The following is a 72,089-nucleotide window of genomic DNA, read 5'->3' on the forward strand; positions in this document are numbered from 1 at the left end:
AAAATCTGATGAAAAATGTGAACATAAACATCTAAGACATTCAACCAACTCCAAATAAGATGAACTCAAAGAGACTACACATTAAAATCAAGCTTTCAAAAAATCAAAGACAAATGGAATATGGGTGAAAGTGGCAAACATTACTTTTTATTAGAAGTAGTAGAGCAGTTAAACTCAAGAGGGTGGATTTTGGGTTTGGAAAAGTAGAGCTTTAAAGTCTTGTACAAGCCTGGATACTAATTTCCAAATTTTCCTAAGAATCCTGAACTCCTTTGTGCTTTGAAGAAAAAAATATATACATCTGTAGAGAGAAAGGAGGCTAAGCATTAATGTGGAATTGTGTTATCTCATATGCCTACTTTTGAGATTAAATTAAAAAAAAAAAAAAACACCAAATAAAGACAAAGTCTAGAGATCTCCAGGTCATTTAATGGAATGAGATTTGGAGCAACATATCATCATTAAGGTATCTGAAACATTACTCTTACTTGCCTTTGAAGATTAGGGTGAAACTGGTTTCCTGTAGATCTGATCCTTCTCAGCCTGCACTTTTACCCAGAGCTTTCTAGCTTTCACTGTGTTTCACATCCAAGCTCCTCAGAGACTAGCTCCTTGTCTCATTGATGACCACCATCTTGGTTGGGCAGAACTTGAGCTTAACCACTTCCAGAACTACTCCTGCCATACATGAAAGTGAAAGTCGTTCAGTCGTGTCTGACTCTTTGCGACCCCATGGACTGTACAGTCCATGGAATTCTCCAGGCCAAAATACTGGAGAGGGTAGCCAATCCCTTCTCCAGGGGATCTTCCCAACCCAGGGATCAAACCCAGGTCTCCCACATTGCAGGAGGCTTCTTCACCCTCTGAGCCACCAGGGAAGCCCAAGAATACTGGAGTGGGTAGCCTATCCCTTCTCTAGTGGAATTTTCCGACCCAGGAATCAAACTGGGGTCTCCTGCATCACAGGCTGATTCTTCATCAGCTGAGCTACCAGGGAAGACCCTGAATTTTCCTTGAATCAGTTGCTGGTTCTTCCTGCAACCTGAACTGACAGTGTGTTTGGGTTATGTTTTGTAGATCGTGGCCACTTGTTCATCTTAGAAGGTGATTTACAGGTAAAGAGTTGTTCTACTAAGCAAAAATGATTCTATCAGAGTGTGCCCCTACAAGGCTTTATGCCCCAAAACTTTGTACATGTAGTTGAAGAAGGGGGGAAATGCCCCTTACCTAAACTTGAAAATAATTAAAGCTCACTATTTGGAAATTCACTCACACTAACACACTAAAAGTAAGACTAACACAAATTCATAAACTTATTAGGCTTCTCTAAAGTTGTTTAAATATTATTTTAACAACCCCGCTGTTTTTCATGTGTGTTTGTTTTTATAAGCTCCCCAGCTGAAAAATCCTTTAAGACAAGAACCACATATATTACATTTTATCCCTGACAACATTTAAGATTCTCTGCTCACCAAGGGTATTAAATAAATGCTGCTGAGTGACTGAACCCAAGGATCTCAGGGAGTTATTGAATAGTTGACTTTAACTGCTTCATTAACTGTCTGTATCCACAGAGAGTTGAGATCAGCTATTTAAACTCATACACAAGAAAGATTTCTGTTCTATGATAGCAATAAAAGATACTGGAATTAGAGTGGTGAGGCCCTAAGTGTGAGCCATAAAGGAAGTTATTTCTATTTTATTCGAAATGATCTGAATATTCCTTCTTTCTTTGTAATCTAATAAAATATTTGTTAATAGGCCAATAGCCTGAATTGAACTTTTCTGGGTCCTAAATAAATTTTGCTTAAAGTAACCCATTCTTGGGGCTTCCCAGGTGGCACAGTGGTAAAGAATCCACCTGCCAACACAGGAGACCTAAGTTCGATCCCTGGGTGGGGAAGATCCCCTGAAGGAAGAAATGGCAACCCATTCCAGTATTCTTGCCTGGAAAATTCCATGGATGAAGGAGCCTGGCAGGCTACCATCCTTGGGGTCGCAAAGAGTCGGACATGACTGAGGGACTAATCACACATACAACCCACTCTTGTGTACTGAGATTCTAGAAGAAAGTGAAGCAAACAGAGGTTTTTCTTTTCAAGCCAGAGGCTTCCTCAATTACGATGAATTAAGCTTGTGTTTGGGATTTTGTTTTAGAAACATGCTAGTAGAAAGCCACTTTAGGCTTCCAGCAAACTCACCAATCTAGGTGAATTTGAATCAGGAATAAACTTGATTAAGGGCAGTAACCAACTCCCTTGGGTTGGAGCAAGTGTATACTTTTTGTTCTCAAGCTTTGCAGGAATCAGATTTCTGAATAAAAACAGAAAATTTTTATATATAACACTTCAACTGTAAGGGCACATATGTAAAAAATACTTTAGTTGTTTTAGGTAAAATTTTTCCCTGATAACTACTTTCCTCTTAAAGAGCTGTACATTTTTTGTAAACTCCTGAATGAAATAAAGTTGCAAATAAGAAGTTTAAAAACAAGAAAGGAGCTGTACAGATTTTCTTAGCCTAATTAAAATAGATTTTCCCTATCATTGTAGAAGATGATGGTGAGCTTCTTTACCTATCAATTGAAAAATGTATGTGTGTGTGCTATCTTATTGATTCTATTTCTCTGGTGAATCTTAATATATTAGATGTGCTGCATGCTAAGTCACTTCAGTTGAATCCAACTCTGTGTTACCCTATGGCCTGTAGCCCACCAGGCTCCTCTGTCCATGGGATTCTCCAGGCAAGAACACTGGAGTGGGTTGCCATGCCCTCCTCCAGGGGATCTTCCTGACCCAGGGATGGAACATGAATATATTATGTCTCCTGTTTTGGCAGGCGGGTTCTTTACCACTAGCACCACCTGGGAAACCCCTGTATATAGACATATTTGACATAGAGTCCTTTGTGGAGGATATCTACTAACATTTAGAAGGACACCAGTGTCCTATGGAGCAAACTCTGAGAAATCTTCAGTTGTCTGGTTCAAGCCAATGTGCAGAGTTGAGAAGAAACGGCACAGGAACCAAAGAGACAGTAACTCTGCCATCATTCGATTCACGTGAACTTGCGAAAGCTTCTTACTGTCTCTGGGCCTGTTTCCCCAAATGCAAACTAGGCAATAAGGCAGCCTTCATAGACTGTTTTTAACTCTTAAGACAATATACTATACTGCCAGTCATTGAAAAAAAGGTTTTCTGTTCTTCTCCAAAGGAAGGACTCTCCATTCACCCTTAGGAAGAAGAAAAAGGAAAGTGGCATTCCCATTAGGTTAGTAGTTACTTAGAGATGAGGGAAAATTAGGATCAGTTAAGAGTCACTTCTCTTTTTCTAATGTTAACCCCCAAAATATAAAATGCACTGAAAAATAAAATGTCAGTCATGCTGAAAGAAGTGCAATAGTAAAGGCAAAAAAAAAAAAAAAAAAAAACAGGGAAAGATGTGAAGAAACCCTTTCCTGCCATGAACACTGAACCTCAGGAGACTGTGTCTGAGGTTTGCATGTGCATGGAACATCACTGGTCCCTGACTTAAATTCTCTGAATATCTCACACACTTCAGAGCAGGACAAACTGAACATCAGGCTTTTGTGATTTAACATTAGGGATTTAGGCCTAACTCTAATTTATCAACTGCTGAAATCCAATCTAGCCTAGCTTTTCAATTTCTTTTTTGATGGCATTGATGTGTGATAACAACTTCTTAGGCCTTGACAAAGAACAGCCAGCTTGCACTGCAGAGAGAGGAAACTCAAAAATACTAACAATGGAGTGCTAGGTGAGAAAAATATAGTCACTCAACTTTCAACTCCTGCAATAGACTTGTCAGCACGTTTCACTGAGGTTTAATTTAGTAGCTTTTCAACATATGGGCAACAATATGGTCTCCGTAATTCCCTACTACTGGTGTGGCTGAGGAGGAGGGAAAGATAATTAGACATCTGACAGGCAAGTGACTGCTCTCACAACTCAGCCAAGGCTTTTGCAGAGGACACTAGGTATTTTTAAACCCCAGTTCCATCACGGCTAAAAGAAATCATACATTTTTCTTTTGCTGACAAATAGGCATTCGTTTGTTTCAGAATCTGATGGTAAAGAAGTAATGGAAATCATAAATCCTCTGCTCCTAAGTCTTTGTTCCAGGTTCCTATGGAAAATTGTATGTGCAGCCTCTGATACATGCCATAGAATATAAGGAGCTCAAAGCATTAGTATTACTCTTATTCTCCTCTCCTTGAGAATGCACACATCACATTCAAACAATTCAGTTTGTTGCTGTTACAACCATGTATTTTTATTTTAGCAGATAAATTTTTCCCTGCAATTTAAACAATTTGTTTTTGACTGTCCAAATCTCCATCCTGCATATTAAATGAAAAGGGACCCAAGGATTCTGTATAAAGCCAGCAAAATAAACCATAAGCACATACATGGGAAAAGGCTTGGGAGGACGAATGCTTTCCCCAACCAGAGAGTAAGCTGCTCAAAGTCAATGAACTCTCCTGAAGCTCAACACTATTAGTGCTATGCAACACTATCATCATCCCAACCAGCAGCACAATTCTTAGTATACAGAAGAAATTCATAAATATAGGCCAATGTGTTAATAATTTTCCAATATGCAGACTCCATGTTTATGGCCTCTAGAAAAAAACTGTAATAAAATCAAGCAGGAGAAACGCATGATGTTCCATTGTGCTCACTGTCTTTGTGACATAAATAAGTGCCTGGCAGGAATTCAGTCCACAGGAAGGTTTGATTTGTCTGAGATCAAGCACTTTTTTGGAAGCAAACATCATTTTCTCCAAAGAAACCACATATAAATTTCAACCGAGTTCTACTTCTTTTGCTTGTTTTTGGATAACCAAGCATGTGTATGCTTATTTTCAAAGAAGAAAATTTTTTATTTAAAGCTGATCTTTTGTTCATATCCAGTGTTATAGACAACGTTGCTGCTTCTCCAAAGTTCATAGGTTGAAGCCCTACACCTCAGTGTAATGTTATTTGAAGGTGGGGCCTTTGTAGGTAATTAGGTTCAGATGAGGCCATGACGGTGGGGCCTCATGGCAGGACCAGTGACTTGATAAGAGGAAGAGTGGTGGTTCAGTGGTTAAGACTGCACTTCCAATGCAGGGGGCACAAGTTCAATCCTTGGCGGGGGAACTGAGATTCCCCCACATGCCACATGGCCCAAATTAAGAAACAAATAAAATATAACTTGACCTTAAAAAAAAGAAGAGGAAAAGACACCAGATCTCATCACTCCTCACATGCACATACCAAGGAACTGAGATCCCCCACATGCCACATGGCCCAAATTAAGAAACAAATAAAATATAACTTGACCTTAAAAAAAAGAAGAGGAAAAGACACCAGATCTCATCACTCCTCACATGCACATACCAAGGAAAGGCCACATGAGGACACAGGGAGAGGACAGCCATCTATAAGCCCAGGGGAGAGTCTTCACCAGAACCCAGCCATGCTGGCACTTGATCTCAGACTCCCAGCCTCCACAACTGAGAAAAAAAATCTCAGAAGAATCATTTAAGCTACCCAGTCTTTGGTATTTTGTTATAGCACAGCCCGAGAAGACTAAGACATCCAATAAAACAACAGGGATAAATGTGATTAAAAATAGACATAAAACGTAACTTGACTGAAAGAAGTCAAACACAACAGACAAACCAAAATTGATGCCATTTGAAATCATGAAAGAAAGGAGAGTGATTGAAACTGGACAAGGACATGAGGCGCTTCTCCAGTCCAACATTTCTTAACCCCAGTGTATATTATATGAGTGTATTCACTGTGTGAAAAATCCATCCATATGTATAGAGATGATTGGTGTATTTTTATGCACATAGATATAATTCAGTTTTTAAAAGTTTCTTTTTAGAGAATATGTCGCTGTCACTGTCTACTACTTTAGGGAAGACACTCCACATTTTGGAGCCCCAGTTTCTTTGTTGTAAAATGCTGCATGGATTTAAAAAGATGGTCCATGATAAAGCTATTCACAAAGTATAAATTAATTATTATGATGTACACTTCACAGGATATGTACTCAATAAATGTGAACTGAATGTTAAGTCTAAAAAAAAAAGAAGCTAGTGATCATATGGGCAAGGACAGCAGTAATACGAGGACACACACTTACTTATAAAACCAAGATGTGGGAGGAAGGGAACTAAGATGGTGGAGGAATAGGACAGGGAGACCACTTTCTCCCCCACAAATTCATCAAGAGATCATTTGAATGCTGAGCAAACTCCACAAAACAACTTCTGATAGATAGCAGAGGACATCAGACACCCAGAAAAGCAGCCCATTGTCTTCAAAAGGAGGTAGGGCAAAATATAAAAGATAAAAAGAGAGACAACAGAGTTAGGAACGGAGACCCGTCCCAGGAAGGGAGTCTTAATGGAGGAAGTTTCCAAACACTAGGAAACCCTCTCACTGGCAGGTCTGGGGAAGTTTTCGAATCTCAGAGGGCAACGTAACTGGGAGGGAAAATAAATAAAACCCACAGATTACATGCCTAAAAGCAACTCCCAGCAGAAAAGTACCCCAGACACTCACATCTGCCACCAGCAAGTGGGGGCAGAACAGAGAGGAGCGGGCAGCATTGCTTAGGGTAAGGACCGGGCATGAATGCCCTGAGGGCAATTGGAGGGAGCTAACGTGAGACAGCAACTTAAAACTGTGGGATAGATAAGAAAGCTTTCTTCAGCGATCAGTGCAAAGAAATAGAGGAAAACAACAGAATGGGAAAGACTAGAGACCTCTTCAAGAAAATTAGAGATATCAAGGGAACATTTCAGGCAAAGATGGGATCAATAAAGGACAGAAATGGTATGGACCTAACAGAAGCAGAAGATATTAAGAAAAGGTGGCAAGAATACACAGAAGAACTGTACAAAAAGATCTTCACGAGCCAGATAATCACAATGGTGTGATCACTCACCTAGAGTCAGACATCCTGGAATGTGAAGTCAAGTGGGCCTTAGAAAGCATCACTACAAACAAAGCTAGTGGATGTGATGGAATTCCAGTTGAGCTATTTCAAATCCTGAAAGATAATGCTGTGAAAGTGGTGCACTCAATATACCAGGAAATTTGGAAAACTCAGCAGTGGTCACAGGACTGGAAAAGGTCAATTTTCATTCCAATCCCTAAGAAAGGCAATCCCAAAGAATGATCAAACTACCACACAATTGCACTCATCTCACATGCTAGTAATGCTCAAAATTCTCCAAGTCAGGCTTCAGCAATTTGTGAACCAAGAACGTCCAGATGTTCAAGCTGGTTTTAGAAAAGGCAGAGGAACCAGAGATCAAATTGCCAATATCCGCTGGATCATCGAAAAAGCAAGAGAGTTCCAGAAAAACATCTATTTCTGCTTTATTGACTACGCCAAAGCCTTTGACTGTGTGGATCACAATAAACTGTGGAAATTCTTCAAGAGATGGGAATACCAGACCACCTGACCTGCCTCTTGAGAAACCTCTATGCGGGTCAGGAAGCAACAGTTAGAACTGGACATGGACCAACAGACTGGTTCCAAATAGGAAAAGGAGTACGTCAAGGCTGTATATTGTCACCCTGCTTATTTAACCTATATGCAGAGTACATCATGCGAAACGTGGGCTGGAGGAAGCACAAACTGGAATCAAGATTGTCAGGAGAAATATCAATAACCTCAGATATGCAGATGACACCACCCTTATGACAGAGAGTGAAGAGGAATTGAAAAGCCTCTTGATGAAAGTGAAACAGGAGAGTGAAAAAGTTGTCTTAAAGTTTAACATTCAGAAAACTAAGATCATGGCATCTGGTCCCATCACCTCATGGCAAACAGATGGGGAGATAGTGGAAACAGTGTCAGACTTTATTTCTTTGGGCTCCAAAATCACTTCAGATGGTGACTGCAGCCATGAAATTAAAAGACACTTACTCCTTGGAAGGAAAGTTATGACCAACCTAGATAGCATACTAAAAAGCAGAGACATTACTTTGCCAACAAAGGTCTGTCTGGTCAAGGTTATGGTTTTTCCAGTGGTCATGTATGGATGCGAGACTTGGACTGTGAAGAAAGCTGAGCGCTGAAAAATTGATGCTTTTGAACTGTGGTGTTGGAGAAGACTCTTGAGAGTCCCTTGGACTGCAAGGAGATCCAACCAGTCCATCCTAAAGGAGATGAGTCCTGGGTGTTCATTGGAAGGACTGATGCTGAAGCTGAAACTCCAATACTTTGGCCACCTCATGAGAAGAGTTGACTCATTGGAAAAGACCCTGATGCTGGGAGGGATTGGGGGCAGGAGGAGAAGGGGACGACAGAGGATGAGATGGCTGGATGGCATCACCGACTGGATGGACATGAGTTTGAGTAAACTCCAAAAGTTGGTGATGGACAGGGAGGCCTGGTGTGCTGCGATTCACGGGGTCACAAAGAGTTGGACATGACTAAGCGACTGAACTGAACTGACTGAACTGAGCAAGAGAGAGAGAATTAACCTGGGGAAAGCCCTAAATTTAGGCACTACCCACCCATTCCTAGAAAGAAGGACTGAGCGAATACCAGAGAAGAGCCAGCCAGCGGCGGACTGGCCCATCCCCCGCCGGAGGCAGGAGGTGGGGGGGAGGGGTAAGGGGCAAACTCGGCCCCAGAGACGGCAACCCCTACCAAACGGCAAACAGGCATTCAGCTTCTAACCAAAGACTTCCTGAGCCTCTGGATGGTCGACATCGGCTGGGACGGTCGCAGCCAGAAATCAGCTTCACAGAACAGACACAAGGCGCACCTGACTGGTGCGCCCGGAAACTGAGGCTGGGACCCAGAGGGGAGAAGGCGCACTGCATCCGGGGAGAGTGCGCTCCTCAAGCTCCTGGCTGCCTGAGCTGCTCCGGCCGGGGAAGGCACAACTGAATCTGGGCCTTTGTGGAGTACCCAAGAACCTGAACCTGAGCGGCTTAGGCCTAGGAAGTGCACAAAACTCAGGGCCCACTCCCTGGAGAGCAGCCTGGAGCCTGAGCAGTATAGACAGGGAAAGCACACGCGCTGTGAGCGGGGGCAAACCCAGTCTGGCCAGAACACTGCGAGTGCTCCCCACACAGGCCAGTGACATTTGTCTGCAGCGCCCCCCCCTCCCTCCCCGAAGCACGGCTGAACCAGCGAACCTAAACAAGCGACCACCTCCACCCGCGTGTGTCAGGGCGGAAATTAGACACTGAAGAGACCTGCAAACAGAAGCCAAATAAACAAAGGGAACAGCTTCAGAAGTGACCGGTGCAACAGATTAAAATCACTGTAGTTAACACCAACCACACTGGAAGGGGCCTGTAGATATCGAGAAGTGTAAGCTGGAACGAGGAGCTATCTGAAACTGAACCGAACCCACACTGCCTGCAACAGCTCCAGAGAAATTCCTAGATATATTTTTACTATTATTATTATTTTTTAATTAAATTTTTTTTTCTTTCTTTTTTTTTTAAAGTCCTCTATTACTCCTTAATTTTCATTTTTATAACCCACTATAACCTGGCCAAAAAAAAAAAAAAAGTACCCTATTTTTAAAGCGAACTTCATATATATTTCTTAAATTTTTTTGTGTTTTTGTGGCTTTTTAATATTGTATTTTTAAGAGTCTAACCTCTACTCTAGATTTTTAATCTTTGTATTTCAGTATTTGATATTAATTTTGGACATTTGAGAATCCAACCTTCAGTACCCATTTTTACTTAGGAGTGTGATTACTGGTTTGATTACTCTCTCCGCCTTTTGACCCTCCTTTTTCTCCGCCAGATCATCTCTATTTCCTCCCTCCCCCTTCTCTTCTCTTCTCAATTCTGTGAATCTCGTGGGTGTTCTGGGCTGTGGAGAACACTTAGGGAACAGAGTACAACCTAGATCTGTCTCTCCTCTCTTGAATCCCCCTTTTTCTCCTCCTGCTCACCTCTATCTCCTTCCTCCCTCTCTTCTTCTTCATGTAACTCTGTGAACCTCTCTGGGTGTCCCTCACTGTGGAGAATCCTTTTACTATTAACCTAGAAGTTTTATTACCAGTGCTGTATGGAGGGAGAAGTCTTGAGGCTACTGAAAGAATAAGACTGAAATCCAGAGGCAAGAGGCTTAAGCCCAAAACCTGAGAACACCAGAGAACTCCTGACTACAGGGAACATTAATTAATAAGAGATCATCCAAAAACCTCCATACTTACACTGAAACCAACCACCACCCAAGAGCCAATAAGTTCCAGAGCAAGACATACCATGCAAATTCTCCAGCAACGCAGGAACATAGCCCTGAGTGTCAATATACAGGCTGCCCAAAGTCACTCCAAACCCATAGAACCATCTCAAAACTCACTACTGGACACTCCATTGCACTCCAGAGAGAAGAAATCCAGCTCCACCCACCAGAACGCCGACACAAGCTTCTCTAACCAGCAAACCTTGACAAGCCAAACATCCAGCCCCACCCACTGGGAGAAACCCCCACAATAAAAAGGAATTACAGACTACCAGAATATAAAAAGGCCACCCCAAACCCAGCAATCTAAATAAGATGAAAAGGCAGAGAAATACCCAGCACGTAAAGGAACATGAAAAATGCCCACCAAGCCAAAAAAAAGAGGAGGAGATAGGGAATCTACCTGAAAAAGAATTTAGAATAATGATAATAAAAATCATCCAAAATCTTGAAAACAAAATGGAGTTACAGATAAATAGCCTGGAGACAAGGAATTAGAATATGCAAGAAATGTTTAACGAGGACCTAGAAGAAATAAAACAGAGTCAATTAAAAATGAATAATGCAATAAATGAGATCAAAAACACTCTGGAGGGAATCAACAGTAGAATAATGGAGGCAGAAGATAGGATAAGTGAGGTAGAATATAAAATGGTGGAAATAAATGAAGCAGAGAGGAAAAGAGAGAAAAGAATTAAAAGAAATGAGGACAACCTCAGGGACCTCTGGGACAATGTGAAACACCCCAACATTTGAATCATAGGAATCCCAGAAGAAGAAGAAAAAAGAAAGGCCATGAGAAGATACTTGAGGAGATAATAGCTGAAAACTTCCCCAAAATGGGCAAGGAAATAGCCACCCAAGTCCAAGAAACCCAGAGAGTCCCAAATGATAAATGCAAGGTGAAACACCCCAAGACACATATTAGTCAAATTAACAAAGATCAAACACAAAGAACAAACATTAAAAGCAGCAAGGGAGAAACAACAGATAACACACAAGGGGATTCCCACAAGGATAACAGCTGATCTATCAATAGAAACTCTTCAGACCAGAAGGGAATGGCAGGACATACTTAAAGTAATGAAAGAGAATAACCTACAACCCAGATTACTGTACCCAGCAAGGATCTCATGCAGATATGAAGGAGAATTCAAAAGCTTCACAGACAAGCAAAAGTTGAGATAATTCAGCACCACCAAACCAACTCTTCAACAATTGCTAAAGGATCTTCTCTAGACAGGAAAGACAGAAAGGTTGTATGAACGTGAACCCAAAACATCAAAGCAAATGGCAACGGGTCCATTCTTATCAATAATTACCTTAAATGTGAATGGGTTTAATGCCCCAGTCAAAAGACAAAGACTGGCTGAATGGATACAAAAGCAAGACCCCTATATATGCTGTCTATAAGAGACCCACCTCAAAGCAAGGGACACATACAGACTGAAAGTGAAGGGCTGGAAAAAAATATTTCATGCAAACGGAGACCAAAAGAAAGCAGGAGTTGCAATACTTATATCAGATAAAATAAACTTCAAAATAAAGGCTGTGAAAAGAGACAAAGAATGACACTACATAATGATCAGAGGATTAATCCAAGAAGAAGATATAACAATTGTAAATATATATGCACCCAACATAGGAGCACTGCAATATGTAAGGCAAATGCTAAGAAGAATGAAGGGGGAAATTAACAATAACACAATAATAGTGGGAGACTTCAATACCCTACTCACATCTATGGACAGATCAACTAAACAGAAAATTAACAAGGAAACACAAACTTTCAATGACACAATGGTCCAGCTAGACCTAATTGATATCTATAGGACATTTCACCCCAAAACAATCAATTTCACCTTTTTCTCAAGTGCACACGGAACCTTCTCCAGAATAGATCACATCCTGGACCATAAATATAGCCTTGGGAAATTCAAAAAAGTTGAAATCATTCCAATCACCTTTTCTGACCACAATGCAGTAAGATTAGATCTCAATTACAGGAAAAAAACTATTAAAAATTCCAACATATGGAGGCTAAATAGCACGCTTCTGAATAACCAACAAATCATAGAAGAAATCAAAAAAGGAATCAAAATATGCATAGAAAGGAATGAAAATGAAAACACAACAACCCAAAACCTATGGGACACTGTAAAAGCAGTGCTAAGGGGAAGGTTCATAGCAATACAGGCTTACCTCAAGAAACAAGAAAAAAGTCAATTAAATAGCCTAACTCTACACCTAAAGCAACTAGAGAAGGAAGAAATGAAGAACCCCAGGGTTAGTAGAAGGAAAGAAATCTTTAAAATTAGGGAGGAAATAAATGCAAAAGAAACAAAAGAGACCATAGCAAAAATCAACAAAGCTAAAAGTTGGTTTTTTGAAAAGGTAAATAAAATTGACAAACCGTTAGCCAGACTCATCAGGAAACGAAGGGAGAAGAACCAAATCAACAAAATTAGAAATGAAAATGGAGAGATCACAACAGACAACTCTGAAATACAAAGGATCATAAGAGACTACTACCAGCAGCTCTATGCCAATGAAATGGACAACTTGGAAGAAATGGACAAATTCTTAGAAAAGTATAACTTTCCAAAACTGAACCAGGAAGAAATAGAAGATCTTAACAGACCCATCACAAGCATGGAAATTGAAACTGTAATCAGAAATCTTCCAGCAAACAAAAGCCCAGGACCAGATGGCTTCATAGCTGAATTCTACCAAAAATTTAGCGAAGAGCTAACACCTATCTTATTCAAACTCTTCCAGAAAATTGCAGAAGAAGGCAAACTTCCAAACTCCTTCTATGAGGCCACCATCACCCTAATATCAAAACCAGACAAGGATGCCACAAAAAAAGAGAAAACTACAGGCCAATATCACTGATGAACATAGACGCAAAAATCCTTAACAAAATTCTAGCAAACAGAATCCAACAACATATTAAAAAGATCATACATCATGACCAAGTGGGCTTTATCCCAAGGATGCAAGGATTCCTTAATATTCACAAATCAATCAATGTAATACATCACATTAACAAATTTAAAGATAAAAACCATATGATTATCTCAATAGATGCAGAGAAAGCCTTTGACAAAATTCAACATCCATTTATGATAAAAAAAAAAAAAAAAACCCTCCAGAAAGCAGGCATAGAAGGAATATACCTCAACATAATAAAAGCTATATATGACAAACCCACAGTAAACATTATCCTCAATGGTGAAAAACTGAAAGCATTTCCCTTAAAGTCAGGAACAAGACAAAGGTGTCCACTCTCACCACTACTATTCAACATAGTTTTGTAAGTGTTTGCCACAGCAATCAGAGCAGAAAAAGAAATAAAAGGAATCCAGATTGGAAAAGAAGAAGTAAAACTCTCACTGTTTGCAGACGACATGATCCTCTACATAAAAAACCCTAAAGACTCTTCCAGAAAATTGCTAGAGCTAATCAATGAATATAGTAATGTTGCAGGATATAAAATTAACACACAGAAATCCTTTGCATTCCTATATGCTAACAATGAGAAAACAGAAAGAGAAATTAAGGAAACAATACCATTCACCATTGCAACAAAAAGAATAAAATACTTAGGAGTATATCTACCTAAAGAAACGAAAGACCTATATACAGAAAACTATAAAACACTGATGAAAGAAATCAAAGAGGACACAAAGATGAAGAAATATACCGTGTTCATGGATTTGAAGAATCAATATTGTGAAAATGGCTATACTACCCAAAGCAATCTATAGATTCAATGCAATCCCTATCAAACTACCAACGGTATTTTTCACAAAACTAGAACAAATAATTTCACAATTTGTATGGAAACACAAAAAAACCCTCAAATAGCCAAAGCAATCTTGAGAAAGAAGAATGGAACTGGAGGAATCAACCTGCTTGGCTTCAGACTATATGACAAAACTACACTCATTAAGACAGTATGGTACTGGCACAAAGACAGAAATATAGATCAACGGAACAGAATAGAAAGCCCAGAGATAAATTCACGAACCTATGGACCTTATCTTTGGCAAAGGAGGCAAGGATATGCAATGGAAAAAAGGCAATCTCTTTAACAAGTGGTGCTGGGAAAACTGGTCAACCACTTGTGAAAAAATGAAACTAGAACACCTTCTAACACCATACACAAAAATCAACTCAAAATGGATTAAAGATCTAAATGTAAGACCAGAAACTATAAAACTCCTAGAGGAGAACATAGGCAAAATACTCTCCAACATAAATCACAGCAGGATTCTTTATGACCAACCTCCCAGAATATTGGAAATAAAAGCAAAAATAAACAAATTGGACCTAATTAAACTAGAAAGCTTTTGCACAACAAAGGAAACTATAAGCAAGGTGAAAATGAGAGAGTCATTTCCTAGGCAGGTTGATAAGAAGTCTAGGGATCCCCAAGGAAAGAGAGGTCTGGGATATTCAAGGGGGAAGAAAGGACAAACTTTTTTTTCTCTTCTACATTCCTTAGGATTATATAACAATAATGTATCCTGCCTGAGGACAGTCTTTGGATCAAACCCTCTGGCTAATTCTGTTATCTTAAAATGTAAATTATGGGAGTAGGTCTGGTCTTTACAAGGATGTATCCTGCCTGAGGACAATCTTTGGATTAAACCTTCTAGCCAACTCTGTTATCTTAAAATATAAATTATCGGAGTGGGTCTGGTGAGGTCTTTACAACCTCCAGATATTCTTTGGATTCATTGGAGAGTATATAACTCCATTGCTAACACTAGCAAAGGGGGTACTCTTTTGCCCCCTTCTGATGCCTATGTCAGAAGCTTTCTCTATCTCCTTTATACTTTAATAAAACTTTATTACACAAAAGCTCTGAGCGATCCAGCCTCGTCTCTGGCCCCGGATTGAATTCATCTCCTCCGGAGGCCAAGAATCCCGTGTCTTATCGTTCAGCAACAACCTTTCAAAAAGACAGCCCTCAGAATGGGAGAAAATAATAGCAAATGAAGAAACAGACAAAGGATTAATCTCAAAAATATACAAGCAGCTCCTGCAGCTCAATACCAGAAAAATAAATGACCCAATCAAAAAATGGGCCAAAGAACTAAACAGACATTTCTCCAAAGAAGACATACAGATGGCTAACAAACATATGGAAAGATGCTCAACATCACTCATTATCAGAGAAATGCAAATCAAAACCACAATGAGGTACCATTACACGCCAGTCAGGATGGCTGCTATCCAAAAGTCTACAAGCAATAAATGCTGGAGAGGGTGTGGAGAAAAGGGAACCCTATTACACTGTTGGTGGGAATGCAAACTAGTACAGCCACTATGGAGAACAGTGTGGCGATTTCTTAAAAAACTGGAAATAGAACAGCCGTATGACCCAGCAATCCCACTGGTGGGCATACACACCAAGGAAACTAGATCTGAATGAGATATGTGCACCCCAATATTCATCACAGCACTGTTTATGATTGCCAGGACATGGAAGCAACCTAGATGTCCATCAGCAGAAGAATGGATAAGAAAGCTGTGGTACATATACACTATGGAATATTACTCAGCTATTAAAAAGGATTCATTTGAATCAGTTCTAACGAGATGGATGAAACTGGAGCCCATTATACAGAGTGAAGTAAGCCAGAAAGATAAAGACCAATACAGTATACTAATGCATATATATGGAATTTTAAAAGATGGTAACAATAATGCTATATGCAAAACAGAAAAAGAGACACAGATGTATAGAACAGACTTTGGGACTCTGTGGGAGAAGGCGAGGGTGGGATGTTCTGAGAGAACAGCATTGAAACAAGTATACTATCAAGGGTGAAACAGATCACCAGCCCAGGTTGAATGCATGAGACAAGTGCTCAGGGCTGGTGCACTGGAAAGACCCAGAGGGTTGGGATGGGGAAGGAGGGGGGAGGGGGGATCGGGATGGGGAACACATGTAAATCCATGGCTGATTCATGTCAATGTATGGCAAAAACCACTACAGTATTGTAAAATAATTAGCCTCCAACTAATAAAAATAAATGGGAAAAAAATAAAAATAAATAAATAAAACCAGGATGTGTTTTCCTTTTTCTTTTAAAACATGGGACACTGTGAAGTTATCCAAGTCAGACAGGCTATGTCTACACTTGTGAGGGGTCTAGGCTCTACTGCCATGAAAGTTAAAAGACAGCTCCCCCAATGGCTCAGGGGGTAAAGAATATACCTGCAATGCAGGAGACACAGGAGATGAAGGTTTGATCCCTGGGTCAGGAAAATCCCGCAGAGGAGGAAATGGCAACTCGCTCCAATATCCTTGCCTTTAAAACTCCACGGACTCAGGAGCCTGGTGGGCTACGGTCCAAAGGGTAGCAAAGAGTCGGACACAGCTTAGCAACTAAAACAACTGTGACAAGACTCTAAGCACAGCCCTCGAGGTTGAAGGTGAACAAGCAGTTTGCTGGTGGCAGCCCCATGAGACAGACACACACAGACAGCATTTGCACAGTCAGATCTTAATTTTTAGACTTCTTGCAATTTAGTGCTATGAAGGCCAAAGTCCACTCGACTTTTGGCAGGCTGCAAACTTACTGTAGCCCTACTCCCTAAGTCAGTAGCAGGTCCCTTAGGCATTTTGGTGCTCTTCACTTTCATCCCATGTGGCAGTCGGCAGAATTATGAGATATCTACAAGCTCTGTAACGTGGGCAATAGTAATAATAATAGCTCACACTTCCCAAAGGTCAGGTACTGTCCTTGGCCCCATTACATTCTTATGGAGTGGTTGCTGCTTTTAGTTCCTTTTTTAAAGAGCAGGAAACTGCAGCACAAATAAACTAAGGAACTTGCTCAAAAGTCAGACTAGTAGATAGTGGCTGAGTTGGAACTGGAACTCAGTCTGGTTCCAGTCCCCTCTCTCTGCCTCTACTAAACTACAGTTTACTTACCTGCTCAGAGCTTCACTGTATTGATGTACAGAATGAAGATAATGATTCTTCTTTGTAGAATTATCTTGGTATTAGAGCCAGTGTAAAGCTCATAAGTGCCAGGCACACAGCTCACAGGTCCTAAGTAAACAGTGGTGGTGGAGGTGAAAACAGTCGTAGCTGTGGCCATCAACATTGTCAACACTGCTGTGGCTAGAGAGTAGACCTTCTCTACAACCAGACTCAGCTTACACTCACTACTGAATTAACAAAATTTAAAAGGACATGTACACATCACTTGGTTCATAAAATGTATAGTAAAATACACACTAACAAATGTGAATCAGGCAGGCAAAGTAATCACTTCTAAATTGCTTGCCATGCCACTTACCCTTGACATTGTTTTAGACTAAATCTGCAGGACAAGTATAGGTGATTAAAGATAATCACAAATTCTTGCTATTGTTCTATTGAAGAACTAATTCTAATTCCCCCGTTCTTGAATCTGAGCTGGCCTTAGTGAATTGTTTGAATGTGACAAGATTGATATTGTGGAAATTGTAAGACTAGGTCTTGGAAGGCTTTCAGCTTCTGCCTGGTCAACTTGGAACACTCGCTCTAGGAGCCCTGAGCTCCAATCATCCTGAGACGCTAAGGCCAGCCTTTCAGGCATTGCCATCCAAGTGGCAGACATGTGAGCCAAGCCATTTAGAACCATTCAAGCCAGCCCATCTGCCAACTCTATACCACCAAGAAACCTTTAGCAACACCACAGGCAACAGACGCATCACCAGAATCCACAAATTCCTATCAACAAAATAGTAAGGTACAACAAAATATTAATAGCTGTTTTAAGCCAGTAAGTTTAGGGATAGCTTATTAAATAGCAATAGTTAACTGGAACAGAAGGAATTTCAAAGTACCAAATGAGAAACTGCCCAGCACTATACCCTGGGAGAGAATAACTTAGGATTCAGCTGCCAATCAATAGACTCTATGTGGTATTGAGTGGGCAGCCCTGGTCAGAGGAGAATATTTTTATTGGAAAAGAAGAAATGTATCAAAGTTAGTTATAGAAATAGAATGTGTGATGTCAGTAAATTCAAGGTAATACAAGTTATCAAGACCTTGTGAAAATAAAGTAAGAGAAGATAATTTGGAGATTATTTCCATTCTTGTTACAACAAAATTGAAACAATTCAAGAATAGAATTTGACGTGAGGGAGTAATGGTCCAACAGACACTAAAATGCATGTGCCGTTGTAGATGCCCTTAGCAGCAGAATTCTCTTAGTTTAATGATATTACAATGAGAAAATCACATACAAATTAAGCTTATAATAACTATGTGTAAGCTAAGTCATTTCAGTTGTGTCCGATTCTGTGCAACCCTATGGACTGTAGCCTGCCAGGCTCCTCTGTCCATGGGATACTCCAAGGCAAGCACACTGGAGTGGGTTGCCATGCCTTCCCCCAGGGGATCTTCCCAACCCAAGGATCAAATTCACGTCTCTTATGTCTCCTGCATTGGCAGGCAGGTTCTCTACCATTGTGTGTGCATGCTAAATCACTTCAGTCTTGTTCAACTCTTTGTGATTCTATGGACTACAGCCCACCAGGCTCTTTACCTCTATTGCCACCTAATTCCCTTTGGGGAGGAAACTTGAGAGGAGGGAAGGAGTCTTCTTTGCAGGAAACAAGAGATCTTAAGGAAAATAATTTGAATTATGCATAAGAAGGGCCCATGTGCTCAGAATTTTTTAAATGGCAAATCTCCTTCTCATTTGAATCAATGAGACATTCTGTGCATGCATGCTCATTAGAACTGATTCAAATGTATTCTTTTTTTTTTTTTTTTTTTTTTTTTTTTTTTTTAGTTGGAGGCTAATTACTTCACAACATTTCAGTGGGTTTTGTCATACATTGATATGAATCAGCCATGGATTTACATGTCTTCCCCATCCCAATCCCCGCTCCCACCTCCCTCTCCACCCGATTCCTCTCGAAACATCCCACCCTCGCCTTCTCCCACAGAGTTCAAAAGTCTGTTCTGTATTTCTGTGTCTCTTTTTCTGTTTTGCATATAGGGTTATCGTTACCATCTTTCTAAATTCCATATATATGTGTTAGTATGCTGTAATGTTCTTTATCTTTCTGGCTTACTTCACTCTGTATAAGGGGCTCCAGCTTCATCCATCTCATTAGGACTGGTTCAAATGAATTCTTTTTAATGGCTGAGTAATATTCCATGGTGTATATGTACCACAGCTTCCTTATCCATTCATCTGCTGATGGGCATCTAGGTTGCTTCCATGTCCTGGCTATTATAAACAGTGCTGCGATGAACATTGGGGTGCACGTGTCTCTTTCAGATCTGGTTTCCTCAGTGTGTATGCCCAGAAGTGGGATTGCTGGGTCATATGGCAGTTCTATTTCCAGTTTTTTAAGGAATCTCCAGACTGTTCTCCATAGTGGCTGTACTAGTTTGCATTCCCACCAACAGTGTAAGAGGGTTCCCTTTTCTCCACACCCTCTCCAGCATTTATTGCTTGTAGACTTTTGGATAGCAGCCATCCTGACTGGCGTGTAATGGTACCTCATTGTGGTTTTGATTTGCATTTCTCTAATAATGAGTGATGTTGAGCATCTTTCCATATGTTTGTTAGCCATCTGTATGTCTTCTTTGGAGAAATGTCTGTTTAGTTCTTTGGCCCATTTTTTGATTGGGTCATTTATTTTTCTGGAATTGAGCTGCAGGAGTTGCTTGTATATTTTTGAGATTAATCCTTTGTCTGTTTCTTCATTTGCTATTATTTTCTCCCAATCTGAGGGCTGTCTTTTCACCTTACTTATAGTTTCCTTTGTAGTGCAAAAGCTTTTAAGTTTCATTAGGTCCCATTTGTTTAGTTTTGCTTTTATTTCCAATATTCTGGGAGGTGGGTCATAGAGGATCTTGCTGTGATTTATGTCAGAGAGTGTTTTGCCTATGTTCTCCTCTAGGAGTTTTATAGTTTCTGGTCTTTTATAGATTAATTCTTTGTCAGTTGCTTCACTTGCTATTATTTTCTCCCATTCTGAGGGCTGTCTTTTCACCTTGTTTACAGTTTCCTTCGTTGTGCAAAAGCTTTTATTTTTTGTTTTCATTTCCATTATTCTGGGAGGTGGGTCAGAGAGGATCCTGCTGTGATTTATGTCAGAGATAGTTTTGCTTATGTTTTCCTCTAGTCGCTTTATAGTTTCTGGTCTTACATTTAGATCTTTAATCTATTTTGAGTTTCTTTTTGTGTATGGTGTTAGAAAGTGTTCTAGTTTCATTCTTCCACACGTGGTTGATCAGTTTTCCCAGCACCACTTGTTAAAGAGATTGCCTTTTCTCCATTGTATGTTCTTGCCTCCTTTGTCAAAGATAAAGTGTCCATAGGTGCGTGGATTTATCTCTGGGCTTTCTATTCTGTTCCATTGATCTATATTTCTGTCTTTGTGCCAGTACCATACTGTCTTAATGAGTGTAGTTTTGTCATATAGTCTGAAGCCAAGCAGGTTGATTCCTCCAGTTCCATTCTTCTTTCTCAAGATTGCTTTGGCTATTTGAGGGTTTTTTTGTGTTTCCATACAAATTGTGAAATTATTTGTTCTAGTTCTGTGAAAAATACCATTGGTAGCCTGATAGGGATTGCATTGAATCTATAGATAATTTGGGGTAGTATACTCATTTTCACTATATTGATTCTTCCTATCCATGAACATGGTATATTTCTCCATCTATCTGAGTCATCTTTGATTTCCTTCATCAGTGTTTTATAGTTTTCTGTATATAGGTCTTTCATTTCTTTAGGTAGATTTATTCCTAAGTAGCTTATTCTTTTTGTTGCAATGGTAAATTTAATTGCTTCCTTAATTTCTCTTTCTGTTTTCTCATTGTTAGCATATAGGAATGCAAGGGATTTCTGTGTGTTAATTTTATATCCTGCAACATTACTGTATTCATTGATTAGCTCTAGCAATTTTCTGGTGGAATCTTTAGGGTTTTCTATGTCATCTGCAAACAGTGAGAGTTTTACTTCTTCTTTTCCAATCTGGATTCTTTTTATTTCTTTTTCTGCTCTGATTGCTGTGGCAAACACTTACAAAACTATGTTGAATAGTAGTGGTGACAGTGGACACCTTTGTCTTGTTCCTGACTTTAAGGGAAATGTTTTCAATTTTTCACCATTGAGGATAATGTTTGCTGTGGGTTTATCATACATGGCTTTTATTATGTTGAGGTATATTCCTTCTATGCCTGCTTTCTGGAGGGTTTTTATCATAAATGGATGTTGAGTTTTGTCAAAGGCTTTCTCTGCATCTATTGAGATAATCATATGGTTTTTATCTTTAAATTTGTTAATGTGATGTATTACATTGATTGATTTGCAGATATTAAAGAATCCTTGCATCCCTGGGATAAAGCCCACTTGGTCATGATGTATGATCTTTTTAATATGTTGTTGGATTCTGTTTGCTAGAATTTTGTTAAGGATTTTTGCATCTATGTTCATCAGTGACATTGGCCTGTAGTTTTCTTTTTTGTGTGTGGCATCTTTGTCTGCTTTTGGCATTAGGGTGATGGTGGACCCATAGAATGAGTTTGCAAGTTTACCTTCCTCTGCAATTTTCTGGAAGAGTTTGAGTAGGACAGGTGTTAGCTCTTCTCTAAATTTTTGGTAGAATTCAGCTATGAAGCCATCTGGTCCTGGGCTTTTGTTTGTTGGGAGATTTCTGATTACAATTTTGATTTCCATGCTTGTGATGGGTCTGTTAAGATTTTCTATTTCTTCCTGGTTCAGTTTTAGAAAGTTATACTTTTCTAAGAATTCATCCATTTCTTCCAAGTGGTCCATTTTATTGGCAAATAGTTGCTGATAGTAGTCTTTTATGATCCTTTGTATTTCTGTGTTGTCTGTTGTGATTTTTCCATTTTCAGTTCTAATTTTATTGATTTGATTCTTCTCCCTTTTTTCCTTCATGATTCTGGCTAATGGTTGTTCTATTTTATTTATCTTCTCAAAGAACCAGCTTTTAGCTTTGTTGATTTTTGCTGTGGTCTCCTTTGTTTCTTTTGCACTTATTTCTGCCCTAATTTTTATGATTTCTTTCCTTCTACTAACCCTATGGTTCTTCATTTCTTCTTTTTCTAGTTGCTTTAGGTGTAGAGTTAGGCATTTATTTGATTTTTCTCTTGTTTCTTGAGGTAAGCTTGTTTTGCTATGAACCTTCCCCTAAGAAGTGCTTTTACTGAATCCCATAGGTTTTGGGTTGTTGTGTTTTCATTTTCATTATTTTCTATGCATATTTTGATTTCTTTTATGATTTCTTCTGTGATTTGTTGGTTATTCAGAAGCGTGTTGTTTAGCCTCCATATGTTGGATGCCACAGTTGCCATCTATCATCATAGAAACTTTTTACAATATTATTTACTATAAACCCTATGCTGTACTTTACACTCCCATAACTTGTTTTATAACTGGAGGTCTGCATGTCTTAATCTTCCTTGCCTAATCCATCTCATCCCTCACTTCTATCAACCCCCAGTTTTTTCTCTGTATTTATGAATCTGTTTCAGTTTTATGGTTGTTCATTTCTCTCATTTTTTAGATCCCACATGTAAGTGAAATCATGAGGTAGTTGACGTTCTTTGTCTGAGTTCACTTAGTTTGATAATTTCCAGGTCCATCCGTGTTGCTGCAAATGACATAATTTCATTTTTTATGGCTGAGTAATATTTCATTGTATGTATATAATACGTCTTCTTTATCCATTCATCTGTCAATGGACATCTAAGTTGATTCCATGTCTTGTCTACTGTAAATAGTGCTGCAATAAACTTTGTGGACCCTTCTGTCTGACAGGGCTTACTACTGTGGGAATGCTGGTAGACAGGGCCCCTGGTCCAACTGGCTGCCAGACTTTACCTTGAATGGCCTCTGCTGGCCTACAGATAGTGGCTGGTTCCTGGTACATCCCATTGCTGGGCATAGGAGGTCTTGGGACCAGTTTTATCCTATGGCTTATGGAGTTGGTCCTAGTGTGGCTGGTTGCAGGGCTTTGGGGAGTGCCCAGGGCTGATACAACTGGGCCAGGTACTGGTGAATCTGGCTGGGGAGGTAGGGAGAGTATGTGCAATTCTTTCATTTAACCTATGCAACACCCTTCTGGGGACAATATCAATGCTTTCATTTCTGGAATTATGAACAGAGATATTAAACAACTTATTGAAAGTCATGTAACAGGTCATAAAAATTTTCAAAACAAGGTCATTTATGATATGTTCAGTTCAGTTCAGTTCAGTCACTCAGTCGTGTCCAACTCTGTGCGACCCCATGAATGGCAGCATGCCAGGCCTCCCTGCCCATCACCAACTCCCGGAGTTTACTCAAACGCATGTCCATCAAGTCAGTGATGCCATCCAGCCATCTCATCCTCTGTCGTCCCCTTCTCCTCCTGCCCTCAATCTTTCCCAGCATCAGGGTCTTTTCCAATGAGACAACTCTTCGCATGAGTTGGCCAAAGTATTGGAGTTTCAGCTTCAGCATCAGTCCTTCCAATGAACACCCAGGACTGATCTCCTTTAGGATGGACTGGTTGGATCTCCTTGCAGTCCAAGGGACTCTCAAGTCTTCTCCAACTGGTGGTGGTGGTGGTGGAGTCGCTCAGTCGTGTTCGACTTTTTGCGACGCCTTGGACTGTAACCCACCAGGCTCCTCCGTCCTTTGGGATTTTCCAGTGAAGAGTACTGGAGTTGGCTGCCATTTCCTTCTCCAACTAGAACTTCATTAATCTCTCTTGCTCTCTCTCTCTTCCCTCCCCCACTCTATTTCTTCTTTTCTCCCAGGAAGTTAAGAGATTTGATACACTAAGAAAACCTTTGCTGAGTACTGTCATGCAGATATTTCAAAGCACCCCTAGTTTTGTGTATTCTTAAACAGCGCCATGGGCTTCCCAGGTGCTCAGACCTTGAAGAATCCACCTGCAATGTTGGAGACCCTGGTATGACCCCTAGCTCAGGAAGATCCCATGGAGAAGGCAATGGATACTTATTCCAGTATTCTTTCCTGGAGAATTTCTTGGACAGAGAAGCCTGGTGGGCTACAATCCATGGGGGTCACAAAGATCAGGACACAACTGAGTAACTAACCTGTTCACATTCAAACAGCCCCAAAACAAGGAAAAAATATGAAACTATCCAAGGAAAAGAAACTAGTGAGGTCTTTATTCCATGCCACAGTGTGGCCAATATATTGATTCTAGGAAATTTCTGTCTGCAGAAAGGTCTGCTGTTGAATTCAGCACTGCTAAGTGGCATGCTAAGGTTAAAAGCAACTGGAACAAAAGAAAAAAAAAATTGTCATTCTGCTACAATCCACTATCAAATTATACATAATTTCCCAGCAGCATAAAACCTAAAGAAATTCTGATCCACAAATATTGACTTCTTTTTTTTTTGTTTGTTTGCTAAAAAACAAAAATCAAGTTTAAAGAGATACTGCAGCTTCAGAGATGTCTGTCTTTTTATCGTTTTTGTATTTAGTAAGCAAAGAGATTAAAGATTTTGTTAAAAGTAAAGACAGTCAAGAATACTTGAAACAAACTACTTTCTAAACAATTCATCTTGTAAAGTATGTTGCTCCTTATGTAATTTAAACACAAACTAAAGACAACTCCACAGAAAAGAAAGAATATTTTATTTTATTTTTAAATGTCGAGCAGTTCAATATCTTGCTTTATTTTGTAACATAAAAATAAATAAACAAATAAACTGCCAGTGGACAGAATCACCTCATAGGTAATTTTCTTTTTCTTTTTCATCCATGATCATCAATTATATATATACATAGTCATGTATTGTGTCATGATTCTTTTGTCTCCAAGAGGGTTTTCAGTTCACTTCAGTCTCTCAGTTGTGTCCAACTCTTTGTGACCCCATGAACCACAGCATGCCAGGCTTCCCTGTCCATCACCAACTCCCGGAGTCTACCCAAACCCATGTCCATTGAGGTGGTGATGCCATCCAACCATCTCATCCTCTGTTGCCCCCTTCTCCTCCTGGCCTCAATCTTTCCCAGCATCAGGGTGTTTTCAAATGAGTCAGCTCTTCACATCAGGTAGCCAAAGTATTGAGAGTTTCAGCTTCAACATCAGTCCTTCCAATGAACACCTAGGACTGATTTCCTTTGGGATGCACAGGTTGGATCTCCTTGCAGTCCAAGGGACTCTCAAGAGTTTTCTCCAACACCACAGTCAAAAGCATCAATTCTTCAGTGCTCAACTTTTTTCACAGTCCAACTCTCACATCCATACATGACCACTGGAAAAACCATAGCCTTGACTAGACAGACCTTTGTTGGCAAATGTCTCTGCTTTTTAATATGCTATCTAGGTTGGTCATAACTTTCCTTCCAAGGAGTAAGTGTATTTTAATTTCATGGCTGCAATCACCATCTGCAGTGATTTTGCAGCCCAAAAAATAAAGTCTGACACTGTTTCCACTGTTTCCCCATCTATTTGCCATGAAGTGATGGGACCGGATGCCATGATCTTAAGTTTTCTGAATGTTGAGCTTTAAGCCAACTTTTTCACTCTCCTCTTTCACTTTCATCAAGAGGCTCTTTAGTTCTTCACTTTCACTTTCACTGCCATAAGGGTGGTGTCATCTGCATACCTGAGGTTATTGATATTTCTCCGAGCAATCTTGATTCCAGCTTGTGCTTTCTCCAGCCCAGCAGTTCTCAGCATTTTAAAGAGGGTTTTAAATTCCTTTAAATTCAAGAATGGTTTCCTTTCGTATACCCCACTGCATAAAGAACAGTTCTAAACATATGATAATCAGTCTATTTCTGACACAAAGGAACATGTTCTATGATATAGTGCATTTTCTTTCAAGCTTTACACAAGATTTTTAGCAAGTTGATGAAGAATTGTTTTCACAATTGTTTGCAAATTTTCAACCTTGTTAACTAATAAGAAATTTATAAAAATGTGATTAATATTTTTATCCTAGAATATAAATGTTTCATAAAGATCAATTTGTGAGTGTTCCTAATTTCCAGAACAGAGATCAAAGCATTGTTTTAAACTCCATATTATTAGAAATATATTGCTTAAAATATCAGTAAAGAAAGGGTAGGTGAGATATTTAATCATTAATGAAAAAAATGAGAAGTAAATTAGAGTCTAGTAAGTTTCCAAAGAGATTGCTGAAAAAAAGGGGAGACCTATGTATCATTTTGTATTTGAAAGCATTTGAAATTACTGTATTTTGACTTCTAGAAAAATATGGCAAGAGATGATGATAAACATCAAAAAAATTTTTTCTTAATTTTCTATCCTGAAGACACACAAAATCGTAAAAGCTGACTTTGGGACAAAATGATAAAAAAAAGAACTTGGAAAATCCTGGTGGAATTCTCACTAAAAGCATCAATCAGTCAAGATAGACTGAGATGTACATTGCTGAATCACTTATCCACCTCTACCCTCTGAAACAGAAGAAAAAGTCACCCATCCCCAGAAAATCAATATTGAAGATAAAAATGAGGAGAAGAAACAATGAGAAAAGATAATACATGTGGAGGGTAGACAGAGTCAGTTAGGAGTATAAATGTTGCAATGAAAGAAAAACTGACAATCAAGAACATAACTGACAATAAAGTAGGGGGAAAAAAATCTCATTTGAAAAAATACATGCACCTAAGTATTTGTGGGATCCTAGAAAAAGAATAAGATAAAATTCAGACATACACACACACACACACACACATCATTCTATAATTTCAAAGATAAAGAAAAATAGACTCTACAAGTATATGGGGAAAATATCTGCCTCTTTTTTCTCCAACCTAATACATGCGAGAAGACAGTAGAATAATCACTCTACTGAACGATGAGTACAAGGTCAGAGCTGTGACCCAGGAATTTTATAGCCATTCAAGTAATTATTCATTTGTGACAGCAATAGAAAGACTTTCTCAAATAACACTAAAAAATGTCCTACTGAAGTATACCCTTGCTAAATTTAAATAAGACAAGATTCCTAAGATCTTTGTGTAAATAAGAAATTTGCAGAATAATTTTATTTTACCTCAAGCATGTGAAATAAGAGGGAAATAACAATGATCTCCTTCAGAATTCACAGAGTTCACATGTTTTATACCTTGTAGAAAAAAGTGATGCCTACATCAAAATTATAACCAAGGCAACACATTATTAAGGAAAACAACCAATCAAAATTACTGACCTTTCAGAGATTAAAGGCTATTATCAACAGTAGTTAGCAACAATCTCAGAAATCCAGCTATCTTATAAAATCCTTATCCAAAATTAATATAAGCAAGAATAGTTCCTGTTTTTCTCTGCATGTGCAAAGAAAGAGAAAAGAAATATTTCCTTCTCATATAGCACTGTCTTTTCTTCATGTTTAGGAGGGCCTGCGTTTCAAGACAAAGTACTGGATTCCTTTGTGTAAGACTGACAAAAAAAAAAAGAAAGCAAGTCTAGGAAGCTCAAAACATATATTATGGAAAAAAAAGGACAAAACAGCATTATTAGCACTGGAATGTGGAATGTATAATGCTTGGCGTCTCACTCTACCAAAGACATCGATAAGAGATTTACTCTAACTGTCTGAAGGATGAGTCTATGTAGTGTGGACTTCTACATTACAACCCCAGGATAAGGCTGCTCACTTCACTTAAGCAGATTACCTGAGCTCTCCAAGATTCCATTTCCTTCTGTGCAAAATGAGGATATACCATTGAGCCAATCCCATTAGATCCCAACAAGGATCAAAGAAGATAGTACAGGCAAAATATTCAATCTGTATCTGAAACACAATAATAACATATTACACATTGTAATATAATAAATATTATCCAATAAGGTTATTCTTATAGAGAAACATGTTTGTATTAGTTATCTACTGCTTCATTATGAACTAATCCCAAACCTCAGTGGCTTAAAACAAGAAGCATGTGTTTCTCTCAGGAAACTCTCACAGGAGTTTCTGAAGGTCAGGAAACCAGGAGCAGCTTAGCTGACTTTTTCTGACTCCACACCGTTTGTGGGGTTGCAGTCAAAGTCAGTTGGGGATGCAGACATCTGAAGGCTGTCAGTACAGGAGGATTCACTTCCAGGAGGACTTGCTCACACAGTTGCTGGCTGGAGGCCTTGGTCAGTCACTGGATAGCGGCAGGAGGCCTCGGTTTCTCCTCCACATGACCTCTGTTCAGGACGTGTCAATGACCTTCCCCAGAGTGAGCAACCCAGCAGGAAGAGGGGAGTGACAGCGCCTTGCGTGGCCTAGTCTCTGAGGCCCAGCACCACCGCCTGCTGTCCTCTGTTCATCACCAGCACATCGCTGAGTCAGCTCAGACTCAAGGGAAGCTGAACTAGGCTTCACACCTCTCGAAGAGTATTACACTTATGTGGAAAATGTTCAAAGCCACCACAATTTTATTTGTGTATCATGTGCATAAATCTCTGAGAAATAGAAAGCTATAATATAAAATTTTCTTCATACGGGAGAAACCAACACAACATTGTAAAACAATTATCCTCCAATTTAAAATAAATTTTTTTAAAATTTCTATTTTACTGATGTAATTGACATAAAACAATGTGTAAGTTTAAGACATGCTACCCATTTATTTGATATATTTATGTATTGAAAATCAAAACAGCAATGAGATACCATCTCACCTATCAGAATAATTCTCATCAAAAAGTCTATAAATAACAAATGCTTGTGAGGATGTAGAGGAAAGGGAACCCTTGTACTGCTTGCTGATGGGAACATAAGTTGGTACAGCCACTATAGAAAACAGTATCAAGTTTTCTCAAAAAACTAAAAATATATTACCATATGACTCAGCAATTCCACTTCTGGATATATATCTGAAGAAAATGAAAACACTAATTCAAAAAGACACTTGCACACTAATGTTCATAGAAGTGCTATTTACAATATCAAAGATGTGGAAGCATGCCAAGTGCCCATCAACAGAGGAGCAGATAAAAAGATGTGGTTAAAAAAAAAAAAGATGTGGTACATACAATGGAATATTGCTCAGCCATAAAAACAAAAAGAATGAAATGCTGCCATTTGCAGCAACATGTATAGAACTAGAAAATATAATGCTTAGTGAAATAAATCAGAAAAAGACAAAAACTGTATGATATCACTTATATCTGGAATCTAAAAAATAATACAAATGAATGTATTTAGCAAAACAGGGACAGACTCACAGATATAGAAAACAAACTGGCAGTTACCAGAGGGGAGAAAAAAGAGGAAAGGGGCAAGCTGGGGGCTGTGGGATTAAAACACAAACTACTATGAATAAAATAAAGAAGCAACAAAGATACATGGCATAACATGGGGACTTATAGCCATTGCTTTACAGTAGTTTTAATGGAGTATAATCTGTAAAAACACTGAATCAGTCTCCTGCACATCTGAAACTAATATAACACTATAAATCAACTATAATTCAATTTTTTAATAAATAAAAAATTAAAATTTTTTAAAGAAAGGGAGAGGATAAAAATTAAAAAAAAAGAAGAGAAAGAGGAAGACAAAGAAGGTCTGTTAAATTTAGGGTGTTATGGGAAAGCTGAGACATAAATAGAATAGATATAACTGACTAAGCCTGAGCTGCAGATAACAGCTAGCAGACATCAAGCATTTGCTTAGTGAATAGCAGGAACTATGTTATTTCATTTAATCCTCATAATATCTCTAGAAGTTAGTTATTATTATTTTCATTTTAGTGGGAAAACTATGACTCAAAGGAAATAAATAATTCACCTTTAAGGTAAATAGAGATATATATATCAGCCAGATAGTGATAGACCCAGAATTTGAACCCAGAGTCAGGGCTCTGACTCCAAAGTCTCTGCATTGCATCTCACTGATGACTTGGAACCATGCCAAGGCCAAAACGGGAAGTCCAGATCAATGGCTCAGCAGTAAAGAATCTTCCTGCAATGCAGAAGACTTGCAGGTAGCGTGGGTTCGGTACCTGGATCGGGAAGATCCCCTGGATAAGGAAATGGCAATCCACTCCAGTATTCTTGCTTGGGAAATCTCATGGACACAAGAGCCTAGCATCCTGCAGTCCATAGAGTCTCAGAGACTTGGACATGACTAAGTGACTAAACAACAAGAAAAAAAAAAAAAAAAAAATCTAGGTTTTGACCATTGTATGCAAGAAGCTATGGGACCAGTTTCAGATGGTGTTGCATTTTGATCATCCTAGCGCAGAAGTGAAAAGAGTAATTTTCCCACTTATCCCAAAATAATATTGACATGAATTGAATTAGTTATGTCTCTAGACAATAAAAGAGAATAAGCTGATTTTAGAAAGGAAAAAAATCTATTTTAAAGCAGCTTTTCAGACAAGTACACATTGTCTTTATTCCAAGGACAAGAACCAGAACCTGCCTAATAATCTCTGCCTCATAATTTTGATACCTGATATGATCCTTGAAAGGAAAACTGTTACAAACCTAGACAGTGTATTGAAAAACAAAAATTACACTTTGCTGACAAAGGTCCATCTAGTCAAAACTATGGTTTTCCAGTAGTCAGGTATGGATGTGAGAGTTGGACCATAAAGAAGGCTGAGTGCCAAAGAATTGGCGCTTTTGAACTGTGGTGTTGGAGAAGACTCTTGAGAGGTCCTTGAACTGCAAAGAGATCAAACCAGTCGACCCTAAAGGAAATCAATCCTGAATATTCATTGGAAGGACTGATGCTGAAGCTGAAGCTCCAATACTTTGCCTACCTGAAGTGAAGAGCTGATTCACTGGAAAAGAGCCAGTGCTAGGAAAGATTGATGGCAAAAGAAGAAGCAGGTGGCAGAGGATGAGATGGTTAGATAACATCACTGACTCAATGAACATGAATCTGAGCAAACTCTGGGAGATAATAGAGGACAGAGGAACCTGGTGTACAGAAGTCCATGGGGTCGCAGAAATACGCTTGACTCAGTGACTGAACAACAATAGCAAATACTTCTAAACGCGCAAGTCATATTCCACAGTCCTGATAAGGCAAGGAATAGTGAATAACATTAACTGTATCACAATATTTTTCCTATTGTAAAGTTAATTCATATTAATAATGGTTATTCTGATTAGAGTTACCATTATTATCACCTTACATCATTTGATTGCCATTTGGGAGCCAGAGAAATATTATGCGTGTGGCACTGTGTTACATAATCACCTAGTTACCCATGAGTACCTGGTGGGCTTCCAAAAAAAACACAAAAAGATAGTATTCTTTACTCAATTATTATGCCATAACTGAATAATAATGTTAATGCACTTTCTCTCTGGATGATCCCATCATACTCCTGGGTTTTATATATCACCTACATGAGGATAATCTCCAAATTCACATCTTCAGCACTGAACTCTCTCTTGAGATCTAATTATTATTATCTTATTGACTAGATGTCAAATATGATTCTCAAATTTAATAATTGCAAGATAGAACTATTGATCTGTTTTCCCCAGTCTTTCGGGGCTCTTCTACTTAGTTGCTCAAATCAGAAATTTAGGAGTCTTCTTTTCTTCCCCTTATCATCTACATCTAGTTCATTAGCTAGTCACCTCTGAAATATGTTGAGAGCTTATTTCCAGCTACACTACTACCTTTTTAGTCCACGTAACCATACCACCTACACTATTACAATAGAACTGCTCAACTTGCTTATACCCATGACTCTCCTAAATTAAGTCTCAATAGAGCAAGCTGTTTAAAACTATCCAAAAGATTCTCAATGCATTTAAAATAAAATCAGCACTCCTTATCTTAGCCTGTTAATTCTACTTTGAACCATTTCTGCATATCGGTTGGGGCTTAGTCAAAGAGATCTGTTACAAGTGATACAGAATAAGATTTATCATGGGGGCTTGACACTGAGCAATGTGAGAGCTAGTGCAAGAGTCTATGTAAGGGTGTTGTTCCTATATCTGATGCTGGGCCCAAAAGGAAGGATGAGTGTGAAGTGAGGGAGGGCTGGGAGCCATGAGAATGAATGAGTACTTGTATCTGTCTCCATTTCAGTGATGTGAGTGACCTGAAGAAGAAGCTGACGCTGTTCATCATGGCTTTGCATGCATACCTGGCCCACCATTAGGAGGGACAGAAGGAGGCCCAGCAGCAGCTGGAATACCAGAAACTGCTGTCCCATGACACCACCATGAGCCAGCAGGTCAGAGACAATGTATGTGAGCTGTGGGAGGACATGATCCTACACATGGATTCCTGAACCCAGAGGTGGCTGCTGCTTTGCTTACACCTTCCTAACCTCGTGCCCAAGTCTTCCCTAAGCAAGGGACTGATCACCTTCACCAAGCGCTTCCTGAATACCTCTCAGTGCCGTCCTCTGCAACAGCTCTCCTCTCTTAGCAGAGTCGATATAAAATTAAATCATGTAAACCTATGTGGCGCTAGGGGTAAAGCACCCGCCTGCCAATGCAGGAGACATAAGAGACACGGGTTTGACCCCTGGGTCAGGAAGATCCCCTGGAGGAGGGCATGGCAACCTATTCCAGTATTCTTGCCTGGAGGATCCCATGGACAGAGGTGCCTGGTGGGCTGTAGTCCATAGAGTAACAAAGAGTCAGACACAACTGAAGTGGCTTAGCACAAACTTGTCTTATGTAAACTTACACTGTATTTATATATTGTATAATATACCCTTGCAAGTTAAATACCTGAGGAGAGGTGAATTATAAATTATGAAAGTCACTCAGTCGTGTCCAACTGTTACAACACCATGGACTGTACAGTCCATGGAATTCTCCAGGCCAGAATACTGGAATGGGTAGCCTTTCCCTTCTCCAGGGGATCTTCCCAACCCAGGGATCGAACTCAGGTCTCCTGCATTACCTGAGCCACAGGGAAGCCCAAGAATACTGGAGTGGGTATCCTTCTCCAGCGAATCTTTTCAACCCAGGAATTGACCCAGGGTCTCCTGCATTGCAGGCAGATTCTTTACCAACTGAGCTATCAGGGAAGCCCTGAAGAGAGGTGAGGGGGGCCTAATATTCTCTTGGAGAAGAAGAGCTGCCTCTCCAGGTGAGGGGAAACACAACATAATTTAGAGCTTAAAGGTCCCCAGCTTCATGAGAATTTTCCCATTTATCTTTCTCTCAATTTTCAGGGTCCCATTCTTTCCCAATCAAAGTCCCAAACTGACACAAAAAACCTGGAGAGATTGAGCATTCAGCTTATCCTGTTATTCAGCCATATACAAGCTTAGACTTTGTGGGTGTCTATTTTCAGAAATCTCAGTGCTGCAGCTACAGGAGATAAGTGGATTTTTTGTAACAATAATAAAAGTTTTCTGGAAATTTGAAGTCCTAAACTCATCATTTTCTTTCTATTTCTATTCCCACACATATATAAGCAACCACTCAATACTATTTCATTCCCTATTTTCATTAAATGTTTTATGGCAGCAAATACTTGAACCCCTAAGGACTTGCCTTCTACACACATTTGATCACAGGTAACTACAGGTGGTCATTTCATTAACTGTTTTCCTCTACATGCTGTGAACTACCATTATTTCCTTCATCACTGAAGACAGGATTATTATGTCTCTATATCTAATCAGATCAGAGAAACAATTCCTGAGAGTCCAGAACTAATTCAGAGAACTGATTCAGAAACTTTTCCTTAAGGTCTTATTTTTCTGGAACCACTTCCTCTACCAAATTCCATGCGAGTTAGACTTTTATCCAAAGCTATTGTACGAGTTTGACATTAAGCAATTGTTAAGCAATATATATAAGGCTATTGCTTCCATATTTGGCACCTGGCTCAAAGTTAGCAAGGCAGGTAATCAGGGGGAAGAAAAAGACAAGCAGAAGAGAGCAAGGACTAACAGGAATCTGAAAAGAACAAGCTAGACACCACAAGTATGAACTTGGAGTCCCCTTCTGTCTCTCACTACCCCCAGGCCTCCAGCTTGGAAGATGTGGGTGATCTGCAGGAGATGCTCACACCCAGACCACACATACACATGGCCCAAGGTTCAGAGATGCTTAGGGAACAGTCTTTCCAGAGCTAGAGGCACTTGCAAGCATGCCAAGTGCCCCATACTACCCGTGAGTCATTAGACCGGTCACAGGAACATGGGAAATGCAACGGTGCCTTGGTACACCAGCCCTCTGGATATAAACATGGATTGTTGTTGTTCAGTCGCTAAGCTGTGTCCAACTCTTTGCAACCCCACGGACTGTAGCCTGCCAGGCTCCTCTGTCCACGGAATTCTCCAGGCAGGCACACTAGAATGGGTTGCCATTCCCTTCTCCAGGGGATCTTCCCAACCTAGGGATCGAACACGGGTCTCCTACATTGTAGGCAGATTCTGGCTGAGCCACCAGGGCCCCATAAACACGGATACCGCTTTTCAAATATTGTTACAGTCAACTCTAATCTAAAATTGTACAGGGAAGGGAATTCTGGCAAAAGTAGTTACAGCTTAGCTAAACTGACAAGTACTCAGTCACCACACTGCTCCACCTCTGTGACATCACACTCCGCTACATATTTGCTCATAAAATACATAACAATTCATTTCTACCTCAGGGCCTTTATACTTGGGGCTTCTTCTGCCTGAAGTGCTCTTTCCCCAGGTACCAGCCCACCTAGCTTCTTCTTGTCATTCATTTCTCCACTCACTTCTTCCACTATAAAGTATGTCTTGGTCCTGGTTGCTTCTGCAGCGAACATTTTTAGGTACTTGGCCAGCATCAGTGCCTCCTTGTTTTTTGCTAATAGCAGATGTATCTTTTCCAGTATCTACCCACTCCCATGCAGCCCCTCTCTCCCAACTCTAGGAATGGGACTTGACTGGCTTACAGTAGCCAGATTTTATTTTCATCCTCAGTCACCAACACAATGATGGGAAAGAGCCGTAAGTTAATGAATCTCAGTACCTTTTACTAGAATGCAGAAACCCAGCTGCCTATGAACAAGGGCATGTGGTACCTGACTCCAGCTAGTAGCCCTCCTCCTCCCCGAGGGTACCCAGCTCGAAGATGAAGCCTCCTCTGTGAACTACAGTACAGAAGGGTGAGAAAACTGGGTCGGTGTTGACACTGCTTATCTCCTGGATCAACTAAACCCCAAATCATCCATACCACTATATTTTCAGCTATCCGAACCAATAAATTCCCATGTTATTTAAACCACTTTGATTGGGGGGGTTTGTTTTTTGTTTGGGGTTTTTTCTTTTCCAACAGAGGTATAATTGACACATAACTTTTTAAACAAAAATTATTGTAAATGATGCAACCTTATCATACTGTACTGTTTTATTGGCTTCAAAGCAAGTGTTGCTCTTGGTAATTATCTTGTTTGTTTACTTTTTGTCTTTTTTTAATGTCTGCTTCCTCCTCTAGAATATAAGCCCAGTGCAACTACAGACAGACTATTTTATTCCAAACTCTTAGAGCAATGTCCAGAAAACTTAAGAACTCAGAAACACCGATAGAGGGATGTACCTGGAGGTCCAGGGGTTAAGACTCTTCACTTCCAATGCCGGGGACCCAGGTTCAATTCCCTGGTCAGGAAACTAGATCCACATGCTGCAACTAAGGCCTGATGCAGTCAAATAAATAAGTAAATTAATATTAAATAAAATAATTACCTAAAAATAAAAAAACCTATGGAATTAATGAGTAAAATGGATCTAAATAGTCTTCTCTGTCTATAGAAGGTAAAATACAGGACTAGTGTGAATGCTGCCATCTAACAATTCATTGTGTGTTTTAATTCAGTTGGGCCACCAATCCAAAATTTGCCTTTCTTTTGTTCTGCCTTGATCATTTTGCTTAGAGCAGAGCTCTAGATGGAATGGTTATGAGTATAACATAATTGTTAAATGACTGACTAGCATATCTAACATTGTAAAGCACCACAGGTGTTCAACTAAAAATTTATAGCTGATGATTGAGATTGCTGAGTTTGAGTAAGCTCCAGGAGTTGGTGATGGACAGGGAAGCCTGGCGTGCTGCAGTCCATGAGGTCACAAAGAGTTGGACACAACTGAGCGACTGAACTGACTAACTGAGATTACTATGTAATACAACAGCTAACTGCTTAATATTTCTCATTTCCCTAAGCAGGAGGTACTGATTTTCCACTTAAGCATATCAGAAACACAGCCACTGTTTTTCCATTGACGAGTCTTTAAAGAGCAGTCTAAGAATTCATCAGTGGGCTGTGAGGGCTATGGTTTTGAAAAGGAAAACAACAACAGAGCTAATCCATAGGAAGATAAAGAAATAAATCTGCTCACCCATCCTGAGGATTTATTTTCTAATTTTCCTTCTGCTTTTCCTCACTTGATTTTTCATAGCTTAAAAAAGTGTGTAGTACAGAGGGTCATAGTTTCTGAAAGGCATGGTTTCTCATGCAATCTGTAATGTGCCGGAAGATATGGAAACTAGAAGTGGAAAGTCCAGAAAACTGGAGGTATCCAGCTGGGCGTCTCTACCACAGGACTCTGTACAGGAGAGTGTTGCTAAGCTGGGTTTTTCTCTCATGTTTGTAGAGTTTTAAAGAACAAAAGAGGACCTGGTGGCTCAGATGGTAAAGAATGTGCCTGCAATGCAGGAAACCTAGGTTCAATCGCTGGATCAGGAAGAACCCCTGGAGAAGGGAATGGCTACCCACCCCAGCATTCTTGCCTGAAGAATTCCATGGACAGAGGAGCCTGGTGGGCTACGTACAGTCCATGGGGTCACAAAGAGTCAGACACGACTGAGCTGCGACTAACACAAAGCACGAAGAGATTGTTATGGAACACCTAAAAAGTATGTAACATTTGGTAATCATTAGCAATCCTTATCAATTGGCTTCCCAGATAGCTCAGTGATAAAGAATCCACCTGTCAATGCAGGAGATGTCAATGCCAAAGATGCGGGTGCAATCCCTAGATTGGGAAGATCCCCCAGAGGAAGAAATAGCAACCCATTCCAGTATTCTTGCCTGAAAAATCCCATGGACAGGTGGGCCACGGGGTCCACAGGGTCACAAAACAGTCAGACACACCTAGTGAGTGAGCGCACACGCACAACAGCAGGGCTGCTCATACGCAGCTGAAGGCTCAGCTCGCCCGAGGAGGACGCAGGCACTCAGGTCGTTGCACTGCAACAGATTTCATCCTGAAACCATCTCTTTAAGGAAGTAAGACTCTGTTCCCCAAATCTGAGATTTAACAGTGTACTTGGAGTTTTATTGAAACTATCAACCCCCTGATTTCAGACAAGGCTACATTAAAGCACTCCACATCCATGTGTTTCAGACCATTTCCAAAGATTTCTGAGAATGGTCTGGTTTTAATGTCTTATTTTCCTCCCTAATCAAAAAACCTCTTAAATCACTTATAATTCTGTCCAGGAGGGTAGTTTTTAGAATTAAATTAGATGAGGTGCAAAGAAAGAGCCTTACTCATTGCCTGTGCCTGGATAACCCTTTTAAAAGAAAAACACCATTGTCTTTCTCATGCATTTGGCCAATTCTTCTCCTTTCATACTTATGGACTTCCCTGGTGACTCAGATGGTAATTGTGAAAGAGCCGGTGTAATTCCTGAGTCAGGAAGATCCCCTGGAGAAAGAAATGGCTACCCACTCCAGTCCATATTCTTGCCTGGAGAACCCCATGGACAGGGAAGCCTGGTGGGCTGTGGTCCATGGGGTCTCAAAGAGTTGAACATGACTGAACAACCAATACCTTTTGCTTATAGAAAAGATGAGCTACCATTTGTGTTTAAAAATATTTTCCTAAGTAACTGTTATGAAATTAAACTTTATGTTCCTCCCAAAATTTATATGCCCAGTATGGTCATATTTGGAGATGAGGCTCCTAGTGAAGTAATTAGGATTAAATGAGGCCTTAAGAGTGGGGTCTGATCAGATAAGATAAGTGTCCTAGTGAAAAGAGACATCAGAAGCTGGCTGACTCTCTTTCTCTTCAGCAGTGTGAGGACACCATCAGAAGGCTGCTGTCTGCAAGCCAGGAAGAGAGCCCTCTCAAAAACCAGTCCTACCAGATCTTAATCAGGGACTTCAAGCCTCCAGAACTGTGAAAAAGTTAATTTCTGTTATCTAAGCCACCCAATCTGTGGGTTTTTTAATAGTAGCCCAAGTTAATAAATACAGTAACCATTATCAGTTTCATTTTCCTATTAGGAATTGCAGCCCTGCAACTGAGTTAATATATTTGAAAGCATCTTGAATAAAGAACCAATATAAAAATGGAAAGTGGCTTAATATTACTTGAAAAGTATGAACTTGTCCACTTTTCCTTTTCTCTGTGAAAGCACTGTACTTTAAGATACAGCCCCTTTAAAATGTTTCATTAGTAAGTGGTGGTTGCAATTTCTTACAGGTGAGCCTTGGTTCCCCTTCCTGTGTGATTTGTGCTTTCATCTTGGCCCTGCAGAAAATCATTCGTGTAATCTAAAATTAGCCTTCCAAGACAAACAAGGGTATTCAGATCTACTGCTATCTCAGCTGAAGGACTTGAGATTGCCTGAATGAAGTCATATAATGAGGGCTTTAAAGCTCAGAACGCACACTTCACCAGCTTTAGACATGCTGAAGACATACTGAAGAGACTTGACAAGAGCTACATTACTCAACAGTGTTCTGAAAACAGCCCATGGTTTTCTGCCTGAGAGATGTTCTCAGAATTCAAAGTACCAGGTTCTTCATATGAATTGTGGTGAGGAATAAATCAGATAACGTGTGTGAGATAAAGTAGAACTCACTCAGCAGTGAAGTTATTGACACTGTGGATATACTATCAACAGATGCAAAAACGGGCTTCCCCATCAACAGTAGTGGTAGTGGTATGTCACTGCTCCACCACTATTCATGGTGATGATGGCTAACACTATCAAACATTTGCCATGGACTGCACACTTTGTTCAGAAAAGGCAATGGCACCCCACTCAAGTGCTCTTGCCTGGAAAATCCCATGGACGGAGGAGCCTGGTGGGCTGCGGTCCATGGGGTCGCTAAGAGTCGGACACGACTGAGCGACTTCACTTTCACTTTTCACTTTCATGCATTGGAGAAGGAAATGGCAACCCACTCCAGTGTTCTTGCCTGGAGAATCCCGGGGATGGGGGAGCCTGGTGGGCTGCCGTCTATGGGATCACACAGAGTCGGACACAACTGAAGTCACTTAGCAGCAGCAGCAGCACACTTTGTTAAGGGCATTACAAATTTCAATGCATTTAATCCTCATCACAGTTCTTTTGCAAATACTATTAGTATTACCCCAATTTTAGAGACAAAGCACTAACACAGAGAGAGATTAAATAACTCACTAAGTGTCATTGTGCTAGAAAATAAAGTAATATACCATAAGAAATTAGACTTCAGCATAGGGGGAGGTCAGGGATTTACTGACCTGAAATTACATAAAGCAGATTTCACTGGTACTTGTGCCACATCACCCCTACATGGGCTTAGACTCAACGACCGCCAGCATCCTGCTTCAAGCCTGAGATTCTCATCTGTCCACATTCTGCCCATGGACCCTCTCCTAGGAGGCCAGAGGTCACATGACTCTCTTTGTAGGTCAGCTAGAAACAAAGACATTCAGGAGGCAACCCTCAGCCAAAGAGGGACAGAAGTAGTGGATAAATGCCCTGGCCTCCGTCCGTCTCTCGGAGGTGCAATTCTCCCTTCCCATCTCACTCTGCCAACTACCCCTCCCCTGATCTGCTAGCTTAATCACCTTCCAAATAAACCACTTCTCCCCCAGGTCCTTTCCTGAGGCTTTGCCTTGGGGAAAGCCAACTATAACACATTTGATCCTTCTAACTGAATAACTGATGTAATAAACATGGGTTTAACCTCATCACATTTATCAAAATTTAGCAACATGCTCATTACACAGTTCTGATTATTTTTAAAATTTGTTTTAGAAATCTTAGGAACTAGCAGATTTGGGGACAGAGATTGCAGGGCTTTGAGAAAACTATTTTTAACACGTGCTGAAATGTTTCATACTGAAGAGAAAATCCTTTCATTCAACAAGACACTGATTAGATCTTTAGGTAACTGTTCCTATAGCAACACTCAACTCTGCAAAGTTCTATTATTTTTCAAGCCCATCGCCTCAACCAGAGACTAGAGTTCATCATATATAGCCATCCTTTCCCACTCTGCCATTCAATGAAATGCTTTCTATTTGTCCTCTCATGTCGACAATTTTCCTTTATGTCTCTCACTTTATTTCAATAGTGAATTTAGTTAATTGAAAACATTTCACTAAAGCTATTCTGCATATTAATATAGGATGTTTAATGATAGAAGAGTAATAGGAAATTCCCTGGCAGTTCAGTTGTTAGGACTCTGTGCTTCAACTACAGGGGGCATGAGTTTGATCTCTGGTCAAAGAATTAATATTCTGCAGCTAAAAAATAATAACAATTACAGAAATTTCTTATTAACCAAATATTCAAGACTTTCCACAGATGTACTCCAAACCTACTCTTTACCAGCAGTTGCTCTTCTTGGAGACAGGACACGTGAGCTGTAATATATGCGAGGGTGCTGTCAGCAGCCATATTTTCATTTTCCACTTGGACCATAGCAGCAGAGGAAGTCGATCAGCAGTGAGCAGGCAGCTGGGCAGAGGAGAGCAGAGAAAGGAGGCTCTTCAGGTGTTCAGTTTGGGATCCAGCTCCATCCTGAGACCTGAGTGCAGCTCTGCTCTCTGATCCATGAAATTCTTTGTGTCCTTTCTTACGGTATTTGAAAGAGTTCATTGCTTCAACTAAAAGAATCTTAACCTAACACAGGAGCCTCTAGGAAGTCATTAAATCTGCAGCAAAGAAAAGCATTTCCAGTGAAAGCTGCCTTGGTAAATCCTGTATCTGATATGAGATAGTATCCTATTTCACAGAAATAGGTGCTGGAGACGATCTTTGAAGACATGGAGCTTGCAGACACCCAGAGCTCTTTAGTTTGTAGAAATGTGATATCTTTATTAGCATTTTGTTTGAAGGAAGGAGAATTAGAAGTGAAGTGAGGAATTTAGGTGAGGGTATCACAGAAAAAGGGAGGAAATAGTCCCAACTTCTTTCCTCCCACCTCGTGCTTCACTCAAGATTCCAAGATACACAACTTAAATACAATTGTTCTAAAATCAGCTCTTCAGACTGCCTTACACCACTTCTTGAGAAATCAGTCATTTGGTGATTTTCAGAGAAACATTCATTAAACAAACGAAAGCCCAGAGGCTTCTTCTCAATCTCCTCTGCTATGAATTTTGAAAACAAACATACATCATGAAGACACAGTCGTATTATCCTGTTTACAGCACAAACACAGCTGAATGTAGGGCAATTCACAAAGGGCATTTGGAGCTCCATATCTGCCACTCTCTAACAATGTCATTTTATGCAAAGAACTCAAATTCTACAGAACAGACTTCCTCATATTTAAAATGAAAGAGTTAGATTAGATGATTTTTAAGGCATCTCCTAGCAATAAGAATCACAATCTACCTAAATTCATTGGCCAAACACCAATCTCAGACATGATGATGCTGGAGGAGCCAATGTAACAGAGAACTGACCTGTGGAGTGGGCTTCGTCCTGAGAACCACACAACACTGATTGCAACACCCTACGTGACCACCCAGCCTGCTTTGCAGCTACTTCCGTCTACAGCTAAGACCATGCTTTAGCAACTTTGCCTGCACCTGAAAATAGAGCATTGATTAGTGTGAACTATCCAGGTCGAGAAGCTTCCCTGGTGGCTCAGACAATAAAGAATGTGCCTGCAATGCAGGAGACCCAGGTTCCCTCCCTGGATCGGGAAGATCCCCTGGGAAAGGGAATAGGCACCTATTCCAGTTTTCTTGCCTGGAGAATCCCATGGACAGGGGACCCTGGCAGACTAAGGTCCTGGTCATGGAGCAAAGGGCATTTTGTTTGGAGAGAATCAGAGGAAGGGATCTATCTGCCTGCAGTAACAACCATAACCACAGCATTCCTCAGAAGAAGTTTTAGTCTATAAATTGCTTTTCCAAACTCTATCTCATTTGAGCCTCACTGGATGATTATTTTGATTTTACAATGGACATACCTTAGGATTGGAAGTTAAATTCATTTCCCATGATCTCACTGTTAATTCGTGCTTCTCGCTTTAGCTAAACTATTCTTTTCTCTATTATTTTCCCTCATGCTGTCCAGCTGAATCTCTAACCCAAACTCATCTGTGCATCTGCTTTCCTTCCACAAGGCAAAAGAAGAGGAATATGGTTTTTTTTATTTCCTAAGTCACTTTCCTGGATGCTTTGTTTTACATGTAAATCATACCCTTAAAAAATGATATGAGTAGGGAAATATATATATATATTTAAGTCACCTTTTTTTCATACTTGTAGATTTGATCCCTGTTGGCTCAGATGGTAAAGAATCTGTTGCAGTGTGGGAGACCCAGGTTCTATCCCTAGATCAGGAAAATGCTCTGGAGAAGGGAATGGCTACCCACTCCAGTATTCTTGCCTGGAGAAGCCATGGACAGAGGAGTCTGGTGAGCTACAGTCCATGGGATCACAAAGAGTCAGACACGACTAAACATCTAACACCTCACTTCACGTTCTCATATTTAAACAAATCTAAAATGAAGATGTATTTTGGAATTGCTCTTGACCAGCCACAGTTCTTGCACAATCTTCTTTACAGAAAGGGTATCAGTGGCTTAAGAAAGCATCCTTTTAAGAAATGTTGGGTCACTAGTGCTGTGGCACAGAGGAAAGTAATACTTGCAAATCTTAGACACTGACAACCCAATCAAACTACAACTCAGAATCTAGCTTCTAATGTGAAGAAATTTTAAGAATATCTTAATTTGTTTCCCTTATGTTTTTCTTTTATGAATACACAGTGAGTGATTGCAAGAATTGTTGTTATTGTTGCTTAGTCACCAAGTTGTGTCTGATTATCTGCAACCCCATGGACTGTAGACCCACCAGGCTCCTCTGCCCATGGGATTTCGTAGGCAAGAATACTGGAGTGGGTTGCCATTTCCTTCTCCAGGATATCTTCCTGGCCCAGAGATGGAACCCGAGTCTCCTACATTAGCTGCTGCTGCTGCTGCTAAGTCGCTTCAGTCATGTTCAACTCTGTGCAACCCCATTCATGGCAGCCCACCAGGCTCCCCCATCCCTGGGATTCTCCAGGCAAGAACACTGGAGTGGGTTGCCATTTCCTTCTCCAATGCATGAAAGTGAAAAGTGAAAGTGAAGTCGCTTAGTCATGTCCAACTCTTCACGACCCCATGGACTGTAGCCCACCAGGCTCCTCCGTCCATGGGATTTTCCCAGGCAAGAGTACTGGAGTCGGGTGTCATTGCCTTCTCCACCTACATTAGCAGGTGGATTCTTTACCTCTGAGTCACCAGTGCCCAGCCACCAGGGAAGACTGAATTGCATGAATTGCAAGAAAAATCCATGCAAGATGCCCTTGCAATTAGCATAAGATAAAAATTCTAAGTAATAAAACAACTTACTGTGGTTCAATTGGCAACATTATTTTCTTAATAACATGTAAAAGAAGGGTGCATATTAAAATTAACATATAAATTTGATAAATAAGTTAGTAACTATTCTAGCTTAGACCCACGCTTGAAATATAAGGGCCTCCGATCACCCCTTCTCAAAGTTATACTTTAGAACTTTGTGGGAAGAGTTGAGAGTACAGAGCAGATCAATTCCCAGGCACCTGGAGGTTGTGGTCACCTCACACAAGAAAGAAAGAGCTGCCCAGTGGCCCTTCAGGCTCACCTTCGGATGTAGTGAGTTCCAGTCATTGAGAGTTTTCCCATTTCTTCAATGAAATGAATTGCTATCCTTAAAAGGTGGGGCAACTCAGGGTATAAAGAGAATGAGGATGATACTTTCCCAAAATATTTCAAAAAGATAAGAATATTAAAAATAACCCTTGTGTGAGCCCCCTGGTAGTATAGGATTTGGTGTTTTCACTGCAGTGGCCCAGGTTCAATCCCTGGTCAAGGAACTGAGATTCCACAAGCTGCTCTGCACAGTCCAATTAAAAAAAAAAAAATTATACCTTGTTTATTACATTTGTGCTGTGCTTATTAATTCAGGGGTGTCTGACTCTGCAACCCTATGGACTGCAGCCCACCAGGCTCCTCTCTCCATGGGGATTCTCCAGGCAAGAATACTGGAGTGGGTTGCCATGCCCTCCTCCAGGGGATCTTCCCAACCCAGGGATTGAACCCAGGTCTCCCACATTGCAAGTGGATTCTTTACCATCTGAGCCACCAGGGAAGCCCATTTATTAGATTTATGTGGGGTATTTGTAGAGTATGTGGCACATAATATGCTTAATTCAAAAAGATGCACGTACACCAATATTCGTTGCATCATTATTTACAATAGCCAGGACATGGAAGCAACCTAGATGCCCACTGGCAGATGAACGGCTAGAGCAGTTGTGGTACTTATATACAATGGAATATTACTCAGCCTTAAAAAGGAGCAGAATCGGGTAATTTGTAGTGATGTGGATAGACCTAGAGTCTGTCATACAGAGTGAAGTAAGTTAAAAAGAGAAAAACAAATCTAGTATATATGTGGAACCCATATATCTGGAAATCCATATATATGGAATCCAGGGGACTTCACATATGGGTTAGTGGTAAGGAACCTGCCTGTCAATGCAGGAGACATAAGAGATGGGGGTTCAATCCCTGGGTTGGGAAGATCCCCTGGAGGAGGGCCTGGCAACCCACTCCAGTACTCTTGCCTGGAGAGTCTTATGTACAGAGGAGCCTGGCGGGCTATAGTCCTTGGGGTCACACAGAGTCGGACACAACTGAAGCAACTTAGCGTGCACACACACACATATGGAACCAGAAAACCAGCACTGATGAACCTATTTGCAGGGCAGGAATAGAGGCGCAGACACAGAGGACGGGCTGCGGACACCGACGGGGAAGGCGGAATGACCTGAGCGGGTCGCAGTGACGCGCACACACTGATGCGTAAAACGGATCGCGGACGGGAGGCTGCTGGACAGCCAGGGAGCGCAGCGCGGGGCTCTGTGACGCCCTGGGGGGGACGAGGGCTGGGAGGGAGACTCGGGAGAGAGGGGACACGGGGTACTTACAGCTGGTTCGCGTTGTGCAGCAGACGCCAACACGACATTGTAGAGCAATTATCCTCCAACTAAAAAAAATCCTGTAATAAAACATAATGGAAAAGGATGTTTTAAAAAGAATCTACACTTAGCTGGAATCACCTTGCTATAAAACAGAAATTAACAACATTGTAAGTGTTAATAATGGAATCACTTTGCTTTAAAACAGGAATTAAAAACATTGTAAATTATATATCAATAAAAATAAATAAATAAGAAAAAGTTAAAATTAAAATTTTGATTTAAAAAATAAAAATTCTACCTTGTTTATGAGATTTATGTGGGATGTTTGTGAGTATGTGGCACAAATAGGCTTAATAAATGGTCTTTATTGTTGTCAGTATTGTTTACTAATTCAACAAATATGCATCTCATATTTAGTACGCATACTTTCTAGGTACTTGGATGACATAACTGAAAGAAATACAAGACCCTTTTCATGGGGTTTACATTCAGGCAGAGGAGAGAGAAACAATAAACAACAAATCAGTAAATTAAGTAGCAAGTCGGAAAGTGATAAGAAGTGAAAGGGAAAAAAGGCAGAAAAAAAAGAAAATCCTTTCATTTTATGCTCTTAAGCAAAAATTTTGAGAGAGAAGGAAAAAAAAAATACACCACTACAAAAATCACACTCAGACTTAGAGTTTCCAAGTGAGAAATACTGATAAAATTCATGAGTACCTAAGACACATAAATCAAATATGAAGCATTATATCAGATATATCACATATATCAAATATGAAGCACTTACCAGGTGGCTCAGTGTTAAAGAATCCACCTCCCAATTCAGGAGACACATATTCAATACCTGGGTCAAGAATATCCCCTGGAGGAGGAAATGGCAACCCCCTCCAGGATTCTTGCCTGGGAAATTCCATGGACAGAGGAACCTGGCGGGCTACACACAGTCTATGGGGTCACAAAAAGAGTCTGACACAACCTAGCAACCAAGCAACCACACAACAATCAGAAGTTGACAGCCAAAATGTTTAGGTATCCCTTAAATGTGATTTTCAGAGCTATTAATATTATTTTACTGAAATGACTCTTACTGAATATAATGGCCATTTTAGCTTTGTTGTTGTTTTTTTTTAAACAAACTCCCAAGTGTTGCTAACTCAAGAGTCTGAAACTCCTTCCTCCTTTGCTTTCTCCAGTTAACATCTCCTGGTTCTTCTTCTGCTCACAAGTACCACTTACTGTTATCATTGGCCTGTTTCCACTTTTACTCCACAAGCTTTTCCTGAACTACTTTATTTCATTGATGGTTTCAGTTCTCTCCTATGTGCCAATGATGCCTAAAGATGAACCATTTTCCATATCTCCAACAACCTACTGAATGTCCTACACACAGGTTCACACGGCCCGATCAGCACATCCTGCTGCCCCTCTGCCCTTCCCCGTGTACGTCTCACACTGGTTCTTCTTCCTGTTCTAGTTCTTTCCATCAGGCAAAGCTAATGATGACTTTTTCTTTTCTTCTATTTTAATCCATAAAAATACAAGTTCTTATTCTCTAAATTCAAGAAAGGAGAAGATAGGTTACATTTTGGCTAAAGGAAGAAGTAACCATCAGAATCAGTTTTAAACAAATCCCACTCAATCAATGACAACTTCGCTTCAGAAACCACACTTCTAAATGTTGAGCATTGAGTGACAACTTCTTAAGGTCCAATCAACAACAGTCAACAACTGCCTCACTCCAGTAACTGTGTTTCCATTGCCAAGAAGCAACCAAGCCCTAAAACTCCAGTCAATGGATGTTCACAAATTCATAACCTCCATGCTTCCTAAAAGCAATTTACTTTACAGGGAGACGGCATAGCACAAACAGAGCAAACTCTTCTCTAACAAGCAATAAATTCAGCTTTTTGTTTTATATATTAAGTGATGCATTCTTCCTTTGAACCCCAAATCAGTTTTTAAATTCTATTAATTCTACCTACAATCTATTTCTCAATTTTCTCCCCATTCTTCTCCCTTGTTGTGACTCTTCTTCAGTTCAGTTCAGTTCCGTTCAACTGCTCAGTCATGTTCGACTCTTTGTGACCCCATGGACTGCAGCACGCCAGGCTTCCCTGTCCATCACCAACTTCCAGAGCTTGCTCAAACTCATGTCCATTGAGTCTGTGATGCCATCCAACCATCTCATCCTCTGTTGTCCCCTTCTCCTCCCACCTTCAATCTTTCCCAGCATCAGGGTCTTTTCAAATGAGTCAGCTCTTCACATCAGGTGGCCAAAGTATTGGAGTTTCAGCTTCAACATCAGTCCTTCCAATGAACACCCAGGACTGATCTCCTTTAGGATGGACTGGTTGGATCTCCTTGCAGTCCAAGGAACTCTCAAGAGTCTTCTCCAACACCACAGTTCAAAAGCATCAGTTCTTCGGTGCTCAGCTTTCTTTATAGTCCAACTCTCACATCCATACATAACTACTGGAAAAACCATAGCCTTGACTAGATGAAGCTTTGTTGGCAAAGTAACGTCTCTGCCTTTTAGTATGCTGTTTAGATTGGTCATAACTTTTCTTCCAAGGAGCAAGAGTCTTTTAATTTCATGGCTGCAATCACCTTCTGCAGTGATTTTGGAGCCCCCCAAAATAAAGTCTGTCAGCTTCCATTGTTTCCCCATCGATTTGCCATGAAGTGATGGGACCAGATACCATGATCTTAGTTTTCTGAATGTTGAGTTTTAAGACTCTTCTTCACCTCTCCTAATTATTGTTCAGTCTACATAGCATCCAATTCCTCTCCCAGTATTTAACTTTCTTCAATGTAATCTGTTAATGGGGTTCCCCTGCTGAAAATCATTCTGTGCTCTCTTATTGTCTATACAAAACCCTCACCATGTTTCTAACCTCAACATTTTTAAAATTTTCTAATGCCCTTTGTAGTTTTAGTTGCACTCATTCCACATACTAGCAAAGTGAAAGTGAAAGTGAAGTCGATCAGTCGTGTCCAACTCTTTGCGACCCCATGGACTGTAGCCCATGGAATTTTCCAGGCAAGAGTACTAGCAAAGTAATGCTTAAAATTCTCCAAGCAAGGCTTCAACAGTACGTGAACTGTGAAATTCCAGATGTTCAAGCTGGATTTAGAAAATGCAGAGGAACCAGAGATCAAATTGCCAACATCTGTTGGATCAGAGAAAAAGCAAGGAAATTACATAAAAACATCTACTTCTGCTTTATTGACTATGTCAAAGCCTCTTACTGTGTGGATCACAACAAACTGAAAAATTCGTAAAGACATGGGAATACCAGACCACCTGACCTGCCTCCTGAGAAATCTGTATGCAGGTCAAGGAACAACAGTTAGAACTGGACATGGATGGACTGGCTCCAAATTGGGAAAGAAGTATATCAAGGCTGTATATTGTCACCCTGCTTATTGAACTTATATGCAGAGTATAGCATGCGAAATGCCAGGCTGGATGAAGCACAAGCTGGAATCAAGACTGCTGCGAGAAATATCAATAATCTCAGATATACAGATGACACTGCCCTTATGGCAGAAAGCAAAGAAGAACTTTCTGAAGAGCCTCTTGATGAAAGTAAAAGAGGAGAGTGAAAAAACTGGCTTAAAACTCAACATTCAGAAAACTAAGATCATGGCATCTGGTCTCATCACTTCACAGCAAATAGATGGGGAAACAGTGGAAACAGTGACAGACTTCTTTTCTTGGGCTCCAAAATCACTGCAGATGGTGACTGCAGCTATGAAATTAAAAAACACTTGCTCCTTGGAAGAAAAGCTATGACAAACCTAGACAACATATTAAAAAGCAGAAACATTACTTTGCTGACAAAGGTCCATCTAGTCAAAGCTATGGTTTTTCCAGTAGTCACGTATGGATATGAGAGTTGGACCATAAAGAAAGTTGAGTGCTGAAGAACTGATGTTTTTGAACTGTGGTGTTGGAGAAGACTTTTGAGAGTCCCTTGGACTGCAAGGAGATCAAAGCAGTCAACCCTGAAGGAAATCAGTCCTGAATATTCATTGGAAGGACTGATGCTAAAGTTAAAACTCCAATATGCTTGGCCCCCTGATGTGAAGAGACGATTCATTCGAAAAGATCCCAATGCTGGGAAAGATTGGAGGAAGGAGGAGAAGGGGATGACAGAAGATGAGATGGTTGGATGGCATCCCTGAGTCAATGGACATGTGTTTGAGCAAGCTCTGGGAGATGGCAAAGAACAGGGAAGCCTGGCATACTTCAGTTCATGGGGTTGCAGAGTCGGACATGACTGAGTGACTGAACAATAAATAGTTTTAGTCCTTCCTGTCTCTCTGAAATGCCCTTCTCCAAATAGATAAGTTATTTTCAACCTTCAGGATCTCTTTTCTGTGAATAGCACTTATCAGTCTTCTACAAAATTTTTCCAGCTCCATAAACAAACAAGTTGCCCGCTTGTCTGTGCTCCAACTCCTCTACATTTCTATCTCTATTACCTATTATATTGGTTTGAAACAGTTTGTTTACAAAATTGTCTACTCTGCCTTTATGACCTAACCTAATAATGCACACTTCATCATTTTCACACTATCTGGTTTGTTACACAGATCAGCCTAATTTAGTGTGGGAGGGGAATGCACAAAGGCATGAATATCAAGACTCAAGAATCATCGAAAGCCACTTTAGAGGCTGCCGATTATGATGGAGGTTTAACATTCAAATAATAAGGATGCCTAAAAAGAGAGGTGATGGAACAAATCATCAAAGAAATATTATAAGAAAAATTGCCAAAATTGAAAACTGTGAGTGTCCAGATTGAAATGATTCACCATCCACCCGACACAACAGCTGAAAATAGAACCCCATCAGTAAAAACCACCATGAAATTTCAGGATACTAAGAAAAAAAGCAAGCCTCCAGGTAGGGGATTGGAAGAAAGAAGCCCACCTACAGAGGACCAGGAAACAACAGCTTCACACGATCAGCAGCTAGAAGTTGGAATCCAGAAGTCAATGCCTTTAAAATTCTCTAAAAGGATTTCCTTGGTAGTCCAGTGTTTATGACTCCATGCTTCCACTGCAGGGGGAACAGGTTCAATCCTTGGTCAGGGAAGATCCCACACATCACATGGCATGACCAAAAAAAAAAAAAAATTCTCAAAGAATTTCCAGCCTGAAATTCTATACCTAATCGAACTGCCACTTAAGTAGGTCAGGAGGGGCGGCCATGAGGGGCTACACCTTGTCCAAGGTAAGGAGCAGTGGCTGCGCTTTGCTGGAGCAGCTAAAGAGATACCCCACTTCCAAGGTAAGAGAAACCCAAGTAAGACAGTAGGTAATGCCAGAGGGCATCAAAGGGCAGACACTCTGAAACCATAATCTCAGAAAACTAGCCAATCTGATCACACGGACCACAGTCTTGTCTAACTCAACGAAAATAAGACATGCCGTGTGGGGCCACCCAAGACAGACGGGTCACGGTGGAGAAGTCTGACAGAATGTGGTCCACTGGAGAAAGAAATGGCAAACCACTTCAGTATTGTTGCCTTGAGAACTCCATGAACAGTATGAAAAGGCAAAATGATAGGATGCTGAGAGAGGAACTCACCAGGTCAGTAGGTGTCCAATATGCTACAGGAGATCAGTGGAGAAATAACTCCAGAAAGAATGAAGGGATGGAGCCAAAGCAAAAACAATATCCACTGTGGATGTGACTGGTGATAGAAGCAAGGTCTGATGCTGTAAAGAGCAATATTGCATAGGAACCTGGAATGTTAGGTCCATGAATCAAGGCAAATTGGAAGTGGTCAAACAGGAGATGGCAAGAGTGAATATCGACATTCTAGGAATCAGCGAACTAAAATGGACAGGAATGGGTAAATTTAACTCAGATGACCATTATATCTGCTACTGTGGACAGGAATCCCTTAGAAGAAATGGAGTAGCCATCATGGTCAACAAAAGAGTCTGAAATGCAGTACTTGGATGCAATCTCAAAAATGACAGAATGATCTCTGTTCATTTCCAAGGCAAACCATTCAATATCATGGTAATCCAAGCCTATACCCCAACCAGTAATGCTGAAGAAGTTGAAGTTGAATGGTTCTATGAGGACCTACAAGATCTTCTAGAACTAACACCAAAAAGAGATGTCCTTTTCATTACAGGGGACTGGAATGCAAAAGTAGGAAGTCAAGAAATATCTGGAGTAACAGACAAATTTGGCCTTGGAGTACAGAATAAAACAGGGCAAAGGCTAATAGAGTTTTGCCAAGAGAACTCACTGGTCATTGCAAACACCCTCTTCCAACAACACAAGAGAAGTCTCTACACATGGACATCACCAGATGGTCAATACTGAAATCAGATTGATTATATTCTTTGCAGCCGAAGATGGAGAAGCTCTATACAGTCAGCAAAAACAAGACCAGGAGCTGACTGTGGCTCAGACCATGAATTCCTTACTGTCAAATTCAGACTTATATTGAAAAAAGTAGGGAAAACCAGTAGGCCATTCAGGTATGACCTAAATCAAATCCCTTATGGTTATACTGTGGAAGTGACAAATAGATTCAAGGGATTAGATCTGATAGAGTGCCAGATGAACTATGGATGTAGGTGACATTGTATAGGAGGCAGTGATCAAGAGCATCCCCAAGAAAAAGGAATACAGAAAACGCAAAATGGCTGTTTGGTGAGGACTTACAAACACCTATGAGAAGAAGAGACGCAAAAAGCAAGGGAGAAAAGGAAAGATATTCCCATTTGAAAGCAGAGTTCCAAAGGATAGCAAGGAGAGATAAGAAAGCCTTCCTCAGTGATCCATGCAAAGAAATAGAGGAAAACAACAGAATGGGAAAGACTAGAGATCTCTTCAAGAAAATTAGAGATACCAAGAGAACACTTCATGCAAAGATGGCCTCAATAAAGGACAGAAATGGTATGGACATAACAGAAGCAGAAGATGTTAAGAAGAGATGGCAAGAACACACAGAAGAACCATACAGAGAAGATCTTCACAACTCAGATAATCACGATGGTGTGATTACTCACCTAGACCAGACATCCTGGAATGCAAAGTCCAGTGAGCCTTAGGAAGCATCACTATGAACAAAGCTAGTGGAGGTGATGGAATTACAGTTGAGCTATTTCAAATCCTAAAAGATGATGCTATGAAAGTGCTGCACTCAATACACCAGCAAATTTGGAAAACTCAGCAGTGGCCACAGGACTAGAAAGTCAGTTTTCATTCCAATCCCAAAGAAAGGCAATGCCAAAGAATGCTCAAACTATTGCATAATTGCACTCATCTCACATGCTAGAAAAATAATGCTCATAATTCTCCAAGCCAGGCTTCTGCAGCACATGAACCATGAACTTCCAGATGTTCAAGCTGGATTTAGAAAAGGCAGAGAAACAAGAGATCAAATTGCCAACATCTGTTGGATCATTGAAAAAGTAAGAGAATTCCAGTGAAAAAAACTACTTCTGCTTTATTGACTATGCTACAGCCTTTTACTGTGTAGATCACAACAAACTGTGGAAAATTTTTAAAGGCATAGGAATACCAGACCACCTGACCTGCCTCCTGAGAAATCTGTATGCAGGTCAAGAAACAACAGTTAGAACTGGACATGGAACAACAGACTGGTTCCAAATCAGGAGAGGAATACATCAAGGCTGTATTAACCCTGGTTATTTAACTTACATGCAGAGTATAGCATGCGAAATGCCAGGCTGGATGAAGCACAAGCTGGAATCAAGATTGCTGCAAGAAATATCAATAACCTCAGATATACAGATGACACCACATTTATGGCAGAAAGCAAAGAAGAACTTTCTGAAGAGCCTCTTGATGAAAGTGAAAGAGGACAGTGAAAAAGTTGACTTAAAATTCCACATTCAGAAAACTAAGATCATGGCATCTGGTCCCATCACTTCATGGCAAATAGATGGGGAAACAATGGAAACAGTGACAGACTTTAATTTGGGGGGCTCCAAAATGACTGCGGATGGTGACTGCAGCCATAAAATTAAAAGACGCTTGCTCTTTGGAAGAAATGTTATGACCAAAATAGACAGCATATTAAAAAACAGAGACATAACTTGCCAACAAAGATCCATCTAGTCAAAGCTTTGGTTTTTCCAGTAGTCATGTATGGATGTGAGAGTTGGACTATCAAGAAAGCTGAGCACCAAAGAATTGATGTTTTTGAACTGTGGTGTTGAAGAAGACCCTTGGGAGTCCCTTGGACTGCATGGAGATCCAACCAGTCCATCCTAAGGGAAATTAGTCCTGAATATTCATTGAAAGGACTACTGCTGAAGCTGAAATTCCAATACTTTGGCCACCTCAAGTGAAGAACTGACTCATTCGAAAAGACCCTGATGCTGGGAATGATTGAAGGTGGGAGGATAAGGGGACAACAGAGGATGAGATGGTTGGATGGCATCACGGACTCAATGGACATGAGTTTGAGTAAGTTGTGGAAATTGGTGATGAACAGGGAAGCCTGGTGTGCTGCAGTCCACGGGTTCGCAAAGAGTCAGACATGACTGAGTGGCTGAACTGAACTGAAAGTAGAATAAAGATATTCAGAGTTTCAAAAATGTGCCTCCTTGTACCCTTTCTCAGGAAACTACATAAAGAAGTCTCTCCATAAAATGAGAGATTAAAATAGGAAAGAATATTCCAAGAGTTACAGTAAATAGTAAATAGCAAAAGAGGAGCAAAAGGGTTCCCCAGAATAATAGCAGAGGAAGATCAAATGAAACTTTATGCAGAGATAGAAGAGAGAAGTGAGTCTGGAGAAAAAGGGAGCTAAAACTTCATTTTCCACTTTTAGAAATCAATATATATGGTCTAAAGACTAAAAAATCAAGAAGCATGTATCACAAGTTTGTTATTTAGAGACATGGTGGTAAAGATTAAAATAACAATCAGCTAAAAGAAATCAAACTAGGTAGCCTTTGGGGAGAGGGGAACAATGGAAAGGATATGAGCTTGCTTTTTAAAAAAAAAAAAAATTTCTTGGCTGTGCTAAACAGTATGTGGGATTATGGAATCTTAGTTCCCTGACCAGGGATCAAACTGCAACCCCCTACATTGGAAATTTAGAGTTTTAACCACTGGACTACCAAAGAAGTCCCAAGCTTGCTATTATTTAAAAAGCAAATTTTGTCAAACTATTTGACTCTAAACTATGAACATATGTAACTTTGGATATCTTTTAAAAGAGAAAAATACCCTAGGAAGAGACAGTAGTTCACGTCTACCTTTAGATATACTGATGCTCTGGACATGAAGTCTTGAACTACTGCTGCTGTTCGCGTGAGGGTTGCAAGCCCACACGCTGAGGGCTGCAAGGCAGATTAGTGGAAAGCCCAAGTCCTGGATGGCATCAACGGACCACTGAACTAATCAGCCTTGAAGAAACTGTGCTTGAAATTCTCACTTTGTGAGATGATACCTTTTTATGGTTGAGCTTTCAGTTTCACACAAGCATTCTTATTAATGATGTATAGTAAGATTAGTAGAACAAAAGAGTGATTAGGCAACAATGGCTATCCAAGTCAAAATGCAGTAACTTTCTAAAACACAGGGGAAAAGCATACTTCAAGACTTTGCAGAAATTCAAAACAAATGCTCAAGAACTGAGAAGTAGGGTCAGATATGCGACAAGTTAACATTTATTTCCCTGTAGATACCCTTTCTGTGTTCATTCATTTTTCCTGCATGTTTTCAGCCAACATCAGTGCACTGGTCCAAGCTTGGGCTCTGCATGGACGAAAGATATGAATTCTTTTTTTTTTTTTTCAAGTAGTTTCCAGCATGTAGAAAGACAACCAAGCCAAAAAAAAAAAATGAAGTAATGAATGTGACCTCTAGCCTGGAGTGTCTGGAAATGGCCTCAGGTAACCTGGAGGTCACTTCTAAGGAATCAGGAAGAGTGAGTTATGCTTAGGCTACTTTTGAAGATGAGAAGGAGTGTCTAGTTGAAATAGCTCAGGAATAATTCAAATGAATTATCCTTTTCAACATGACCTAAGGAAAGGAATAAAAAGTTTATAGGTTCCAAAAAAAAAAAAGAGTTTATGGGTTGGAGTTTAAGAATAAATAGGAAGGGGGCGGGAGGGAAGAAAAAAAAAAAGAATAAATAGGAAAATGTTATAGCACACAGTGTTTTATTATTTTCTCTTGAAAAAAAAAATGTTACTGAGATGAAGACTCGAAAACTAGTAGAAAAAGAAAAGTCGAGAATCTTCAAAAATTCTAACTCTGATTGGCTTGTAATTCACTAGTTAAATGTGTTTCAAGCTATTTAGAAGGGAAGAAAAATCAATTCATATTTGCAGTTGTAGCTAGAACTCAGCTATTGTATTAGTCAAAGAAAATCAGGGATTGGTTTATTATTAAATAATTAAAGATTACTTTAAAATCTCCTCATGAATAATTTGGCAAATCTAAGGGTATAGTTTAAATATTTTTCAGTGCACAATCTTGTTTTTCTTTGACTTTGAAATTATTTAAATACAACTCATTTTTCTACTGCTACAATAGCTGCAGAGAAAAACATGCAGGCTAAGGCCAGAAGACCATTTATCAAAGCTGATAATTAATGCTTTGCTGTCTAATTTGCTTGAACCACATTAAGTGTTTTACATATCATAATATTCCATTATTACTTTATGTACTCATTAGTTGTCTGGGTCTCTAATCAGTGGAATGTCAGCCAGCTTTTCACTTTGCCATCAAAATGAGTTTGCCTGTTTAGTTCTTAATTTTGTTACCTTGCAAACAAAGTCAACAAATTGGCATAACTCATATTTTTCTCCAAAATTTCTGTAAAAAACATGTGCTTTGTTTAGAATAGCTAGAAAAGCAAATATTCTTCTGGTTGATATGATACTTTCAACTGTTTAATAGTGAAATCAGTCTTCTCAGAAGGAATAACAGGATAAATCTGAAGAAATTTAATGGAAATAGTTGATTCAACATTTCATTATCTATATCACACCATGAATACAAAAGGTATCTGTTAAGTTACATTCCATATGTAATATTGGCATCAGCAATAATAATCATTAACTATCTTACATATAGATTGTCCCAGTTTTGGTGCAACATTTCAGCAATATCATCAAAGACCTCTAACTCTGGCATCCTCAATGTGTTAATTTTTAGGCCTTTAGAATTTTAAGATCTTGTCAACTGACAATCACAAGATGGCTGCAAATCCAGGCATCATATTCTCATACCAACATTCCAAGAAGAAGGGAAAGGATGGATGGATCAGAAAGGAAAAAGCTTGGCAGCAATTGGAAACTGACTTTTCTTTATGGCTTATCACAAGGGATAATTGGCAAAAATCACTGGAATTTCCATAGTTGATACAAACTGTTTTTCATCTTCTAGGGCTGTGTATTCGTTCCCTATTGCTGATGTAGCAAAGTACCACACACTTAGAGCTTAAAACAACACAAATTTATTTTCTTACAGCTCTGGAAGTCAGAAGTCCACAAGGGGTCTCGCATGGCTGTCCACAAGGGGTCTCGCATGGCTCTAAGCAAGGTGTTGCGAGAGCTCAGTTCCTTCTGGACACTTGAGAAGAGAGTTTCCTTGTATTTTCCAGGTTCTAAGGACTTCCTGCATCTCTTAGTTTATGGTCCCTTCTTTCACATCACTCCAACCTTTGCTTCCGCCATCACACTTCCTTCTCTGACTCTCCTGCCTCTCTTTGTCCCTTGTAATAATCTTTATGATGACATTGGACCCACCCAGATACCAGACATTTTGCAATATTCTCTCCATGTCAAGATCCTTAACTTAACCCCATCAGCAAAGTCCCTTTTGTAACAAAGGGTAACATGTTCACAGGTCCTGAGTATTGGATAGCGGACGACTTGAGGGTGGGGAACATGATTCTGCCTACCACAGCAGAAAGGGAGGGATGGCTACGGGGTCAGCAACTATCGGTGTTTGCCACCTTCCTTCTACATACCCCACTGCTCATCAGGCTCATTCCCTCCCCTCTACAAGTGTCAGAAAGGAAAGGAAAACAAGTGCTTTGCATGTACTTAATTATAAATAAATATTGTCTCTAAAAGCTATTGGTGATTATAATTTTACTGCAGCAGTGAAAAGTCAGAAAGTGAAAAAGTCAAAAGTCAGACTTTCAAACGTACCTATTATGTTCTATATGCTAGCATAAGAGTGTTAAAATCCACAGAAACTAAAAGTAGAACAGAAGGAAGAGGTAAGAGTTCTTTAGGTAGTTCTAATTGCATCGTTTTGCATACAGACTGGTACAATCCGTTCCAAACGACTGTATATTTTTCCAGCCTCCTTTTATTTTTTTGCTTTCTTTGAAGAGTACTAGTAACCTGACAGCTCATACCAGTGGCTTAAAGGTCAAAGACTGACTTTGTAGCAAGTCTTCTACTTTAAGAAATAAAATAATGAAATCTCTTTCATAGCGAAAATAATTAGCACAGGCCAAAATTATTCTTCCTGATATATGATGAAGCCTTGAAAAAGAGACTCTGAAAGTTGCTGCTAGCATGAAATCACTCTAGAAGACAAAAAAAATAATTTCCCACAGGGTTTGTTTATAATCATCATGAGGTATTCCCTAACCAAGATGTTCTTAGATAAACGATGCTTTAGAAGTGGGCATGCAAACAAGGTAGTAGTTTGCCACCAACTCACAATGTAGCCATGACCACAGAGATGCAGAATGCGAAGTGTATGAGAAAATAAATAAGGAAAATGTACTGATACAGCCCAATTTTTCAAAAGCAAGTGGAAAAGCTTTATTCATGGCAGGAGGCTTTTTCAACACCCTCCCTGGCATGCAGTGTTAGAGTTGTAAATCCCTTGGGGAACATTCTTGGAGTCCAGGACATACTGCTCTGGGTCTCATTTCTAAACTCACTCACTCAGCTGGTCACATTTCCACACTCACTCACGCAGATGGTAATAAGCCCATCCCAAGGCCTTCCTCTCTTTGTCTCTCTTTCCCCCGAGGCATACTGCGAAAACATTATTTTTGTCTTGTCATCATTTCACTCCCTCCATTTCACCTCCACCCACAGATCTTCTTTTCTCAAAGACTAACAGCCATCAGTTCACCCACCTTTTTCAAGCAATTTAGTTTGATCTTCATACTACTGGCTTAGAAGTCCCCTGGGCCACGGGATCTGAAGTGTTCCTAGAAGCTTTGAAGTAAAGCTACTCTTTAAAGAGTCCTCATTTATTTTACCTGTCAGTCCTGGGTCTTCTTATAGTCCTCCCTCCCACCTCCATCTGACCCTTCTTCCTCACACGCAGACAATCCTCTCCTTAGCAAACTCAACAACTAACACTCAGAAGAGTGACTCATCATCACTGCCTGAAGTCACCTTCTTAAGAAGGCAAGAGTAAAAAAAAAAAAAAAAAAAGGCAAGAGTTAAGCAACATGTAATATTAAATATGAGCTTCAGTGGTGGCTCAGCGGTAAAGAATCTCCCCGCAATGCAGGGGACGCAGGAGATATGGGTTTGATCCCTGGGTCAGGAGGATCCCCTGCAGGATGACACAGCAACCCACACCAGTATTCTTGCTCAGAGAATCCCATGAACAGAGGCACCTACAGTCCATAGGGTTGCAAAGAATCAGACATGACTAAAGTGACTTATCACAGCACATACACAGTATAATATATATCTGCAGTGAAACTAACTATTGACAATAAGACCATGAAAAACTCATCCCTTTGTACAACGTTCTAAGTTGTTTACATAGAAAGAATCTCCAAATGGCTTCAGATGGTCTTTGTGCCAAAGTACACATTCTATTCCTCAAAACTTGTAACTTAGGTTTGAATGTTTAAATAAAATTGATTTTAAAACAATTCTTAGTCCTTTGAAGATAAAATCACAGCATGCTGAATCTGAGAAGTCGATTCTGAATATCTTCTTTAAATAAGAAATGGATATATTGCCCCAAGGGTCTTCCCAGGTGACTTAATGGTAAAGAATCCACCTGCCAATGCAGTCTTTGGGTCAGGAAGATCCCCTGGAGGAGAAAATGGCAACCTGCTCCAGTATTCTTGCCTGGGAAATTCTTCAGACAGAGAAGCCTGGTGGGCTATAGCCCATGGGATCACAAAAGAGTGGGACACAACTTAGCAACTAAGCAACAGTAATAACATATTGCGCTGAAAGTAATCCTGGGAAGTCCAGTATTAGAGAACTGATTTCAGGTGTTGAATGAATTCAAGATAAATTTACACTTGATCATTTGAATGTACAACAAATGATCCTGATATCATCTAACTTGTCATTGGATATATGTTTAGCTTTCTATAGATTGCTTTATAGGAAGTCACTTACTGTATTCTTTGATTTTTTTCCATAGTCCTCGAAGTAGTTTGTCTAACATAGGGGTAATGCCTTAACCATCCACAGGCAGTGCTGTTTCATTAAACATGTAATGTGGAATTTGGAATCAGAATTTAGCCAGATTTTCTTTCCTGTTCTTATAACCAGTTAGTCCTTCCAATAACCAAATGCTTAAGTAATTTACCAACTTTTTCTTAGATTTTAGCAACTTAGAAATTTGTTATGAAATAAAAAATGAAAATGTTGACTTTACAGTATTAACTTACATAGAAATGTTATCAAAAAATAGCTTAAAATGTAACTCTTTGCAGATGATGATATTATATACAAGAAACCCTAAAGACTCTACTAAGAAACTGTTAGAACTAATAAAAGAATTTAACAAAGTTGCAGGATACAAAGTCAATATACAAAAATCTGTTGCATGTCTATACACTGACAATGAATTATCAAAAAAGAGGAATTAAGAAAATAATCCCATTTCCAATTACATGAAGAATAAAATATTTATGAATTAATGTAACCAAGGAAGTGAAAGATCTATGCATTTAAAACTATAATACATTGATGAAATAGACTGAAGACACAAAGAAATGGAAAGATATTTGGTGTTCATGGATTGCAAGAATTAACATTGTTAAAACAGCCATGCTATCTAAAGCAATCTATAGAAATTCAAATATTTCAATTATTTATTGAATTTCAATTATTTATTGAATCTATAGAGATTCAGTGCAATCTGTATCAAAATTCCAAAGGCATTTTTCACAAAAATGGGGGGAAAAAAACCTTAAAATTTATATGAAACCAAATAGCCAAAGCAATCTTGAGAAAGATGAACAAAACAAGAAGCAACACACTCCCTGATTTCAAACGGTATTACAAAGCTATAGTCATCAAAATAGTATGGTTTTAGCATTAAAACATACAAGTCAAAGGAACACAATATAGAGCCAGAAGTAAATCCCCACTTCTGCGGTCAATTACTTTGTGACAAAGAGCCAAGAATATGCAGTGGCATATCTTCAATAAATGACAGAGGGGAAACTGGATAGCTAATACAAGAGAGTGTTACTGCACTGCACCCCTATATTAAACAATACACAAAAATCAACTCTAAATTGATTAAAAATTGAACGTAAGACCTGAAACCATAAACCTCCTGGGAGAAAGCATAAATGGTAAATTCTTTGACATTGGTTTTGATGATATTTTCTTGGATTTGACCCCAAAAGCAAAAATAACAAATGTGACTACTTCAAACTAAAAAGCATCTACACAGCAAAGGAGAGCATCAGCAAAATGAAAAAACAACTATTATGAAAAAAACACAAAAATAGCAAGTATTACCACGAATATAAAGAAAAGGGAGCCCTTATGCAATCTTGGCAGGAATGTAAACGGGCACAGCCACTATGAAAAACAATATGGAGATTTTCCCAAAAATTAAAAGTAGGACTACCACATGACTCAGCAATTCCATTTCTGGGATATATCTGAAAGAAATGATTGAATACTACAGGGGGAAAGGAAGGGTGGAGGGATAGGGGAAAGGGATACTTAGGGAGTCTGGGACCGACATGAACACACTGTTGTATTTAAGACTGATAACCAACAAGATCTACTATATAGCACAGGGAACTCTGCTCAATGTTACATGACAGCCTGGATGGGAGGGGAGTTTAGAGGAGAAAGGATGCATATATATGTATGGCTCGGTCCCTTTGCTGTCTACTTGAAACTACAACAACGTTGTTAATTGGCTATACTCCAATAAAAAGGAAAAAGTTAAAAAAAAAAAAAAACAGGGAAAAAAATGCTTTGCTGAAAAGTTTTGGAGAGTTTGGGGTTTTGGGGGGGTAGTATAAGCCACTGTCTCCTTGAATGCCTCCACAATAAGCCTTTCTCTGTTTCAAAAAATAATACGATAGTGACATTAAAAGAAAATATCAATAGTTTTTTAAGCTATTCTTGAGATTGAGAAAGACCTCCAAGTATGCCACAAAATACAGAAACTGTAAAAAGAAAGAAAAAGATGATAAACATGACTACATGTCTTAAAAAGTGTTCTACCTAGGAAAAAAAGCATAAAGTCAAAGGTCAAATAACTGAAAAAAATATTTGCAACATATATATTACAGACAAAAGCTGCCTTCATTAGCATGCGTGTGTGTGCTCAGACACTCAGTTGTGTCTGACTCTTTTGCGACCCCATGGACTATAGCCCGCCAGGCTCCTCTGTCCATGGAATTCTCCCAGCAGGAATACTGGAGTGGGATACCATTTTCTCCTCCAGGGGATCTTCCCAACTCAGGGATCAAACCTGCGTCTCTTAGATCTCCTTCTTTGACAGGCAGATTCTTTACCACTAGTGCCATCTGCATTAGCTTATGCTTCTACAAATCAATAAGGGAAAAACCAACGGCTTCAAAGAAAAATGGGGGAGGACATCATTCACAATAAAAGAAACAAATGGCTTTCAAAGACCTGGATTGAGGTTCAGCATTATACATTATAGACATTTGAATTTAAAAGTACAGTGAGACACCATTTTTCGCCTATCACATGGGTGATGATCCAAAGGTGTGGTAACACTGTGTTACCGTCCTATCTCAGAGGAAACAAACATGGCAAACTGTGGTTGGTCAGTTGCAAACAGTACAACGTCTGAGCAAACATTTTGTCGATATATATCAGAATCTCAGACTCACATACCCTGAGATCCAGCCCCAGAGAAACAAAACAAATAGGAGATACATAGATACACATATAGATACAGATATAGATATAAAAGGAGACATTATAAGAATTGGCTCACACAATCTGTAATCTGCAAGCTAGAGAACCAAGAAAGCCAATGGCATAATTCAGTCCAAGTCCAAAGGCCCAAGAACCAGGAGCTCCAAAGTCCAAGTGTGGGAGATGATGGACATCCTAGCTCAAAAAGAAGAGAAGGAATCCACCCCCTTTCTTCACTTTCTAGTTCCATTTGGGCCCGAGGGAATGGATGATACCATGGTTGATCTCTTCACTCTTCACTGAATCTAATGCTCATCTCTTCCGGAAACACCCTCACAGATACACACAGAAGTAATGTTTTACCAGCTATCTGGTCAACCCTTAGATCAAGTTATATCATTAACCATCACACCTGCCTTTCCAAGGTCATGAGAATGCCATCATATACACAGGCACCAAATTAGCAGTGAAGAAGAGGGAAAGGAAATAATTCTGGAAGCCTGATACTTTATCTAAAAGAGACTGGGTTTTTGGCTTGCAAGATCTTAGTTCCCCAACCAGGGATTGAACCCAGGCCCCAGCAGTGAAAGCATCAAGTCCTAACCACTGGACTACCAGAGAATTTCCTAAAGAGATTGTTTTAAAAGAAAAAAGAAAATTTTAACCAGAAAAAACCTAAGTCACTCTTAATTGGGAAGTTTAAGTTATAGTTTCCATACTAGTGTGATAGAGGCTTAAAAGCAATAAAAGAAATCTTCATGATTTGGGATCTGTTAGTTTAATCTCAAAGCCTAGATAATACATGGAAAAGATCTGAACTGAAAAGATGGCAGTGAGAATGGACAGAAAATATCCAGGAATCCAGCTGAATGTAGACAGTATAGGAAAAAAGAAATCTAGGTTTCAAGGTTTCATGTTTGGATGCCTTACTTGACCATGGTACTAGCCCTTGATATGTGTCCTGGCCTCTTCTGAGCTCATTATTGAGGGGTGGAGCTGTTAACTATGAATCTTCTAACTATGTGACAGGGAAGATGTAGGAAAGACAAATAGCATCTCTTTCCCCACCATCTCTTTACCATCCCTTTCAGGGCTGAAAGCTGGTCTCACGGAAATGCTACTTTTTCCAGAAAATGCTGGCCTAAGCTTTCATCTGTGAAAAATCTGGGGTAGGATTTCAATAATGACAAGAAACTGGAAAACTTAATCTATAAGAGTTGAATCCCTCTCTAAAGCTTGCAGAACCCAGTTTATTCTGGGTCTTGTAGTGGGTACCAAATTAGTGATCCTTCTCACTCCCTGCTAAAAAAAAAAAATTCCCTAGTGGTCTAGTGGTTAGGACTCTGAGCTTCCACAGCTGGGGGCCAGGTTCAATCCCTGGCCAGCAAACTAAGCTCCTGCAAGCCACACAGTGTAGACAAAAAAATAAATTTTTTTAAATAAAACATTTTTTAAAGTTCATTTGTTAACGTTTAAAGTAGCCTAGGTATCTACTTTTTTATATATTGAAAAATCCCCTTCTTTTCTGCTACAGTTTTGCAGTCCATGTACTGACTTCCATTGAGAATGCACTGCTTGCCTTTATAATAATGAGATGATCTTACCCACAAGGATGTCTCTCACTTCACGGTCTCAACCAACAGATTATGTCAGAATATATCACAAGCCCCTTTACATCTATACGAGGCATAAATGCACATAATGCTGACGAACAGGAATAGTTTCCTTGTAGTTTGCTGATTCAAAGCAAAGAAGAGGGCAGATAACTTTGGCATGTTAAGAAGAATGACGCAGTACAAAGACCTGAGATAATAATTTAGGTGAAAAACAGAGCAGGTCCTTGAAGGAAAAGTGGATGGAATTTGGAAATGGAACCTCACGTTTACCAACAGTGCCAAGCTGAACGTGTTAATCAGGCTTCTTGTTTACTGTCAAGTAACCTGGAGTCCTTACATACTAAGCAAGAAAAATAGCAGTAGGTATGTGAGCTGGCGCACCTCTGAATTTTGCTTCCACGTCTTCCCAAGTGTCCAGTTTTTGTCTGAGAACAGATGTGAACTTGACAATGAAGTTATATGACTCTGACCTGTGCCCTCCTTATTTTCTCTGCCTCTACCCAAGCATCACAGCTTTATGCCCCCACAGATTTTTAATGCCTGAAATTAGACAATGGCTTCATTCAAGCTGATTCCAAGAACAGAAACAAACTCTACCAAGTTTGCACTAGACAACAGTCATCTTAACTGTGGAATGTGATTTGACATAATTTTTCCAGTATAGCAGTCTGATTTAACCAAGTGATAATTTAGGTTAAGTTGCCCCCTAGAGGCAGCCAGAAAGAAAAAAAAAAAAACTAAAACTGTCAAGAAATAATAATAGAAAGTCCAAATAAAAACGTTAGAAAACAGAAAATGCAAACATGGATAACAGAATTCGTCTATTTTACATATTTCCATTTTTCAGAAGAAAGAATGGAGGTAGGATCTTTAATCATCTGTTGTATATAAATATTTACTCCAACTGCTGAGATACAATTTTTTTAAAATTCTGTTCTCCCAAAAAATGACCTTCTGATAAATTTGTATCACTCAGTAATTAAACTACAAATGAGATGGGTAGAGGCTAAATAAAGACAACAGACAATCAGAATAGATGACTTTCCCAGAAATAAATATCAATTTCTGCATCCACATTTGATTTAACAAAACAGTGTGACTTTTTTATATTGCTAAAATTTTTAAAGTTTTGTTTTTATGTCATTAAGAAACCTTTTGAGTATCACTTCACTATACCCAGTGATCCAATTTAAAAATGGCTTTTAGGGATTTCCCTGGTGATTCGGTGTCTAAAACTCTGCACTCTCAATGCTGGGAGCCTGAGTTTGATCCCCGGTCAGGGAACTATTAATAAACCCCACGTGCCGCAACTAAGAGTTTGCCTAAGGCAACTAAAGATCCTGCATGCTGCAACAAAGATCAAAGACCCCATGTGCCACAACTAAGACCTGTCATAGCCACATAAAGAAGTAATCTTTCAAGGCTTTCAATCAAGGCCAACAGGGAGGTGCTGATGCGTTGCTTTATTTGGCATGCATAACGTAGCTGGAATTTTCCATCTCCAAGTAAGAACCTAGTGCAATCCTCATTCCCTGATAAGAGTTCTAAAGGAAAGAAAAGGACAAGTTTAATGATCACTGAAGGCAGTCGGCCTGCAGTACTGTTGACTACAATTTAGATCAGGAAGCAGCCTGCAAGCAAAGCGGGTCTGGTTCCATCACAGTTATTAATATTTTCAATCAACAGTATTTTCGTTTGTGGAAAAAAATTAATGCCAGGTATAAAAGAGGAGTTCAAAAGCTCAAGCTGAAATTAAGAAGTGATTTAAAGAAAGCAGCATAAAGCTGATTTGAAAATGATGCATATTTAGAATCTAGAAAAAATAAGCCTCAGAATTCATGAGCTGGGAGAAGGGACAGAGCTGGTGACTGACCACTTCTTGGGTAATGATTAACGTATATGAAATGTAATTTACTAACTGGTAAATATTCACTCCTTTCATAGTATAATGGTTTCCATATTCTAAAAGAGATCTCTAAAATTAAATCATCTAATGAACATTTCTTTTAAAACAAAAAGTCACTGAACATTAAAGTTCATATTCTATTGGGTTTCTACACAAGTATGTCACACATCTCAATAAATTTTTAAGATCAGTTGCTTACTTGCCCAGTTTGTATCTGTCAGTTGCGGTTACATATATACCACACATCACTTAGTATGTTAAGTGATCAACAACTTGCATGCAAAGCAGCAATAAATATTTTAAAATGAAAAATACATTTCTGTAGTTGTTAAAATTAGATAACTTCAAATTACAAAGAACAAAAATTAATACAATTTGTTCTATGCTTTGAAAATTTCTAGATGTAGCTCAAATTGAGATTTCATAGGGAATTCCCTGACTGAACAGTGGTTAAGATTCCACATTTCACTGACACGGCCAAAAAAAGTTAAATTAACAAATTTATAAAAAGTAAGATTTGATGGATGGCAAAACTTCTAGGCCTCACATTTTATCTAAGATTTTGTTAGTAGCCTAATTGCGAATTGTTTAAGTGATACCTGGAAAGCCCATTTCATCTAAAGTTTTCTTTTAATTTTCTGACATAATCCTTGCAACCTCCCTATTCAGACGCTGCTACCCTGAATGCTAGATGTCAATTGCAGTCTAGCCAGGTGCTCGGCTCTATATTGTCTCATATCTGACCCAGACTAGTGGTGGAGTTTGCACTTCAAACATTGCCAGTTGTTATGGTGGAGAGGAAAAAGCTATGGAGGGTCTCACATTGGCTATTAAATGTCTTGATCGTAAAGTGATACATACCATTTCTGATTACAACTAACTCATCCCATGGCTTGGTTGGGTGAGGACCCTCTTCTGGGTCACAGACTTCTCCTTGTGTCTTTACAGAATGGAAAGACCTAGGGATCTTTCTGGAGATATTCCATAAGGGCACTAATCCCATTCATGAAGGCTCAGTCCTCATGACCCATTTCCTCCTAAAGTCCCCACCTCCTAATACCATCACTTTGGACATTAGGATTTTAAGAGGATACAAACATTCAGACCACAGTAATCATCTCACAGAGTCTGTGGAATGTGGGAGTGGCTTAGCTGTGGTTCTGGTTCAGAACCTTTCATGAGGTTTGCTGTTGTTGCCGTTGTTCAGTAACACAGTCGTGTCCGACTCTTTGTGGCTCCATGGACTGCAGCACACCAGGCCTCTCTGTCCCTCACCATCTCCCGCGGTTTGCCCAAGTTCATGTCCGTTGCATCAGTGATACCGTCCAGCTGTCTCATCCTCTGGTGCCCTCTTCTCCTGAGAAGAAGGCTTTGTTACTTTTGGTAAACTCCTTTGAGAAAAACAAACCCACAGTCTAGAAGGAGACAATGGTCAATGGTTGCTGGCTAGTTCCTTAACAGCTGGGCCATACACAGGACCAGCCTTCTCATGCCCAAGTTCCCCTTGTGAGACCTCCCTGCTCTTGAAGAAGAATAGTTTCAATTCAGTTCAGTTGCTCAGTCGTGTCCAGCTCTTTGCGACCCCATGATCCACAGCACACCAGGCCTCCCTGTCCATCATCAACTCCCGAGTTTACCCAAACTCATGTCCATTGAGTCAGTGATGCCATCCAATTATCTCATCCTCTATCATCCCCTTCTCCTCCTGCCCTCAATCTTTCCCAGCATCAGGGTCTTTTTAAATGAGTCAGCTCTTTGGTGGCCAAAGTATTTGAGTTTCAGCTTCAACATCAGTCCTTCCAATGAACACCCAGGTTGCTTATTAGACTAATGAGGGTATGAGGGTCCTAGGGAAGGCGAAGCACTTGGATGGGACTGCTCCCTGAGGACAAAGTGGTGGGAATGAGGACTGGATTAAACCATTCTTCAGCATTACAAACTATTCTTCAAATACAAACTATTCAGCCAGTAACGCTGAAGAATGGTTTAATCCAGTCCTCATTCCCACCACTTTGTCCTCAGGGAGCAGTCCCATCCAAGTGCTTCGCCTTCCCTAGGACCCTCATACCCTCATTCTAGTAAGCAAATGTTTGTCCACAAAAGAAAGAATTCTGAAAAATAGCCTTCAGATAAATGTGTAAGGAAGTTGTGATACACATACACAATGGAATATTACTCAGCTATAAAAAGGAATGCATTTGAATTAGTTCTAATGAGTGGATGACCCTAGAGCCTGTTATACAAAGTGAAGTAAGTCAGAAAGAGAAAGACAAATATCATATATTAACGCATATACATGGAATCTAGAAAGATAGGACAGATGATCCTACATGCAGGGCAGCAAAGGAGATGCCGACATAAAGAACAGACTTCTGGACACAGTGAGGCAAGAAGAGGGTGGGGTGATTTGAAAGAATAGCGTTGAAACATATATATTACCACATGTAAAATAGATAGCCAGTGGGATTTGCCGTATGAAGCAGGGAACACAAAGCCAGTGCTCTCTGGCAATCTAGAGAGGTGGGATGGGAAGGGCGGTGGGAGAGGGGTTCAAGAGGGAGGGAGCACATGCATACCTATGGCTGCTTCATGTTGATACATGGAGGAAACCATCCCAGTATTATAAAGTAATAATCCTCTAATTAAAATTTTTTAAAAAGAAACAGAAAGAAAAAAAACTGGAAATAGAACTGCCATATGACCCAGCAATCCCACTTCTGGGCATACACACTGAGGAAACCAGATCTGAAAGAGACACGTGCACCCCAATGTTCATCGCAGCACTGTTTATAATAGCCAGGACATGGAAGCAACCTAGATGCCCATCAGCAGACAAATGGATAAGGAAGCTGTGGCACATATACACCATGGAATATTAGTCAGCCGTTAAAAAGAATTCATTTGAACCAGTCCTAATGAGATGGATGAAACTGGAGCCCCTTATACAGAGTGAAGTAAGCCAGAAAGATAAAGAACATTACAGCATACTAACACATATATATGGAATTTAGAAAGATGGTAACGATAATCCTATATGCAAAACAGAAAAAGAGACACAGAAATACAGAACAGACTTTTGAACTCTGTGGGAGAATGTGAGGGTGGGATATTTCAAAAGAACAGCATGTATACTATCTATGGTGAAACAGATCACCAGCCCAGGTGGGATGCATGAGACAAGTGCTCTGGCCTGGTGCACTGGGAAGACCCAGAGGAATCAGGTGGAGAGGGAGGTGGGAGGGGGGATCGGGATGGGGAATACGTGTAAATCTATGGCTGATTCATGTCAATGTATGACAAAACCCACTGAAATGTTGTGAAGTGATTGGCCTCCAACTAATAAAATAAAATAAAATAAAAAGAAAGAAAAAATTCTGAGAAAGGGAAGATACCAGCTGAAATAAATAACATTTTTTTCACTCCTGAAATTACTACCATAAAGCAAGATAAAACCTTAAGAGCCATGTGGAGGATTTAAGTGCCCAAATGGTTAGTTACCACAAACTTATAGCAAGATGCCTAATGATTTCCTATTTAGGTTAAAAATATTATTTAAATCGATTAAACAATACAGTTTCACGCTGCTTGTGAAAAATGCTAGGGGTCTCAATGAATGTCTGAATAAAACAGAGAGGAAAAATTCTCATCCAGGATTTTCAGGCAAAAAGGATCCTATCTTTAAAGCCAGAGCAAATTTGCATAGTATTAGGGCAGGACCGAAGAGAAGGCCACGTTGGTTGAAATAGTAAGCTAAACCAACTGAAGAGGGTAAATTACACATGGAAAGTTATTTCCGTTAACAAAAGTAGAGTTTTTTTGAAGGGAAAAAAGTGCTCTTGAAAAAGGACTTTGTCAAACAAAAAACAGCTATGCCAGAGAGTCATTCACAAGTGTCACTCTTTTGTCTGGTATCAATGTTACAGATGATTTAGGATAAAAAAGTGTTCTGCAGTTATATGAAAATTCAGCCCTAATATGGAGGAAAAAACTGTTTTTGAAGGTTGGTTCAGTCACCACTTAGTGGCAGTTGTTGAGGATTAGCTAAAACGAGCATCATTAATCCTCAGTGGTGCTCTGGCCATCAGACGTCCTTGAAGATGTGGATTCTAGATCAGAATGGTGTTTATATGCACCCATCCATTCATTCACTCATTCTTTCAATGACAAAAATTTGTCGAGAGCCTCCTATATGCTATAACAGGATTGGAGGATATATCAGGGAACAAGGCACTGCCTCTGACCCCAGTGTGCGCATAGCTTAGTGCAGGAAACAGACAGGCAACCAGCTGATTATAATGCAGGGTGGTTATGTTGGGCTAGGATAGTAATCATCAACTTTATCTAGCCCAACCTCCCTTTCTCCATATATATATATATATTTTGGGGGGGGGGCGTGCTACACAGCTTTCAGGATCTCAGTTCCCCAACAGGGACTGAACTTGGGCCCCAGCAGTGAAAGCACTGACTCCTAACCACTGGACTGCCAGGGAATTCTCCCACCATCCTTTTCTATAATGATTTGTAATGTTCCCTTTACTATACTTAAATAAAGTTTGCAGATAATATAAACTATCTGAACACATATTTTTTAACGTATCTTTCTCTCTTTTTTTTTGGTGTATAGTTGCTTTACAATGTTGTATTACTTTCTGCTGTAAAACAAAGTGAATCTGCTATTACATACATATGTTCCCTCCCTCTTGGACCTTCCTCCCACCCACCTCCCACCCCACCCCTCTGCTGCTGCTGCTGCTGCTAAGTCGCTTCAGTCCTGTCCGACTCTGTGCGACCCCATAGACGGCAGCCCACCAGGCTCCCCCATCCCTGGGATTCTCCAGGCAAGAACACTGGAGTGGGTTGCCGTTTCCTTCTCCAATGTATGAAAGTGAAAAGTGAAAGTGAAGTCGCTCAGTCGTGTCCGACTCCCAGCGAGCCCATGGCCTAGGTCCCACCAAACTGAGCTGCCTGCCCCACACAGCAGGTTCCCGTTAGCTCTCAGCTTCATACAAGGCAGTGCACATGTGGCAATCCCACTCTCCCAGTTCATGCCACCTTCCTTTCTGCCCCTTAGTGTCCGTATATCCTGAACACACATTTTTGAAACATTAAGATATGCCCTAAATACAATTAATATAAAGGAGAAGTAAAAGAGGTTAAAAATAGACATATTAAAATATACAAGTGTTCAGGCAAGAACACATTAGAAGATATTATGAGTAAGTTAGACGCTTACATATTTCTATCTATACTTAGTGCTATGGACTGAGTTGTCAGTCCTAAAATTCATATGTTAAGCTCTAACACCCAGGTGATGTATTGCAGTAAGGAAACAAGATTAAATGAGGTCGTAAGAGTGGAGTTCTGATCTTGAAGGATTAATGTCCCTATAACTGGCGACACCAAAGAGCTGGCTGTTTCTGCCTCTCTGCCCTGTGAGGACACCGCAAGACCGGACGTTCTCACCAGAAACCAAATCAGCTGGCTCCTTGATCTTGGACTTCCTAGCCTCCAGACCTATAGAAAATAAATATCTACTGTTTAAACCACCCAGTCTGTGGCATTCTGTTATGGCATTCAGAACTAACACACTTAAAATCACCGTGAAAGAAACAGCTACATACACAGACAGGGGTGGTATTGGCCTCAAAAGCCACAAACATCATTGCAGTCAGTAATACGATTTTCTGAAATGGTTTCCCTTTCTCTGAGGAAAGTTCCAAATGAAAAACACCATCATCTTCACTAGATTTACTTAGTAATCATATTCCTGGAAAATTCAGAGTTTATGTCAATGATGCAAAAAGTACATAGAGTTTATATGTAAAGTGAGTTTTGTTCTAGATTAGGTATGTATAAACGTCTTTTAACTGTCAATGTTCAGCATGACATTCGAAAGTCATACAAACGCGGGACAGTTCTTCATTGTGTGAGACTTTCACTTGTGCCAACATACTATCTCCCTTCACACAAAATTCTAGTAACACCTCGTTGTGAAACAATCAAAAAAAGTCTCCATCAGTTTCATACTATCCCCCCGGAAGCAACACTGTCCCCACTGA

The sequence above is a fragment of the Dama dama genome, chromosome 28, assembly GCF_033118175.1.
Source record: "Dama dama isolate Ldn47 chromosome 28, ASM3311817v1, whole genome shotgun sequence".
NCBI classification, from domain to species: domain Eukaryota; kingdom Metazoa; phylum Chordata; class Mammalia; order Artiodactyla; family Cervidae; genus Dama; species Dama dama.